Source organism: Sebastes fasciatus, chromosome 6, assembly GCF_043250625.1.
Source record: "Sebastes fasciatus isolate fSebFas1 chromosome 6, fSebFas1.pri, whole genome shotgun sequence".
Taxonomy (NCBI): Eukaryota; Metazoa; Chordata; class Actinopteri; order Perciformes; family Sebastidae; genus Sebastes; species Sebastes fasciatus.
The window spans coordinates 31,322,080-31,394,168 of NC_133800.1; the positions used below are offsets into that span (position 1 = coordinate 31,322,080).

The window sequence follows — 72,089 nt, forward strand, 5'->3', positions numbered from 1 at the left end:
ACAAATTTGAACAGTACGACTCACATGATGACAAAACAACTTTTCATTTTAGTGGCCAGTTAACTGACACAATAACAAGGTTTTGAAGCATGAATGAAGTGTTTTGGGTGAGCTACTACCTTTTGCAGACATACAATAGAGTTGTGATGTCCCATCAAACAGTTGTAACAATCGCACTTACAGTTTAGAGAAAGTTAAGACGATTGTAACAACAGCAAAAGTAATTGCTCAGAGAAAGTGACTGTGGTGACGTAGTTTAAAGCGCAAAAAAGACACACTAAGTGTGCGGGAGGGGTGGTGGTCTATGGGTCCAACAAACACAAGGGTTTCATCCAGGAGACCGCTGTTCAAGAGATTCTCAGACACATATAATAACTATTCATAAGCCTAAGAAAACAGAAAAGTTTCCAGTTCATTTTTGAATGTGGACACAGTTGGGACAGATCTGGTGTTATCAAGAAGGTTGTTCCAGAGAACAAGACAAAAATAAAACATTAAAATCCTGAGGAAGTCACCACTTTGCTTGTGTGGTGAGACACCAGTGACCTCTTTTTCTCTGGTAGATATCAAGGTTGTTATGATAGACTGAAACGAAAATGAAATTAAGAAGTGAAAAATATTATTAGTAAACTAAATAAACACTATATCTTTTTAGAAAAAACTACTTTAAGTTAAGACGATTGTGAAAAACTGTATTATAGATTCACTTTGTCCTGGAAATGAATGCTGATTGTAACCTATTCAAACTGAAAACAAAAGCCAGATGTTAGTGGGTGTTAATGTTTTTTTTTTGTCATGGTTATGTTTAGGCACTGGCAGTACTTGGTTATGGTTAGAAAGAAAGATTACGGTCTTGCTTTCATATAGAAAATGTCTGCAGGTCCAGCGCTTTGTACGCTCACCATCCTCCTAGCAAGTCAAGAGCTGTTCATACGTTTGCCATCACAACGCAATTGGTAAAAGAATTAAATAATCTATAACCACCTGTGTAGTTTTCATATTGGTGTGCAGGAGCTGCCATTTTTTAAGCTCAGCTTCCCTACTGTGTTGTATTGTCCGACAGCCAAGGTCTGGAAAGTTCACTATAAATGGCCTGGAGAGAGAGTTGGGGGTCTGATGCTGGAGATGGAGAAAGTGAGACATAACAGGTGTCAACAGCTTGTTTTGTCATGTTGTGTAGCTACACGTTAAACATCTCATGTCTGTCACTCTGTATTATTATCTCTCGGCTGGTATTTTCCTCCTGTCATGTGTAAACCGGTGGCATACTACTAGAGGTATGTGAAATCTCACCGAATACCTCCTTCCTCTTGTGACCTATTGAAAAGAAATGGAAACTTTCTTTGTTTCAGTTCTTTATTTTTCAGAGACGTCAAACTAAGCCCTGCGCTTTCTTGTGTGTCCAACCATTTGCCTCCCTACGGGTTACTCTCTTGGTAGGGGAGAGTGGGGTAAGATGAGCCAATTTTTACTTATGCTGTCCTCGAGGTTAGGAAAAATGAGACAGAAGCAGAATGAAAACTTGAACCTTAAATTCAGGATCTCACCTATCAAATGAAATGATCAGCATGCATCCATCACAAAGCTGTCTGGAAAAAATGACCTTCCCAAAAAAAGTGCTCCTGTGGCTCAACTTGCCCCAGGTAAGGGGTAAATTGATCCGAGTCAGTGGGTAAGTTGAGCCATCGTGGGGTAAACTGAACATCTGAGTTTTTAAGTTTAAACCTCAGCATAAGTGTGTTAACAAACAGTTTCACAGTTATGAACTTGTGAGAACAAACCACCTGTGAGTTTCAAGACCATTGAACAATCAAAATATCATTCAATATTCGACAATATTCCAGTCGTCAAGGTTGCAGTGAAATATGAACTGTTGCTCCCTCCTTGCAGTTCCTCCAGCCTTTTGAGGTTGAGGTAGCTCCTTCAGCACATCACTCAGTGGAAAAGATGCCTCATCCTTTTCCTTGAATACAAAGGTGGGCTTCTCACGTCAAGTGTTCCCCCGGATTCTTCTGAGAAATCTTGCACTCACTTCGTTGCCCTCCAGGCTCTCAACCAAGCCAATGTAATGGTAGCTTCTGCCTTTGGATACAAAGTTTACTATGACAAAGTCACCAACTGACAGATCTGAGATGTCTGATTCACTTCTCTCATGCTCAGAAGTGTCATCAAATGGGATGGCATCACACTCTCCACAGAACTGCTGTACGCTGTGATTTTCGTCTTGGTCTTTGGTTTGACCTATGCCTACCTGCCAAACCCTGCTCTTTCCAGTTGTTGGGGACAGGAAGGTTGTTCTTTCTGCCAATTCCAATGCCAGTTCACAGCATTTCTTTGGAGTAAGGCCGTGGAACTGTTCAGCCAGCTTCTTGATATGGTCTGCAAGCTCCTTCTCTACCTCCTCTGTGAGGACCCTCTTTGCCTCTGCTGTTCCACTGTAACCAACTGTTTTAACTTCCTTTATCTCCCTCTTCTATAAAGGTTAACACATTAAAAAATCAAACCAAGTTGTGTAACACTCAACAGTAATACCATTTTATACATCAGAGAATTAATTTGGTTAATTTATGGTGGGGTAAGTTGAGCCAGTGGCTCGGAATAATAGTAGAATATTAGTGAGCCAGTGGCTCAACTTACCCCATAACCTTTGGCTCACTTTGTCCCATAGCTACCATTTTGGAAAAAATGGCCCAGCTTAACAATTCAGGCTAATCTTTAACGAAGGGATTAACATGGTGTTATATCTTAGTAAATCACCAACGTGTATAATAGATTTTTTTAGACCTGGATAAATTTGCTTTGACCTAACATTCATTATTCCTGACATGCAGAAAATTTACTTTGACTGGGAAAAAACTGTTTTTGGTGTAAAAAAGTACTTACTACTTCTCCCATGTGCTTCACTTCATCACAGCAAGATAGAAATGATGGGTACTTCCTGAATTTATGGTCACATGACAAAACATAATCACAGTTGCCAAGATACAGGGGGTGGGTCAACTTACCCACTGGCTCATCTTACCCCACTCTCCCCTATGTGATATGCTCTTTTTTTTTTTTTTGACTGTACTGACATTTAACACCAGAGACACCCCGCAGTGTGTCTGCTCTCAGTTTCCATCTCTCATCTGACACAGGTTTTGGTCTTAAAATATGCATTCACTGTTTCTAATGGGATCACTTCTACTTCTATGAAAATGGAAAGTTTAGTCTTTCATCTTAGTTCAGGAAGGTTTGACTGATTTAAAAGAAATGAACTGCAACTCATTCTTGTTGATGACTGAAAGCAGTTTGTCTGTACTGATACACTCAAGCCACATTTTAGGAAACGCTGTTGGCCGTATTCTGGCACACACGTGAGCAAGCACGAGGACATCACCTCATCACCTCTTAGTGATGCTATTCATGGAGTCATACAGTAGATCTCATTTTACATTTACTTTTTAGGCCTTTAGCTGACACACATCCAGAGCAGGGGGTCAGTGTGTCGTGTCAGCCCGTTCTCATTCCCAGGGCATCAAATACCGAGGCTTTGTTGTGTGATACCGCCGCACAAGGCACCCTTTAGCACCAGAATGAGACGCACCGGGCTTTCCATCCGCGGCAACAGTAATTGTTCAGAGAAAGTGCGCTGGAAGTGACTGTGGTGACGTAGTTTAAAGCGCAAAAAGACACACTAAATGTGCGGGAGGGGTGGTGGTCTATTGGTCCAACAAACACAAGGCCTTCATCCAGGACACCGCCGTTTAAAAGATACTCCCACACATATAACAACTAATCATAAGCCTAAGAAAACAGAAACGTTTCCAGTTCATTGTTGAATGTGGACACAGTTGGGGGACAGATCTGGTGTTATCAGGCAGGTCGTTCCAGAGAACAAGACAATGCAATGAGCAGTGACGTAGGTTTCCAAATAAAGCTAATCATTAACGTTATGAATAATGTGAACGCTAGCACTACTACATACTTTGTATGTAAATTATATGTACCTACATACTTATGACATTATTCCTGGCCCTAACAAAAATAAAACAAAATACCTGTATATAAAAAATAAACCTTTCTGAACAATTTTAACTCAACTAAAACTAACCTAAAATGAAATCAAACAGTTAAGACTAAAATAAAATAAAAACTAATTGAAAATTTAAACCTATTATAGCCTATAAATATGACAAGCCGTGTAGCGTTATTTTAATAGTGAGGAAACAAAGGGCAGTTTTATGATTCAATATCAATGACTTCAACGTGCTCAGCTGCTTACAGTAGGTAAAAGATCAGTCCAGTGTCGATACTCGCCAACTAACTATCAAGGAGGAAAGTAGATGGAGTTCTTCAAAGGTGAAACTGTCAGCACAGGGTGTTTTGGGAAACTGATGTACTCTCACTTCCTCACTGCTTGTACTGTACGTAGAACACATAACAATCTGATTACTAGTGCCACCGGCGTTCATCGTTTTATGAAGAACCTGCTCGCTTGTTAAGCCCGAGAATCCGCATTCCTGAAGAATCACTTACCTGGAAAAAACGTGGGAACATAAATGTATTTATCATATCTCAGTTCTGAAGAATATCTCCCTGAACAGTACAGTGAGTCAGCAGTCCATAACAGTTTTAAAGAATCATGAGGAAAAAGACTTCCAAATAACTTGGAGCACTTGAGGAAGGACACTGTGCACAGCGTCAGGCGTGAGATTATGACAATGCACAATAATACTCACAATGTGTGGCCTTGTGTAAATGTGTTTCTTTCCCCGGATAAAATTCCAAAGCCATGAGAAACTTCTAGAAAAAGGTCACTTGCCGGATTAAATAGTTACCTGTGTGTTGCAATGTTCTTATGCAGGATTGTGTTGGGTGTTAATCTCTATGCTCAAGTGAGAAATCCAGCACTTTTCTTTAAAAACAACATGCATGTATTGCAAAACAGATTGTGATTATAAAGATATAAAGATTATAGAGAAGTCTGTGTCTGTTATAGGGGCACAATTTCTGCCCCCTTGGATAAACTAAGGGGATAGGGCCTTGTCCATGCTTTACACATATAATCTTGGACAGTTTAATTAAGGGGACTTAAGGTTACATAATTGATGTGCTCTGGCATTTAATGAATGTGGTCATAGGTGTCATTGTTAGTTGGTTTCCTGCTGGTAAACTTTGCAAAGCTTCATTTATCTCGGCATCTGGCTAACTAATGGTTAAATAATAATAATGGTGCATTTGCGTTCTTTTCCTTTTTTCTTTTTCAAATGGAAACGCCCACTCAGCGGTGACATAGGTTACCAAATTAAGCTAATCAATAAGGTTCTGCGAGGTAAAATTACTGTTTGTGTGAATGTAGTCTGGTGGCTTTGAAGAGAGCGATATAACTGCTTCAGTTCCTCGTCGGAAAGGGCTGTCTGATGGCGAGGTAAAGCGGCTGTGGACGGGAGTAGCAGAAAAACTTATTTTAGTCACCTGAAAAAATCAATATCAGTTTAAGTGTACGCTATATTTAGACTATTTTCACCGCTATACCTCGCCATTAGACAGCCCTTTCCGACAGTAACTGAAATCGTTATATTGCGGTCTTCAAGACCAGACTCCATTCACAAAAACAGTCCTTTTACCTGGAGGAACACGGAGTTGCTGGTCTACCGCTGCATCAATCAGTCAGTTTGTTTGTGTGACATTCGGATACGAACTAACGTGGTGTCCACACAGCAGTACATTTTTTAGCTCCTGTGACGGTACTCCTGTCAGCTTCTCCAAACAGGGAACACGCCAACCACCATCTAAGTTACTGTATGTAATACAGTGACCGTAAGCATGTATATATATACTGTACATGTAGCAGCGTCATCATGCAGAAACCTACGTCAGGTCTTGTGGGAAAAAGATTTTAGAAGGGCTTGGGAAAAAAGCATTTTCACGCTAAAACATTCATACTTTGACTAAAATGTGACTGTTTGGATTTGAATAGATAAGGAACACCGCTGGGAAGCTACAGAATGATATAACAACCTCAAAAAAAATGCAAAATAATCAACCCACCCTTTAAATAAAATTCATGCCTGTAGGATAGTGTCATTATTTTGTCTCTCTGTCCCTCCTATTCTCCAAACGTCTACCAGAGTCACCTGATGTCCACACCCACTTATACGCACCTCCTCCTCATTCCCACATCAAGTCACACCTGTTTCATCAACCCCACTCAGTTTATATACCTTCCCACAAACCATAATCCTTGGCCAGATTGTTTATGGTGCTAACATACTGATCTTGTTCCTGTTCTTGTTCTTGTTCTTGTTCTTGTTCTATTTGCCTGTCTGTCTGTTTATTCATGATCTCTGTTTCTGACCTCAAAAGTAAACATTCAGATGGACTTCCATGAAATTTTGCACAGACGTTCTGTCACGTCTCCCGCGGGATGAATGATGACCCGTGACTTTTCCCCTAAAATCATTAGGGTCTTAGTCTATAAACTAATTATATTACCATCAACGTCAGATATAGTTTGTGTTTTGTTACTTTGCAAACACTATAACCTAAGATGCTAAACATTATACAGTTTTTCCAGTTCTAGGAGGCAAATGATCCAAACTATCAAGCATGCATGACATAGCATCATTTAAGGTTATTTGCTAGTCATTTGGTTGCACTTATTCAGTTTTTACTGGGAGATCAATAGTCTAATTAAGTATTCCTTGTAACAGTGTGAAGTATTTGCAAAATAAATGTTAAACAAATGAGGCTCCTCTCTGCGCTGTGCTCCAGGGGGAATTTCATGCACCTAAATGTCAGCATGCCCGAGGCAGAGCTCAGTCTCTGAAGGTCGACGCTGTCTCTCGTTGTTAGCCTTTACAGTGAGCGCTCCATGACGATGCAGATCAAAGAGATCAGCGCTGGAGTCATTAACTCGCTCCCCCGTACACTTCGTTTTTGTTCCCATGGGGTTTTGTAAGGAATCTAGTCGCTGGACAAACGAGTCCAGTTTGAAATAATTCTCTATGAGGCAGTTTGAAGGCCAAGCCGGAGTGGTTTGGTGAAAGTAACACCGGTGTTTATGCTGGAAGTATACACTGACTTTTTGTGTAAAAATCTATAAAATACCTTAGCTTACCTCAGTCTGAAAAAAAGAAAGTTTATGTATTGCAGTTTCACAGTATTTGATACTCATACAGGCTGTGGAAAGAATGTCTTGAATCCTAGCTGTGGACGCTGCACGCAAAGAACTGAAAAGCAAACAAAAGGGGGCTGAATTAAAACATACCAGGCCACCGCTGTACCATATTATGATTCTTCTTGGATTCAAGGACATATAGGGAGCTGGAGCCGATCCGAAAGAGGCAATGTACACACTGGACAGGCCATCAACCTCTCATGGGGCTAACACATGCAGACAAACACAGCCTCACCCCCATTCGCCTCTAAGCTAACCTGAAAGTCTGTTATAAACTCCAGAGGAAGGCCTCAGGAGGTTATCAGCCTCCAACTCACAGCCTTCTTGCGATAAGCATGAGAGGATTAACCTGCTTGGGGGGGGTCCTGGGGCAAAAATTAGCTGCCTGGCAACCTATTAACCCCTTGTTCCTCCTTCTGCACAATGTGTGCATGATTTTATACTACCTAGCCTCTGATTTGCTGTGAATACACATACTAATTCAGTAGTATGTACTAATTCAGTGCTACATATTCCCAAATGAAGTCTCAATTTAAAAAAAATAGTTGACGCGCAGTATGCTTGGATGTTTTGGGGTCCACAGTGGCACGACTTACCTGACTGGTAGTGGCTTCGGCTGTGAGCCGGCCACTAAGCTTTGTTGTTGATATATTTTACATAGGGCTGTCAATCAATTTAAAATATTTAATCACAATTAAATGCACATTTTTATCTGTCAAAATGTACCTTAAAGGGAGATTTGTCAAGTGTTTAATACTCTTATCAACATGGGAGTGGGCAGATATGCTGCTTTATGCAAATGTGTATATATATTTATTAATAGAAATCAATTAACAACACAAAACAATGACAAATGTTTTCTAGAAACCCTCACAGGTACTGCATTAAGCATAAAAAATATGCTCAAATCATAACATGGCAAACTGCAGCGCAACAGGCAACAACAGCTGTCAGTGTGTCAGTGTGCTGACTTGACTATGACTTGCCCCAAACTGCATGTGATAATTATAAAGTGGGCATGTCTGTAAAGGGGAGACTCGTGGGTACCCATAGAACCCATTTTCATTCACATATCTTGAGGTCAGAGGTCAAGGGACCCCTTTGAAAAGGGCCGTGCCAGTTTTTCCTTCCCAAAATGTAGTGCAAGTTTGAAGCGCTATTTTGCCTCCTTGGCGATTGTTTGTGTTAATGCGTTAAAGAAATTGGTGGCCTTAAAATTAATTTGAGTTAACGCGTTATTATTGTGTTATTATTATTGTAAATAGCTTGATGACACACTTAAGACATTTCCATTGCAGTTTGATATTAGCAAATAGGATCTGAAGTATCAGCAGTGAACATCATGTCTTGGTGAATACAAAGAGAAACTCCTAGAAGAGGCAGAAACACCAGATTGTCCGTGTACAAAGGACTCAGTGGAACACAATGTAATGCAGCCGTGGCACATGCAGCCGTGAGGTTAGACACGGGAACACATACACAGCTGAACTATCAGTGTCTGTCTATTAATACGACGATACAGTGCGTTCACCTTTAGATTTACAGCCTTTGAAAGCTGCGAGATCACAGTAATTGAAGTAAAAGAAATTTAAACAGGGGTCAAAGCGCGTAAATCACACACTGATAATGGTTGAATGTTTTTCCCTCACAGTCAAAACACGCTTTGAAGCCTGTACGCTCATGTATGTAATGTTTTCATGTAATAATGACAGAGCGTGGTGCATAGCTGTTAAGTAACACATCCCTGCATGCATGTCTTTTTTCACTCTCGCTGCTCTATAAGGTGATCAGTCATGTCAGGTTTTGAATATTCAAGAGCTTTTTGAGGGCAGCTCTTAGCTTCTGTTGACTCAGTCAGTGCTGGAAAGAGACATGACGCACTGAAACTTGACTCCATGCTCTCTGCAAAGAGCTTGGACTATATAAAGACGAAACTGTTGCAGCGATGTACCTCTGAACCCCCTCAACCTGTTCACCAACACACGCACATGCACGCCTACTTATCATTTATTTGCTTAGTCAGTTTCCCCATCAACAACCTTATCTTGCCAAACCTCCCCACTTGTTTTTCTAAAGAATGCACTCTTGAGCATCCTCACAGGCTTGTTAGCATTCATCCGGTGCATCTGACAAGAATGGTCGCTCTGTTTCTCTCCGATCAATCAGAGGCCCCCCTGAAAAACCGCATCGCCCTCCGAGCGCCAACACCTCTGTCTTAGCTGCCGGTCTGGCGTCTGCGGGACTCGGGTGCGATTCCGGGCACAGGGATACCTAGAAACTGGTCCTTGCGGTCAGTGCCAGTTTCCATGGTTCCCCCCTGTCAAAGAGAGGTTCTCTCCGGGTCTGGTGTGTTTGTGAAGTCCCCGTGAAAAGATGGCTCTGTGTCCTGAGGTCCCAAGCCCACCGAGAGCAGAATCCCTCTGCGACTCCGGCTGAGTTGGGGTTGTGCAGCGCAGCGGATGGAGGGGAGAGCGGGGGGAGAAAACACAGAAGCAGCATGTTTGGGTCCTGGCTTGGCGCCACGCATCAGTTAGGGGCTCAGGGGAACTGGGTCACAGCGGGGGGAAGTAAACAGGCCAGTGTATATACATTTACACCAGCAAACACACGTTCAACTGCAAAGATACAAACAGACACAAGTAGACATCTGTACGCCAAAAATGCATGCATTCAATATGTCGTCCCTCCTACCAGTTAGAGTTTCCATTTATAATCAAGGATTAGCACCAATTTTCAGTTGAACAAACAAACCCTGTGTTTGCATGATCTGAAAGGTCATTAACTGCACATTTCATACAAAGATATTTTCATATTTTAGGAAAGTGGGGCTGTCAAAGTTAACGCGTTAACGCATATTCGTCTTAACATCACTAATTTCTTTAACGTCTAATGTAACTTGCGATTTTTATGTTTTAGTGGGCTCAGTTTTAAAGCTAGAGTGAAGATACTGGCATCATATTGAACTAGAAAATCTAATGAATCCAATGGTACCAACCATGTCATACTAGTTTGTTGCGAAGGAGGTTAAGTAATGCTCCAAACGGAATTTTGTCAAGAGGTCCCTTGACCTCTGACCTCAAGATATGTGAATGTAAATGGGTTCTATGGGTACCCACGAGTCTCCCCTTTACAGACATGCCCACTTTATGATAATCACATGCAGTTTGGGGCAAGTCATAGTCAAGTCAGCACACTGACACACTGACAGCTATTGTTGCCTGTTGGGCTGCAGTTTGCCATGTTATGATTTGAGCATATTTGTTTATGCTAAATGCAGTACCTGTGAGGGTTTCTGGACAATATTTCTCATTGTTTTGTGTTGTAAATCGAATGACAGCCCTTAAAAAAAGTTATATTTTTTGCAGTGTAGTTTACATATGACTCATCTGTTGGTAATCCTATCGGCGCTCCCTCTGTTTTTTTTTTGTTTCCACAGGTGAAGAACTATGTACACACAAAGTAGGAAGCTTCTGTTTGACGTGAAACACCCTCAATGACTCACCGGACGTAGAGGAGGATAAGCACATCTTAAAAGAGATTGCACATAAAAGTCAAAATGGTTAAAAAGAAACTGGATAAATCCCTAGAAGCCTGAGGTCTTTTTTTTTTTTAAAGCAAAATAAAACACTGATGTGAAGAATTTTTGTTTCATTAAGAACGTATTTTCTCACAAATTCACAAAACATGATATCAGGAAATGACTGTACGTGAGACATCAAGTTTCTAGTACTTACAGGAAACGGGATATGTGATCGACCTTTATTTTTAGGGTTTTAATTCCTAGTTTTGAATAGCAGCAGACTACAATAACACAATTGTTCCGGGCTAAATGTGCAATAGAGACTGAACGATCTCATTTCAAAGGGACAACCAGTATCACCAGCCTTTCCAGTTAGATTTGTGCACAGACTCCTTTGAACGAGTACTGGTAAACTGTCAGTTACACCAGTAACATGCTGCTCACACCTTGTGATTTTACAGGGACAATTATTTTCTTGATATTCTTGAAATAGAACTTCCTCTTTTCAAAGACCTCACCTTGAGGCAACTGTTTAAGGATTAGTTAGAAATGTACTTCAGGTTTTGAACCACAAGTTCTCCCTCAATTCAGGACTAAATAATACCATGTTGTGGTATTCTGAAGCAGCACTGATAAAGCACAGAGACATGAAAACATTGTGTTTTTGTCTCTTGTCTTGATTCTGTTTACGTGTTACGTGCGATCAGCATGATATATCATCTAGATGAACCTGAAAGGGTGTTTCCCTGTTTCCTGCTGGGCTTTGAGCCATTTTGCCCTTGAGAATACTTAGAGGTAAAGTTGTTGATAGTTCCTGTAATTGGAGTCAATTAAGCCAAAAAAAAGAAATATCCAAACTAGAAACACTAATTGAAATGTTTAAAGACAGAACTAATATTTTGATGTTAAACTAATGAAGAGAAACAGACTGTAGGTATGTTTTACAGCAAGATCAGAGCAGCATCGCTGCAGCTGGTGGTGATTCAGCATCTTGCTCCTGGACATGTCAGTAGGACAGATGTTGGCCTGAGGCTGGGCTTCCCTGTTGAAGGGCATGCAGTGTGATGGGTCACTGTGCTTCCCTGCAGCATCAGAGGAATCACTGAGCTCTGATTTGATCTGAAAGGCTCAGCGGGGCAGAAAATATGATGATTTTGACATCTTGTCACTGGGGGTGGGAAAAACAATTTTTAAATTGATTTTTTAATGCCATAATTGATATATATTTGCTTCATTTGAGTCTATGCTGAGGTTAAAGGAAGTTACTGCTTTTATTGTTGTAGTCTGAGTAACCTGATGTCATATCCGTTCCGTATCCGTCACCAAACAAACCGCAGAGAGCCGAAACGGCAAAGCAGGAAACTGCGGAGGGTCTGTGTGGATATGACCCGCACCCTCACATTTTACATCCAAAGTGGTAAACACTACACATACAGTGAAGTATGGAAACACTTTGGGTTTCACATATTGCAGGAAAAGCAGAGCTAGACATCACTGCTAAAGCTGCATGCTACAAGAAACGGTATCGTATTGCGGAAATGTGCGGTCAAGCCAGCTGTCACTTGCATCTCCGTGGTCAAATGGGCCGACGCTACAACTGTAGAGCACCCATATACTGACATTCATGTTAAATGCATTCAAACGGCCCCGATGGAGCTGACCATGGATGTATAAAGAGAACAGGGCTGCAATGGACTTGGCGTAGTTGGCAGAAGTATACACGTGTGACCACGTCTGGTTTCAAAATAAGGTGTTAACAAAAGGAATATAGAAATGTATATAGAAAATACATATATAGAAATAAGATTGATTGGATTATATTCACGAGTAGTTTAAAAAATTACATGTCCCTCATAAATTTAAAAGAAAAAAACATTCTTACTGCATTAATTTAGATATTTTCCAAAGTTAAAGTCCCTAGAAGTGTATGATTAAACTTTTTCCCAATGTCTAAAGTTAAAAAAGTTAAGTTAGAATCGCAATAAATCGTAATATCGAAGCACAATACTTAAAAATCGAAATAGATATTGAATCAGCACCCAAGTATCGTGATAGTATCGAATCGGGAGATAGGTGTATCGTCCCAGCTCTACTTGTTACTGATTTTCAGCATCTGTACACTCTTCTTTAATACAGACCTAAAGGCACATGCTGGATCTACAGTATGTATTCTTATTTTTTCACCCTTGACTACAACTTTTTCCACAAAGAACACAGTTTTTCACAATGAAAAGCTCCCTAAGTCTCCTCTACGCCTACACAGAATACGGGCTTGTGCATGTCAATTGTTATTATCTTAATACCACTATGCATACAATGATCCCTTAAGCATAATATAATTCTTAAACAGGCACGGGATAATGCTGTGAATTTTCACCGCAGCGTTCAAAACGGGCTGACTGCGCTCATACTGCCGGCTGAATGCCTGACTTAGCACTCACTCAACGGCTCCGTTTCCACTGTGGCTTCTGAAAAAGCACCTGGGCCTCCCCACATGGTGGCAGATGGAGGAGCAACCACACACCCACTCAGGGCTGGAGGCTCCGCTCTGTGGGGCCAAACACAACAATAACCCTCGGGGCTGGTCAGCGCTCGTGCGCCGCTCTGCTTTCCATGAATCTGCAATGTTGAACCCAAGGTTTTCCATGGTTACGGTCAATGAAACCTCTGTCCACTAATGGGAATCTACAGAGAATTATTAAGTGCAAGGTGGGCATTAATAGAGAAAACAATATCTCTACTGAATTACATTGTTTATAGATTGCTATGCTTCTATAAAGGAACATATGAGTGGTTTTCCAATCATTTTTTCCATCAGTGCACTTTTCAAAGCATGTCATAAGACAGCAGCCACTATTCAAGTCATTACATATTGTTAACAGCCCAGTAATGCAATATGAAGGTGATGTATTGTAGTTGAAGGGCTCAAACTGGCAGAACAATCGGTACGGCCCTTAAATCAATTTCTAACTCATTAAGGTGCAGTCCAGTGTGTTCTTCAGTGTGAAGTAAACATTAAATGTTTTATATTCACATCTTAAATCACTGTTTATCTTGTATTGAGTGTCCTTTAATAGGGTAGATAACATCTGACTGAATTATTGCAGGCACTCAGAAATGAATGAAACTACAATTCAAGGAGCCAGTGACAGTGTTCTTCCTCCCTCTGCTGGATATATGCCGGCAGTGCTGCTTTCTATACGCCTACTGATGCTTTGTTCCTGAGCAGTAGCAGTTAAATGTTACTAATTCTGTTACTAATTACCCTTTTACTAATTATAATCAAAAAAGAAGTCCATTGGGTTACTCTTACATAATTACATTTGATTAGGGATGCACCGATACTGCTATCGGATCGGATATCGGGCCAATACTGACTCATAAAGCTGGATCGGGTATCGGTGACAATGGGGCAAATCTATTCAATTCAGTTCTGTTTATATACTATATATATTATACACTGGAATTTTAATTGCTGTTTAAGTTTTGAGCAATTTGTTGCTGCATTAAAAAGGTTTCCATCTGTTCATTTTTAGGATTTATTTACCTAGTTTCTGGTGTGCGACTTATTACTTTAATAATAAATAACAACTAAGTAAATGTATATTTATGTATTTATTTGTCACATTTTGTTTAACAAAATTAGGAAAGCAATGTTCAATTCAAGCCAGATGTTGCCTTGCACATAGCTTATTAATCAAAGACTGGTATCAGATCAGTACTCCGTATCGGTCGATACCCAAAGCCCAGGTATCACTATCAGTATCGGGACGGAAAAAATCGAATCAGTGCATCCCTATGTTTGATTATTTAAGGATTATATACAGTACTGATTTTTATGGATCAGTTAAATTACAATATTACCAGCCTCTCTACACTCATCATTAACATTAGCAAATACATTTATTGGTTATGTTTGTGTCCCATGGACTAGACTGAGAAATCTGAACGTTATCTCCATTTTTTCAAAAGTATATTTAATCTAATATCTTTGTTATGCAGCAAGATAAACACACTTCCAATAAAGGTTGGCTTTTTAAGTTTTTACTGGAGGCAATTATAAAAAATAGCATTGAATAAAAGACACAAATTCAGTGATAGCAATTATAAATCAGTTAAACCAAAAGGTATTGTAAAAATGAATTACAAGGCTACAATAAAAAGAAAAGTGTGTGCTTTCACAGGGATGTTCATATAACATCATGATCAGGATTGATTCAATAGTTTGTCCGTAAAATAAATATACTTTTGTAATCCATAAAATGGCTAAGAGAGGTAAGCCACGATCTAACAAAATAGCTGACAATTCCTTAACGCCACAGTAGCACTCTTTGCTGTCGGGCTAGCTAAATTTAAATCTAGTTTTTACATTCAATCAAATAGAAAATTTGCAATTCTTATGCTCACATATTTTAAGCCCAGTGTCGTTATGAAAATGTTTTCAGACTCTCTTATATAATCATTTGTCAGATGCTGCTGACCTGAATGAATGTGTAATGAGCAAAATAAACTGTGACCTGAGCAGCAGGCCTGAGAGCTATGTGGAAACTCCCATAATGCTTTACTGTTTCAGTCATTGATAAAGCAAGAAGTTCAAGGGTGAATAATTGACCACAACTGTGAGTGGAAACAAACAGAGACTAGGCTTCAGAGTGGTTCATATAATTGATGGAAACTTTGAAGTTGCTACTGCATGCCAGCGTATAGTTAATTAAACGGGGGGCATTTCAATACATTTGCAATCTTGATTAATCAATCTCATGTTAAACACATTAGTGGTCCTTCACAATAAGATCATTTTACATTTATTCAGTTTGTTATGAATGATTCCAATCGGACGGTTAAACAGTCAACATAAATGGGAAGAATCTTGAGGCCTTTCTGCAACATTTGGACTCAGTTTGACAGCATTTGCATTTATATATTATTGATTGTTTTGTTTTTTCCTTTTCTCTGTTTTTATGGACAGCTTGCATTTAACAATCACATGTGGATGATACTGTATGTAATGATATGTATGCTTCTTTTTCTTGTCCTTGACACATGGTTTAGATCATTATCTCTTAGTTTTTTGTGCCTCTCCTCCTCGGGTGTAAATGTGTGTGTGAGAGTGCAAGTGCAGGTGGGCTTTTGATTTTCAAATTCCTACAACAATTTACAGCTTGGCATGTATAAGATACGTGGACACTTAAATAAAACCATAGGCTATAGTTTGACAACAAAAATTAAGGTCCACTTATCAACTGAAATTTAACACAAGTGTCATTCAGCAGCTTTAGTTTCACCAGGTTCACCTCAACTCAACTCATAGCTTCACTAAACTGTTGAGCTGAAGTGAAAAACAATATTCATAATAATATTAATTTGAGGTCCACTTACATGCACAGTCTTCCTCAGCGGATGGAGTGTGCACAGCTGTCATTATGTGACCCAAGAAGGGAACAACTGAGCTATATTGACTGTAAGATGTATTTACAAGGACAGCACCTCCCATCCTACTCCCATCAGGCAGGCGCTTCAGATCAATCTGCACACGCACAAACAGACTTAAATACAGCTTTTTCCCAACTGCCATAAACCTCCTGAACTCTGACATCTCCTCTGTCTGAGTTGAACATGTACAATGTAAATCTACTGTTACAGACATGTGCAATAACACGTTGGTCACTTTTGTGCAATGTAAATACTGTAAATCTACTGTTACTGATATGTGCAATAACATATGCTGATCACTCTGTGCAATAATTATATGATGCTGTGAAATAATTATATAATTATCTGACGGACACTTTGTGCAATAATCTGGCAAAACTGTCATCTCACCAATATACATATTGTATTTTTTTTATTGTATTATCTTTTATATTTTTTATATTTATATTTCACTATCTCTTTTTTTATTGTATTATCTTTTCTTTAGCAGCTATGGGATTGTCACAATCTAATTTGGTTGTACTACACAATGACGATAAAGTGCTTGATTGATTGATTGATTGATATTTAAAAGCTCCAGTAAAAGATAGTAAGTGGACCTTGAGTTATGATTTCTTTTGTCAAATTACAGTCTCCAATGTCAGGTAAGAAAAAAAGAAAATAAATTATCACCAATAAACCTGACAAACAATTAAATTATGTATTTCTGCTATTTACATAAAAAGGGCGTCATTTTTTCTCTACTTCCGCCGGGTTATCCGAGCAGAGATGTTGAGTATCACAAGATAGAAATCCGCGTTTCCTACTGTTACAGAAGCACATCAAAACATCATTTATATGGATACTTTCGCGTGTACTAATGCATTTATTTGTACTATTTAATTATTGAAGTGACATTTATTTGTGTATTATATATTATCAGCTATAGAGTCACTCACTTTTACAATATTTCTGACCAACACCGGAAGCTCTTTTAATTTTCATTGCCAAACCGGAAGTTAAGGATGTTTTCCCTCTCGCTTCGCTTCGCCGTGTGTATCTTTGTATGTGTGAGGCCGACACAGGCACCGGCTTTTGGAGGACAGACGGGTAGGTAGACCGGGTTACACCGAGGTTATCCATCCTCTGCATCGCTTATATCCAGTCAAACAGACCACATTAACCTGGGACATGGATTTGAGCATCTAGTGCTACATATAATATATATTTATGTATGTTTACAGTATGTTTTCACTGGCTTCCGGTGGTTTCCTGTCCTTTCCATTGTTTTCCCAAGCAAAATAATAAGTAAAGCTGCAAAACATGAATCTAAATCAACGTTAAGACAACTTTACTGCTAGTTTACCCATCTTAACTTGATCAGTTTATACAGTGTTCACATTGAAAGAGCAAATTTTGCTTTTTGCACATTACATAATATAACATATTTTTGTTTTTTATACAACTGTAGCCTTATATAATATAATATAAAGGCATATATCAGTCGTCATATCAGTGTATCATGTAATGTTAGAAGCTCTTATCAAAGGATTGTGTGATTTCTGTGTTATTGTTTAACTGATGACGCTTTAAACAAGCAGCAGCAGCAGCAGTGTTGTTATTGTGTAAAGTCCCACTAGAGGTCGCCCTGCTACACATGGAAACTGTAAAACTGGGTACCACTTTCTATGTCACACATTATTAAGGTTTTATAAATAATGGTGTTATTAATGATTTATACCATTACCGTTTATTAATGCTAAATTTAAAATTAATTAAAATTTTTGTTTGGGTTGCCAGGTTGTGAAAAATCTCTCTGGCTGGTAAGTCATTAATAGTTATTAATTAAGTAAAGGTTACACATATCTCATTTTCTAATTAGCCAACAGTAGAAATTATTTTAGAAAAGTAATTCATCTGTAATTATAAATGTTAACAAGTTAACATTTAACAATCTATCTAGTCTTTAATTGCAAATGTTAATAAGTTATTAATAATAGGGATGCACCGATACCAGATCGGATATCTTTTATCTATGAATTCTATGTTTGTATACTATATACATTATTTAATTCCTGTTTGAATACGGAACAATTTGTTGCTGCTTTAAAAAAAGGTTTACATCTGAAATGTAATTCTTGTTCATTTTTAAGTTTTTTTACCAAGTTTCTGGTGTGCGATTTATTATTTTAATAATAAAAAACAATTCAGTAAATTTATTTATTTGTTACATTTTGTTTTACAAAGTAATGAAAGCAAAGTTTAAGTCAAAAGAATGATCTCAGTCACTTCCACACAGTGAGGCATACAGCTTATTAATTAAACACCGGTATCAGATCGGTACTCGGTATCGGCCGATGCCCAAAGCCCAGATATTGCTATCGGTATGAGGACTGAAACTGTCGGATCGGTGCATCCCTAATTAATAAATTGATTTCGGTCCTGATGCTCTGCATCATTTCTCTACAAGGTCAGAGGTCAAACAGTCTATTGGAGCTTTTACCTGGTGAACTAAAAAACTAGAAGCCGACGAACATAACCTGACAACCCAAAATGTTATCAATTGCATGTATTAATAGCTTATAAGTGAACTATAAAACATTAGTAAATTATTTACTAAACATTGATTAAGCCAGTAATACACTTAACAATGTTTTACACTTTACCTGTTGTGTGTCTGATAACAATATAACAAAAGTTTCTCTCTTCTTCTCTGCAGGTGAGACAGACAGACGGAACCAAAACATGTAAGAGCCTCTCAAATACTACATTTTAAAGAACATTGAGTGATATTATTTTTGAAAGAGTAATATATTAACATATAAATATATTTTACTTTTGAAGGTCGGGGGTAAAATATCACATGTCACTGCCTGTGTCGGTGGGTGTCCTGTTGGTGGGCCTCCCATACTCCATCTCTCTAGCTGCCCAGTGGCTTTATGGCTGGCCCAGCAAGCCTGGATACAAGAAGTACATAGAAGCTTTAAGACCAAGGTAAAATGCTGTTGATTTGTTCCTTTTTTTCTCATTAAGAAGAGTCTGTTATTAATCCCCTTTTTCATGTTTGCCTTCTTCATCAGGCGAATATACTGTTTGACCAGAGCCATCCTGGAAACTCTCAAATATCTGCAATATGGGAGACTTTACTTTCAGTGGAAGTCGTGGTACAAGAATGACGAAAACCGAAAACATTATGAAAAGGTATGTTAACGATGAGTTGGAAATAAGTGTCAGACATTTTAGTTTATATCTAAAATGAAATAATCATACTGTTAAATTTGTCTCAGATTTCACCACTTGACTTGATGGAAAACTTGTTATGCAATACCTAAAAATTGTGTCAGAGTTCACAGTTTTTTCTGTCTGGACATAAAGGGCATCACATTTGGCCGCCGAAGCAACAAGCTGGACCTGTACCACCCTCCAAACGTGGGCAAGTCGAAAAATGCGCCTGCTCCGCTGGTAGTTTTCATCTTTGGAGGAGCATGGGGCTCCGGAGATCGATCCATTTACTGTTTGCTGGCGAGGCAGATGGCTGAAGAACTGAGTGCAACTGTCGTTTGTCCTGATTACTTCACCTATCCAAAGGTAAGAGCTTTAGAACAACACACGGTAGTCTTATTGGATTAAACATTTATAGCACATAGCGTATGAATGACTGGAATATGAACAGTACTTCTCTGTGAACTATAGGTAAGAATTGTTCTGCAGTAACTCAAACGCCAGATAAGAAATTGAATTATAGATGTTCCTGCTGTATCTGAACTGACTGCTGGTTTCATCTGATTGCCAGGCGAACGTTTTAGGGATGGTTCAAGATATTGCTGACTGCTTGGTTTGGGCCCAAGAGAGTGGAGAGAAGTTCAACTTCGACAAAGTAAGAAATATCTTAATGTATTCTTTGAAAATTGAGGAAAAACTGTTATAATGTTAATGTTGATAATAATGGTAAGATCATAGGTTGGCAAGTTCCTCGAAAATGAAATCATGTAAAACCTGCAAGTAGCTTAAAATGACCAAAATCCCCTTTCATGCACGAAAAAAAGTTGTCCGAGCATGGAGGGAAATGATGACCTCAAAGCACCTTTATGGGACTTTTAAGTTCACAGTTTAAACTCTTATCCTGAACAAATATTAAAACATTTTTATTTTTCAGTTTGAGTAGCAACACAAAGTGTCTAATCTGTTTCTCATTCATTTTGAGAGTACTGATCCACATTCAGCCATTGTTCACTGTAGATGATATGTCATTACACACGTCTTGTTTTTCTGTCTTTTCTAGGACAACATAGTATTAATGGGTCATTCAGCGGGTGCACATTTGTGTGCACTGACCACGCTGTTTCTCATTGATGCAAGAGAGGAGCTTTTCATAGAAGCCAGCAAGCAGAGGGACGTTTCGCTGGCGATAAGAGGAGTTATTGGTAAGGATTACTGTGCAGCACATCACCAAGTCACAGTTGCAACCATGTTTTATGCTGAAGTAAACTCAACTTTAACTTCTTCCACTCCACCCGTCTTTACCAAAGACACATTTTTGTCTTTTTTAGGGGGGTACTGGGGGTCTTTAGAGGGAGATAGCAGGTCAACAGTAGATGTCACATAGAAGTGGTGTACATCATCTGAAAGCTGAAAACCTGGAGATTAATTTGAGATGCAGCTCAGCACTGTGTGTTAAGTTGTTCTAGTCATAAATCAGAAGTAAACATCAATTAATTAAAATAAATAATGAACGTGTATAAGGGTTTAGAACATCATGATGGAAGTATATGATGGTCATCCCCATACTCTATTAAGTCTCATAAATTGTTGCAGCAATTTTTTGGGTTGGTACTATTTGTTACACAGATTTGGTGCTAAATTTAACAATTTTTTACAACTCAAGAATTGATTAAAATGATCAATAATCCCTCCAAAATACCACATTAAGACACCAAGACCTTGAGGAACACCATAGAAAAAGCCATGCTGTGATTTGGTCTCAAAAACTTTTGACATTTGGAGATTTCTGCAAGAGTTGCATTTTTCGGCGATTGGATGGCGAGCACTTCTGTTATGGATACTGCTCAGAAACCCCCTTATTATCAATCTAGCTAAGAAAGCCATCCATCCTCTGAATGCTCTAGGTCTCTAGTTTGTGGCTTTGAAGTTCGATGAGGATGTGATTATCCTAGAGGTCACCACAGGTCATTTTATACAGTGAGGTCAAATTTTAAAAAATTGTCTCACAATATGAAATGGCTATTATGGGGACTAACATCATCACACATGAATACAGTTGAGCTCATTGGATTCACAAGAGTCTTAGCTTTACAGTGATACCCAATGTATGTAATTCAAGACTGTTTAGGGACCCCAATATACAGAAATATTCAAATACACCATTTTAGAATAGGCGAAAAATAACACATTTATGCTGCATGCAAAAAACTGCATAGTTTTATCCCTAAACTGCATGTGATTATCATAAAGTGGGCATGTCTGTAAAGGGGAGACTCGTGGGTACCCATAGAACCCATTTTCATTCACATATCTTGAGGTCAGACGTCAAGGGACCCCTTTGAAAATGGCCATGCCAGTTTTTCCTTGCCACAATTTAAAGTTATTTAGCCTTATTCTGAGCCTGCTACAGCTTCTGAAAGACAGTAAAGTCGGCTGAAGGGGGAGTGGAAGAAGTTCATAAATTTGTGTGCCAGAAAGATAATTTTGTGACACACATAAATATTCATGTTTTATTGCCTTTTGCTATGAACTGGGTTATTCAAATGGATTTTTGAATAATGAATAGGACTTTTAATCATCTGCATCCTTCATATTTTCATAAACTTGATTTCCAGGATTACTTTAGTTAATCTCTTGTGTTTCCCGAACAGGTCTGAGTGGCGTTTACAACATCATGGACCATTACGAGCACGAGCAGAAGCGTGCAGTCGAATATGTCTCCACCATGCATAAAGCCATGAATGGCGTGGAGAACTTTCCTTACTACTCACCAACACACTTACTGAAGGAGTTGAGCAACGACAAACTGGACAAGTGAGACAAAAATAAAATGATCTTAATAAAATTGGTTATTCATTTTAAATGAAACATTTTTCACCCACATTCTTCTCTTGTTTTCTGCCAGAGTGCCTCCGTTCGCTTTGCTCCACGGGACCAGCGACATCATCGTTCCTTTCGAATCTTCCAAAAAGTTCTCTGACCTCCTCACCTCGCTGTCCATAAAGGTGTCTCTCTACCTGCTGCCCAGAGTTGACCACACAGAGATGGTCACCGACCTCATGGTGCCAGACAGGCGCTTCTACCATCCCATCTTCAGCTGCATCAAACAGGAGTTCAGAAAACTACTGGGACGCTGCTGACGACCCTTCAGATCATCAGAAAAAAACTCCATTCACCACTTATAGTTACTGATTGTGCCATATTTTGTTTACAGTTTATCTGCTCTAATACCTCAAAATGACTCTGATTCAGTCTTGATTTGAACTTGATTGTGATTCCATAATAATGAAGAGATTGTGAGTAAATCCAGGAGTTGCATCTGATTGATTTTTAATCTACATTCTTGACTAAATAATGATTAGTGGACTGCAATCTGGATAACATTATTCTAATATTGTTTTGGAGAGATGTGATCCAGATTGCAGTAAAGTGAAATATGTAAACATGAAGCAATAACGGCATCATTGAGTCTTGAGAAAAGAAGATCCCGCATGCTGCTCTGGCTCAGCATCACAATTTATTGATCATACTAACGCTTCGGTCTCAAGACTCAAATGATATTTTCCAGCGCAAAAATACCAGTATTATGAAAAACAAGTAAAGCACACTAACACATAATGCTAAAATGGGTGAACAGTTACAATCTATACCTCTGTTTTTAAATCAACTATGACCTTCTTATATCGCAATGTTTTCATCATTAACTTGCATGTTTTTATTAAATTAATCTTTTATCTATTTATTGATCTCAGACTCATTAAACACTCATGAAGGAACTAATGCTTTTTTTGTCTTTATCACTACAAATCTCTCACACAAAGGGATATTTTTTGAGTATATATGTATATATGTGTATATACAGTATGTATGTGTGTATATATACGTATATATGGTATGTGTGTGTGTTTATACTGTATATCTATCTATATATACTGTACTATATGTGTGTGTGTTTTACCAAGCAGCAGAAATGACATCAGGTACCAATAGAAACAATTGCAAAAATCATGTATATTGTAAATTGTACAATTTTATGCTTTATATATGAAAGTACAGTGTTCGTTTTTACCACATACCTGTACTTTATGTTTTGTATCTGAAGTGTGCTGTACATAAATATATACTTAACCACCATATAGTAAACATCCAGTATAGCGTCAGTATGGTAATCTGGTAGAAAACATATAAATATGTATAGTTACAATCATTCAAATGCATGCAGTCGGAACATATGAGGATTTAATTATACATATTACAACAACTATTGAAATGACAGATGTTTCTATGGCTACAGTCTGCTGCAAGGACCGGGCATAAATTGGAAATTACAATATTCATAATTTCCCTTTAAGCTGGGATCGGCCCCCTGCGACCCTGAATACCCTGAAGAGGATAAGCTTTTGCAGATAATGGATGGATGGATAATTTCCTTTTTTAGAGATTAGATTGTGTTAGTGGTGCCCAGATCATACTGATCTAAATCTACAACTTTTTTTCTTTTAGGCTTTACCATAACATTTATATACAAAATAATTCCCCAGCATTATAAATATTTTCCTTTGACTTGAAAACATAGCCACTTAGCAGATTAAAAAGCTGCTAAATAAATGTTATAACAGCAACAAAAAATGAGTGACCTGGGAACAAGCCACAGGTATTGATGAGGAAAATAACGTCCTGTTACAGAGACAGGACTGTTTTCCTCTGCAGCATCTTTATTAACTGTGTCCTCACAAAAGTTATCTTTTTTATGCATATTTATACACATAAAAACTTCATGTTTATGTGTCAGAGTCCTGACAGCTCAGCTGGCACAGAAATGTTCCTATTCTGAAGTTTGTGGGTTAAAATATGACCTGGACTTGTTGTATTTTCCTTTTGTCAACCCCCAGAGGGCTGTTTCATAAAGATGTCTCAGAGGAGGAAACCAGTCCCAACTCGACAAAAAATTCTCAGAGTGACACACGTTTGGTTCATCTTTTAGGACAAATAGTTAAAGCACCTAATCAACTTTCCTAACTTGTGAAGTGACTCATATCTCAGCTGAAATGTATCAGAGGAGTTTGAACCTGTCAGCAGCTGCTGATGGAGATCACACTAATGTTTTGGGAGCGCTTGATGAAATGAAAGTATTCAAAGATCTTTTGGACAAAAAGCAAAATAATATTACTTATTTATCCATAAATAACAACTTTGGGGCAAAGCCCTGAATTTAATAAAATGAATTAATGTATATTCAAGGGATTTTTACCCCTTAAAAAAACTTAAACCATGCTGATACTGATATTCCATTAAAATACCATTAATAAGAATGGTAGGATTGGCTCGAATTAAAATATTTTTTTTGAGGGTTTTAAAAAGCCCTTAAACGGAGGAGATAACCAAATAAAACCCTTTGATATATTCTAATCAATTTATTTATTCATGAATTAACCTGAAACTTGAGGGTTAAGAGTAACAAACAACCTGAGTCAAATTCCTTCCATGGATGTAGGCTATTAGGTGTGTACACATGGCCTAATTGGCCAATAAAGATCAATCTGATACTGATTTTCTTATCTGATTAACAACTTGATTTATTTTGTTGGCACTTACATGACATTTAATAACAGCTAATATAAATCAGGTTAATTAAAAACTCTTTAAAATGTCTCTTCACACATCCCTCCCTCCCTTCCTTCTTTCCTTCTTGTGGCTTTTATTTTGAAAACTGAGATTAACATCCTTTTTTTTTTCTTTGAGGAGAACGCGCGTTCACACACAGGCGCGTTCACGAGGCAGAGCTCAGTCCAGTTCAGGCTGCAGAGCTCCACAGACACTCAGTCAAACTCTTTGTGTTTAATGGTACTGAAGCGTGAAGAAGTGAGAAACAGGTCTGTAAATATGTAACCGTACATGTCCTGGTAACAGTCGTGTTTCCACCTGGAGAAGAAAAGATGGACTCTGTAGTGAAAAACAGCCAGAAGAAGAAGAAGAAGAAGTTGAGTCTCCTCGGTCTGCTCTGGTGGTCGCTGCTGGTCGAGCTGGCGTCGGGAGGTACTTAACTACTTTTACACCTTTTTTTATCAATGAAAACAGACAAGAAATAAACACATTTGTTGGTGCTTTCAATGCCGATTTGTTAATCATGTTAATATGTACTTATATTGGTTACATTTGACGAGTTTCTTCCAGGTGTTTTTGTTGTTTTCTGACGAAAACACTTTCACCTGAAGGCTGCTTGAGATTGCTTGAGAACTTCAGTGGTCATAACAAATTAGGGATTTTTCACTATTTTCTGACATTATATAAACAAATCAAGAAAATAATTGTCAGAATAATTGATAAATTGTTAATTGATTGATCGTTAATGTAGCAGCAAACAACTATTGTCAATGTAAAGATATAGAGGAGTAATGTCTACCTGAGCAGAGGATGAAGTCACTCTCCCTCTGTGTATGTTGTAATCAGAGTTTCTCCGTGCTTTGTTGACATCGCCGGGCCGGCTGCACATGCATGTTCGTGCATGTGAGCATGCCCCACAACACAAATGTGAAATAAACACATTTGTTGGTGCTTTCAATGCCGATTTGTTAATTATGTTAATATGTACTTATATTGGTTACATTTGACGAGTTTCTTCCAGGTGTTTTTGTTGTTTTCTGCATAAAATACTTTCACCCTGAAGGCTGCTTGAGATTGTTTCAGTGGTCATAACAAATTAGGGATTTTTCACTATTTTCTGGCATTATATAAACAAATCAAGAAAATAATTGTCATATTAATTGATAATGAAAGTAATGTTAGTAGCAGCACTACAAAAGATCAACATTAGTTTGTTAAAGGTTCTCTATTCGATATCCAGAGCGTTGATGTAGCAGCAAACAACTATTGTCTCCGTGCTTTGTTGACATCGCCGGGCCGGCTGCACATGCTTTTAGAACATGTGAGCATGCCCCACAAAACAAACGCGAAATAAACCTATTAGTTGGTGCTTTCAATGCCAAATTGTTAATCATGTTAACATTTAATTATATTGGTTACCTTTGACGAGTTTCTTCCAGGTGTTTTTGTTTTTTTCTGACGAAAATACTTTCACCCTGAAGGCTGCTTGAGATTGCTTGAGATTGCTTCAGTGGTCATAACAAATTAGGGATTTTTCACTATTTTCTGGCATTATATAAACAAATCAAGAAAATAATTGTCAGATTAATTGATAATGAAAGTAATTGTTAGTTGCAGCCCTACAAAAGATCAACATTAGTTTGTTATAGGTTCTCTATTCGATATCCAGAGCGTTAATGTAGCATCAAACAACTATTGTCAATGTAAAGATATAGAGGAGTGATGTCTACCTGAGCAGAGGATGAAGTCACTCTCCCTCTGTGTGTGTTGTAATCAGAGTTTCTCCGTGCTTTGCATGTGAGCATGCACCACAACACAAACGCGAAATAAACTTATTTGTTGGTGCTTTCAATGCCGATTTGTTAATCATGTTAATATGTAATTATATTGGTTACATTTGACGAGTTTCTTCCAGGTGTTTTTGTTGTTTTCTGCAGAAAATACTTTCACCCTGAAGGCTGCTTGAGAACTTCAGTGGTCATAACAAATTAGCTTTATGTTTGGCTTAGAAGTGATTTCCCTCATATGTAGCACGATATGTAGGCTACAGTACTATTTCTGTATCATCATGAGCTGCCTCCAAAAGCAGTCTTACTGCCGTATCACCTTACAGAGGATTATTTAATGTTTTGTCTCACAGGTCTTAAAATGTTCCAACATAATTTATCAAATTATGAATGAGGTCTGGTTGGTGGCTGCAATGTTCATCAACCATTCACAACAGCCGCAATAGAAAGTCATTTTTAGCTTTTAAGCAGCATGATTTTTTTTTTTTAGACTACAGTACTATTTCTGTATCATCATGAGCTGCCTCCAAAAGCAGTCCTACTGTCGTATCACCTTACAGATTGTTCAATGTTTTGGCTCACAGGTCTAAAAATGTTCAACAGAATTGATCAAATTATGAATGAGGTCTGCCTGGTGGCTGCAATGTTCATCAACCATTCACAACAGCCACAATAGAAAGTCATTTTTAGCTTTTAAGCAGCATGATCCTGCACGATTATCTCAAATTAATGAGGCTAATATAACAACAGTGTTTATCTCAGATTAATGGATACTCTGGATATGCATTGCGTTTACTTTATCATAGGAAGCAGCAGAAATGGGGCTGTGATGCCTGCAAGAGCAATCTGACAGCGACAATAACACACAAAAGAAATAGACAGTCGTCGCTCTGTTGAGAGATTTAAAGGGGAAAATATGTTTTTTTAATGAGTCTCAGCTTCACATGTATGTTATTTACATCCGTTAGCCTCTCGGGTTGATTTGATCCCATGCATGTGTCATATAAATGCATCCAGGCTTTTTTCCCTGGGGATAATTAGGAGTTATTTCACGGTGACTCACTCACCATATCCTTCATTGAAAATAACTACAGTATAGACATTTATTTCACTTCAATGCATTTCAGATGTATTCCCTTAGTGTTATGAAACAAGCCTTTGCTAAAACATCCACGTCCCGGGCTTTTGACAATGCATCAGCGACAGAGTGGCGTGACAGTCAACAAAAACCCAAAGAGGCACTTCAGTCAAGTTACATCTCTGATGTGTTGTATGAACTGAGCACACAGGCAGTGACAAGCGCTGGTCTCACCCCTCAAATTAACTGTAAGCGGGTGTTCGCTAAAAGGTCACTGGCTTTGTTGTTGAGTGAACAGTTTGTGAAAACTCGCCAACAAAAAAAAATGTTTTTCCTGACGCACACAGAAACTGCCCCTGCAGACATGTAGATTACAGAACAACCTCCAAACACCTCCTGTTTCTGTTTCTTAAGGCACTCAGGCAGGTGTACGCGGGTATGTTTATGTGTTGTTTTCGTGCTCTCTCATTTACATACCGCCCAAAAATGTCCATGTTCAGCATGTGTCAGAAAAAGCTGAAACAACTAAACCTTTCCTCCATCTTCTTACAGCTTTTCAAGAATCCAGTATACTGCGGGAAAATCCCTTTTTGTCTTAACCAAACATGACGTTCAATCGTATGACTTTAACGTCATCGTGACAACGCCAAAATACAATTGCGCAAGCATGTCCATCCTTGTGAATCTAAGGGAAAAATGTTGTTGCTTTCCTCTTGGCCAGTTTTTCAGAAATGCTTGCTTCCTGTTATCCACACAGAGCCCCTTCAGATGAATGAACATGACGTGTGAATATGAAAGGACAATAAATTCAGTCAGTCTGACGTAAAGATCAGGAAGGATGAGTAATGCTGGATGCTGTGGGCCAATCAATGAGTTTATTTCCAGCTGTATTTAACAGTTGCTAAAGGCCCATTACACCTGACTGGTCTGTTAATTTGATTTAAACAAACAACAGGAATAACTGCAGTATTTCTTTTCAATAAATAATATCTATAGATATAAAAACCTAGCTCTGTATCTCAGCTGGTAGAGCTTTGGGAGGAATCTTTGATATAAGTAAGCACCCGCAGGATATGTCTTTAAATATATTCAAAACTTCTTCAAGCTTGTGTCTGCCCTTTACATGATTATGCAGCCGGGGTTAGTACAAAACACTGCTATTTTATTGGCGTGCACAAATAACCACCAGAGCTCTCAGTAGTGGGAAATATGGGATGAAAACAACCATGTGAGGTTAACTGGAAAACGTGTAGCTACTTGATATGGAAGAAAGCTGGCTGACTAGAAATATTTAATTGGGTTAAATAACTTAATGAATCTTGGTGAAAAGATGTGCACATTTTGTTTTACAGCTGTTGGCTTGGTAAGGTATTTATTTTAATAAATAATAATATTAGATGACTCAGGATTAGAGGACTGCAAGGACAGTTAATAAATTTGACAATCAATTTATCATTTTAAGTCACTTTTCAAGCAAAATGTTCTCTGGTTCTGTGATAATCTGCTGAGTTTCTTTGTCTTGTCTGATAGTAAACTGAATATCTTTGGGTTTTGGACTGTTGGTCGGTCAAAACAAGACATTTGAATCTTGGATCTTGTGATTGTGAAACATTTATTTATTTATTTAATTGTCAGATTAATTGATAATGAAAGTAATTGTTAGTTGCAGCCCTACAAAAGATCATCATTAGTTTGTTAAAGGTTCTCTATATATGATATCCAAAGCATTAATACAGCAGCAAACGGCTATTTGCTATGTAAAGATATAGAGGATTAGTGTCTACCTGAGCAGAGGATGAAGTCACTCTCCCTCTGTGTGTGTTGTAATCGGAGCCTCTCCGTGCTTTGTTGACATCGCCGGGCCGGCTGCATATGCTTTTAGAGCATGTTCGTGCATGTGAGCGTGCCCTACTGGCTAGCTCACGAGCGCTGCTCTGCACTGCTCTCATACGACGGTTACAGCTGAACGCCGTCCCAACTGCCGATGCCGTTGCGGATGTGTAGCGCCCACCATCTGGTAGCCCCCCCCATGTTAACACTGTTATATCTGTCAGCAGTGTGGCCGTTGTTTTCTCTGTGAGCACTATGGCCATGTTGAGAGCCGTGCCTAGGCAAATGAAATGCTCCCAGTCTCGTATATAGCACCTTTAAATTAAACTACAACACATAAAATGAACAGTGGGCTACTGATAAATGAACCAAACTGTATGAATTTAAGATAACAAAAGATGGTATTTGTATGTAAAATGATGTATATAATTTATCCAAGAAGTGCAGATCTTTTTGTGCCCAGACAGTTGAGATGTGGTATTTTACCATTCAGTGCTGAGACTGTCTGTATTTCAGTCTAGAAGAAGAAAAACAGATTTGTTTAGAGTGACGTCTCGAAGATACAAAAACAGAAATTGATTTTGTAAATATGGGTGATGCTTAATAACATAACAAACATAGTCATTTTAAGCCAAACCATGATTGTTTTGTTTTGTTTCAATTTACAACGATAACTGTGTTTAAAACTGTGACTGTAATCCAGGAGAAAATACGTTTCCCCTGAAATGTAATTGAGGATGCAGTTTAGTTGTATGGGAACATCATTTTATAGGAGACAGGGTTGAATGTTTGATACACTAGGATTGATTTGTATTGTGTTTTTGTCTCTCTGCTATCAGCTCCTGTTGATTGCTGACTTTATATTGATATGGCTGTAGGGCTAATTTACATGCTTTACTGGTTTCATGGTGTTAATTTATACTGCACAGTCCATACGGATTGAATCTGGTCACGCAAACTACCCATTAGTGCATTAACCCTTTTAGGAGTAACAACAATGCATTAACTCACATTAACTTTATCCAGCCTCCCCAGTGAGTCACTCAGGCCCATTAGCAGCACTCCGTTCTGGCCCCCGGGTCTCCAACCACAAATTAATCAAACGTGGAATAGACAGAGGCGAAAGTGTTTGATAACCTTTGAATATGCGTGGGAGCTCTGGAGTTCATTAAAAAGCTGAGCTGGTTGTGCCTGGGCATGAAGGCTGGGATGAGAAAGCTTCAGAGCACGTTAGGCCAGATTACAGGGTGATGTGAGATGGCTGGGAGGTGAGGTAGAAGAAACAGCTGGGTCCGTCCGCCACGTTGTTTCTGGAACATGAGGCCACGGACAATGTGGGGACGTCAGAGCCTTTCATGTTCAGGTTGAAGGTTCCTGTCAGGGCAGGGCAGGCCCGAACATGTCTGACTCCCTCCGAGCTCACCTCCACATCCTCTGCCTCAGTTTGTACGCCGCTGTTGTGGCATTACAGTCAAGTAGCTTTAAAATTCAGTTATGTCATTCCTATGATTTTGGACAGTCCGTGAACAACTTTCTCTGCTGAGCAAACACGTAAAACCTGCAATTCTGTCCCAATGCACAGGTTTTGTTTCATCCTAAAGGTGGTTATTGTTCTTTATGTAAAGATTTAGTGCGTCATAATTACACTCTTGACACACTTAGATGCATGTAATCATTATTGTACAAACACAGCAGGCCCACCAGGGTGGCTAAACTCAACAGAGACTCTTACTAGCATTCTTTTAAATCAGGTGAGGTATAATTTGTGCACAGTGTGGGTTTAAAGCTCTGTGTTTGTGTGTGTGCTCCCCACGTGCACAGACTTGGCTCCACTTGTAAAGACCAACCAGGATGATAAATAGCTTGACTTTTATATCTAAATGTCACGTGTTTGCTATATTAAGACCACAATGCTTGACTTGACTTGCTCTGTGTTTGCTGTATTTGCCGCTACTGTACTTTCTGTTGCAGTTCTCCTTCATACTCAGTGTTACGCATTGATTTAACATTGGAACATACATTCTCATTTTTTTTAAATCTATCCACCTCTTATGTCTCTTTCTCCAGCTTCCTTCTATGGCGACGGCTTTGTGCAGCTCAAGGCAACAGAGTCGTCCGACCATAACACACTCCGCGTTCGCTTCCGGACCTCCAGTACCAACGGCCTGCTGTTTCTCGCCGCCGGTCAGACCGACTACTTTCTACTAGAGCTCCATGCTGGTCGCCTGCAGGTGGGTACATCCATGGCCCCAGCGCATGAGCATATGTGCTCAAGCATACATGAACACATACATGCACACGCGCATGTATGTACAGTCGTACAATACACACACACAGATCTGTGTGCTTGACAGCATGTACGCGTATAGAAAGACATGACGCACACACTGACCACCGTAAGCTATGGCTCTCCATCGCAGCTGACAGTGTCGGTCCCTCAACAAAGTAACACAAGCAGACAAGCCTGCGTGGTGTGAGCTGAGTGTTAACATACCAGTCACTTGTCACAGTGGAAACTAGGAGAATATGAAGGCAGCAGATCCTTGTGTCTATTGTGTTTGAGTAATCGAATGATGATCACTGTGTGATTATATCCTTTATGTTCACCAGATGTTTTGTGACTTGATCACAGTGCAACACACGCATGCCTCTTACCGCCTCCCCCAACGATTTCATAATGTTCTTGATTCATCAGTACTGCTTTTATGCACTTGCTTTCTGGCACTATAATCCCTCTACAATATAATGTAATATAGGGCTGCAACTAATGATTATTTTTTATATTGATTGTTATTGTTAAAGGAAGTGTGTAGCATTTTGGGGGATCTATTAGCAGAGATTGAATATAATATTAATAAGTATGTTTTCTTTAGTGTGTAATCACCTGAAAATAAGAACTGTTGTGTTTTTGTTACCTCAGAATGAGCCGTTTATGTCTCCATACAGAGCAGGTCCTCTTCATGGAGCCATCCGCCATGTTTCTACAGTAGCACAGAACGGACAAACCAAACACTGGCTCTAGAGAGGGACATTCGTCTCTGCCACCGTAGTTTTCCTACAAGCTTGGCACACAGAAGAAGTTTCAGTTGGTTGCAATCTGCAACCTCGCCGCTAGGTGCCACCAAATCCTACACACTGCCCCTTTAGTAATCGGTCCATGAAATGTAAAAAAACTGCGAAGAAATGTCCATCACAATTTCTCAGAGCCCAAAGTGAAGTCTTCAGATGTCTTGTTTTGTCAGACCAAAAGTCCAAAACCCAACTTTATTCAATATGAATTATATAAAACAGAGCAAAGCAGCAAATCTTCATATTTGAGAAGCTAGAACCAACAAATTTGGGGCATTTCTGTTGAACAACTAATTGATTAGTCGCCAAATCATTTCAGCTCTGATTTAATGTACAGGGATAATGCTCTTTATATGACATTATATGCTATAATATGAAGAGGCTGTTTTTTACTTAGTGCAGTCCTTTTGTTATTAACACTTTCACTTACTTTTCAATAAATATGTGTGCCAGTAACTGCAGTGCATTTTGCTCAATTTAAGGTTTAGTCAGTTGAAAATCATGATGTAATTAATTTAAAAAAGCTCAAATTCACATAAATTTTCTAGTTATTTAAAAGGTTACTAAGAATTCAAATATGTACCTATCAATTTCATTGTTTCCCAAGGCACTGAATTCCACAGCAAAATAAGCTTAAATTACTTGGTCAGAAAAAATATGAGAAGCCAGCTTTAATTAAAATCCAATTCAATTCATCTAAAACTGTGTGCCAGCAGTAAAAAAAGACTAATGTAATCTAATAATGTGGCTCTAAATATACATAACGTGCAATACACAAATCTGGCAATTTACTTTGAATTTAATGACAACAAAAAAAACAAAAAATATGTTTACCTTGGGCACAGTTAAGAGATTTAGGATGGGTTTGTGTCCAAAGTCGGGTGATCTATTTTTAAGCCCACAACACAAGCCTTTCTGGGATGATTTAAGGGTTTGTCACCTCAAGACTGTTCTAAAGCATCCTGTAAGCAGCTCTGCAGGCTAAATCAGCACACACAATGGACAGATGTACTGTGGGAAGCCTTTTAAATATGCAGACACATTCATAAGAAACAGAAGTCCCCAGATATGCATTATATCTTTTGTGCAAGAAACTCAAGAAATCCTTTTGGCTAAGCTTCAATTCGTGTCAGACTTTTGCTACCGGGAATGAATCACACTGTCGACTGTGTTGCATTGTCATACTTCAGTGAGCACGAGGAGTGAACTGCTCGTCCCTGTGCCTTGAACTGGCACAGGTCACCAAATAATTTTTTTGTTCACCCGCACAAGTTATCCCCAGGCTTGGGGTCTCATTGCATGTGAGTCAGACATGAGCGTCGCTCTCTGGAAACCCATGCATGAATAGCAGGGACTCAGCAGCAAGCCTTGACAAGCATGTCATCTAAGTGCAGCATTAGTTTGAGATGGTGACATGATGCTGTGTGGACATAGCTGAAGGCAGAGAGATAATAGTTCTCTTCCTGTTTTAAATCACAGACAAAGCTCTCTGTTATAACAGCAGGTGACATCATGGAATATAAACAGTCTGAATCCGGTGTTTTACTTTCCAGGTGTCACACTGTCTACATTAATCATTTAATTATAATGTTATAGGATAGGATACAATGACATCATTTTATGAATCTGTATATTATTTTTGCATTTGTAATGATAGATTTCTATTTATTAAAATATATTAAACAATAATGTCTTCATAATCATACCAAACAATTGCAACCTGTATATGCGTGTTTAGACAAGAGTCTATAGTTATGGTAGAGGCACTGTGAGGCTGTACCCTGCTTTGAGCTAAACGCTAACATCAGCATGCTTACATGTTTACAGGCACAATGCCAACATGCTGGTGTTTAGTGGGTATAATGTTTACGATGTTCACCATCTTAGTTTAGCGTGACCTGATAATGGCGCTGAATGAAAAGTTAAAGGAACAGTGTGTAACTTTCCAGGGGATCCATTCGCAGAAATGGAATATAATACTCTGTTTTCATTAGTGTATAAACACCTGAAACTAAGAATTGTTGTGTTTTCGTTAGCTTAGAATGAGCCCTTCATATCTACATAGGGAGCGGGTCCTCTTCACGGAGTCCACCATGTGCTCAACCATGTTTCTACAGTAGCTCAGAACGGACAAACCAAACACTGGCTTAATGATAATCCATCCAATAGTTGTCAAGACATTTCATTCAAAACCAAAAATGTCAATCTCATTGTGGTGCAAGAGGAAAAGTCAGGGGGTCACCAAAGTCCGTAGGGTTCATCCTCTATGGACCATGAACGTCTGTACCAAAGTTTCATGGCAGTCCATCCAATAGTTCTCAAGGTATTTTAGTGTGGACCAAAGCGGTGGTCCCAACTGATCAACACTTCCATTCCTAGAGGCACGTTGCTAGCATAACAGCATTCATATTTAACGTGGGACATCACAAAAAAAGATCTATTCTAAACTGATAAGCTTGACTTTAATTTGATTTCTTGTAAAATACATATTTTGTAATCCAGTTGTTTTGTTTCTTTATCTTAGCTGAAACTGGACCTTGGATCGGGGGAGCTAGTGTTACAGTCAGAGAGAGGCACCCAGCTCAACGACCTGGCCTGGCACTCTGTGGAGATCAGCCATGTGCTGCACAACGTCACTCTGACTGTAGACAAGAACTCTCACACGGATGTAAAACTACCGGGATCCCATCACGATCTCCACATCTCGGATGGGCTCTATGTTGGAGGCTCAGGAGGCCTGGACAGACTTTACCTCCCCAGAGACCTGATCGGCTTCCGAGGCTGCATGGAGGAGGTGGTCTTCAACGAACATGACTTGTTGTCATCACTGCGACCGTATACCGGATTCAAGAATGTCCATGAGGTGTCTTTAGGCTGTAGTCCCCAATTCTTTGCCACAGAGGAGGACCCTATCAGCTTCTTCAGCTCCAGGGCTTACATTTCTCTTCCAACCTGGAACGCCCAGCAGGAAGCGATATTCAAGTGTGTCGTGCACACTTCAGCCAAAGAGGGAATTATCCTGTACAATTCAGCCAGAGAGGGGGACTTTCTTGCGATGGAAATTCAGGAAGGCTTGCCAGTGGCCATTGTTGGTAAAGGTGGAACCAAAACCGAGCTTCGATCCCTCACATTCATCAACGACAGGAAGTGGCATTCTATCGAGTTGCATTTCAGTTCCCAAAGCCTTGAGCTTACTGTTGATGGAGAGATGGTGAAAAGCAGCATTAGCTCTCGTTCAAAGGGGCCTCAGCTTAAAGGTTATCTTTTTGTCGGAGGTATTGATGACGGCACCAGATCAGAAGTCAGAAAGGTGGGGCTTGTATCTGTGTCTGGAAAGCGTGTCAGAGGAGGATCCTTTAAAGGATGTTTGAAGAACATTGAAGTCAACGGAGTGAAAACAGGTCTCTCCAATGCCGTAGTCACCAAGGATATCTCAGTTGGTTGTGAGCCAGAGAAGGAACCAGAATCATCGACCACTGTGAGTCCAACAAGTGGTCCGGGATCCCTCCTCTTTCACTTGGTGACACCAACACCGTCACTTCACACGTCCACCCTCGCAAGAGGCTTGGACAGAAAGTATGGCTCGAATTTTGTGCAGCTCAAAAATCTCGTGGTCCAGGAAGGCGGTCGAGCGTCTCTCGAGGCCAAACACATCAAAGTACTCTTGGACTTCAAGAAGCTTGGCATTCGACAGTCTCAGATCGTGTTCCGAATCCGGGAGCAACCAATTCGTGGTCAGATAAGGCTTGATGTCGATCCGGACCAAGAGGAGAACACCTTTAGCATGTTGGACCTTTGGCACGAACGAGTGATGTATATCCATGGAGGCTCCGAGGAACCAGATGACTTCTTAATGTTTTCAATTTATTCCAGCAGTAGAAAGCAAGTTCCTGATTATCTGAAGAGCAACAAATTGTACCGCTACAATATTACTGTGACACCCACCAACGATGCGCCTGAATTAAGTCTCCCTGAAGGAAATCTCTTTGTCCTTTTGGAGAACTCAAAGAAACGCCTCACCACTGATGTCCTGAAGGCCACAGACATTGACAGCAACCACACCGACCTTGTCTTCGCTGTGCTTGGAAACCTGAACGCTGATGCAGGATATCTGGAAATTGAAAACAAACCTGGCAAGGCAGTGACCTCATTCTCATATTTAGACTTGGAGGAACTGAGGGTGTGCTATGTTCACACGGGGGTTCGAAACTCAAGGATCGTTCTCAGAGTTGGCGATGGGGAAAAGGTCAGCAACACGGTGGTTCTGAGGGTCATGGCTGTAGCACTGGAGTATAAGATTGCCAACAACACAGGCCTTGAGATCATTCAAGGAGAGATGGCTATACTTGGTTCAAAGCAGCTGGCTGTGCAAACCAATGCTGTGAAACAAGTTGTAGAAATCCGGTATGATATCATTGAACCCCCTCAGTATGGGGAACTCCAGAGGCTTCACTCAAGCGGTGAATGGAGGCCTACTGACTCATTTTCTCAAAGGCTTCTCGAAAAAGAGCGCCTTAGGTATATTGGCACTTATCAAGACATCCAGACATCCAACGCCACTGATTACTTTAAGAGCAAAGTTAATGTGGCTGCAAGGGCAACCACTGAAATACTCTTCCCTATCACTGTGAAGTGGGTGAAGTACCACCTGGTGAGGAATGTTATAATAGACATGGATAAAGTTAGAAAAGTGACACTGGACTCGGAGTATCTTTTTGCCACAACTGAAGGCGTGACCCTCTCAGAGGATGAACTTTATTTCCGGGTTCTCACCACACCAAAGAAAGGGAAACTCCTGCTCGGCACCACGGCCTTAAGCAAGAACTCAACCTACAGCCAAAGAGATGTAACAGATCTAAAAGTACATTACGAGCTCGTCGACAGGCCTTATGAGGATACAAGTGACAGGTTCAAATTTCAGCTGGTTTCCAAACATGCTCAGTCACAATACTACGATTTCCGGTTTTCCATTAAAGCTGATGTCAACAGCGTGTTTATGAGGAATGATGGACTCTCACTTCTGGAGGGAGAAAGTAAACTTATCACAAAAGATGACCTGTTTGCTGAGACTTTGAGTACAAAGGATATGCACTACACAGTAATAAGCAGCCCCAAACATGGGAAGCTGGTCCGTATTAGTCAGTCTAATTCCAATGCTAGCTACGACAACATCCTAACCTTTAGTAATCAGGATATATTAGAGGAACGGATAATGTACATCCATGATGACAGTGAAACAACTCAAGATGAGTTCACTTTCATAGCCTCTACCAAACAAGGGTTCAAATCCTTGATTACAGAAGATGAATTTGGCTCCAAAGAAGGAGTTTTCAACATATCTATCCAGCTAGTCAATGACCAAAAGCCGGTACGTGTTATTGATAAAGTGTTCCATGTGGCAAGGGATGGACAGAAGTTACTCACTATAGAGGATTTGCGTTATCATGATGCCGACTCTGATTTTGATGATGGCCAGTTGATTTACACTCGACGTGGAATCCCGATGGGAGACCTAGTGCTGGTTAATGACACCACTCATCGGCTGTTCCAGTTTCGACAGAAGGATTTGAAAGAAAAGCGTGTGTTGTTCATTCACAAAGGTGTGAGCACGGGCAGGTTTGTGCTCTTTGTCTCAGATGGAAAACATTTTGTGTCGAGCCTTTTAGACATCAGTGCACATGATGCTTTCTTGAGGGTCGGCAACAACACTGGCCTGCTGGTTCAGAAGGGCAAGTCAGCAACCTTTTCCACGAGTAATTTTAGTGTCATATCAAATTTGGACATCAGAGATGACCAGGAGGTCGTCTTCAAGTTGGATGTGGCTCCCAAGTATGGAGGAATTTATCTAAATGAAACAAAGGTGGAGTCATTCTCACAGTGTGACTTTAAGGATGGGCTGATCTCCTATCGGCACAATGACAGCAAACACCTTGCAGACTATTTCAACTTAACAGTGAAAGCTAAAGGTCTTCAGCTTGCAGTGAGGATCAATGTGAAGGTTTACCTGGAGAGTCATCAGAGGCCACCCATCGTGCTGCATCACAACATCCTACTGGTGGAAGAGGGGAAACCAGTGAAGATCAGTGAAACTAAACTAGAGGTGAGTGTATCGTAGATGGTTAGATGGCCAAGGCGACTTCTTTTGTTTCTGGTTCACAACCTCTACTCTGTTTACTGGGGGATTACAGCCATGCGTAGCCTATAGCCAGCTTCTGATCAAACTACGCTGTAGCAGAGTTTAATCACTCCAAACCAAAGTTGATGGAAATGCGCCTAATTTCCATTTCTTTTTTTGCAACATTTTAAAAGTTTGATTAAAATTTGCTTAACAATTGAATGGACACATGTCTATTGAGAGTTTTTAATCATCAATTTTTATTTTGGCTCTAATCATATGCATGTGCCGTTTTGAGGCCAATGCCTCATATAATTAGAATTATCACCAATTATAATTATAATCAGAATCATATTGCAATTCATGTTTTAAATATTATAATGCCACAATTTGTCTGCCATAACAATCTACTCTGTACTTTTTTCCTTTATTATTTGACCAGTGGTCACTATCCTCACTTTTACAGATGGTTATAATGATAAGAATTATAATTATGATATTAATAACAATGATATGCATACTTGTGGAATCTGAGCACAGTGTTTCATTTGACAATGTTTTATGTTAAGAACTTCCAAACCTGATTATAAAACATATTTCATTAAACAGCCTGCATGTTGTGGTGTAGTTATGGTGTCAGACGGGAACGTTTGTCAGATAATCTAAACTATAGCAAAAGGACAATACCACACTATTGTTACAGTAAAAAAATCAGTTTTTAATGCTCTGCTTCTGAAAGGGTAGAAGCTGAATGCTGACCAGTCTTTGTTATACAATGATGCCATGTTACACTGAGAGCAAAATGAAAACTAAACTTTAGTGACGCATGGAACATTTCAAATTTAACCAGTGAATATGTTTTCTGATTGCTGCAGGTCACTCACGAGGACAACCTGCCATCTGAGATCCTGTTCACAGTCAAGGTAGCCCCGTCTCATGGCTATCTCCGGCGCTTTGTCGAAGCGGAGGAGCGCTACGTCGGAACTAAACAGTCCCCTGTCAAGACGTTCACACAAGAGGACATTAACAGTGGGAACATCCAGTACATGCAGGTGGAGCCTAACAAAGTGAACGACACTTTCATCCTCGATGCCACCAACGGGGTGACTGACGTCAGCGACATTAGGATGTCTGTCGACATCATCCCACGCCTCATCCCACTTCAGGTCTCCAATTTCACGCTGAACGAGGGCGCCTCCAAGGCGCTGACCCAGGACGTGCTCAAAGTCACCAACCGACACTTTTCTGGAATCAACTTCCTGTACAGTTTGACTGAGCCCCCGCAGCGTGGTCACGTTGAGCACTCTCGACACCCCGGTGTGGCCATAACCTCTTTCACCAGGAGGCAGGTGAGATATTCTGACAGACACTCTTATAGTTGCTACGAGGGCTGCAACTAACAATTATCTTCATTATTGATTAATCTATTTTCTCGATTAATCGATAGTTGTTTGGTCTGTTTAAAATGGTGATAAATGTCGATCAGTGTTTCCCAAAGCCCAAGATGACGTCCTCAAATGTCTTGTTTTGTCCACAACTCAAAGATATTCAGTTTACTGTCATAGAGGAATAAAGAAACCAGAAAGTATTCACATTTAAGAAGCTGGAATCACAGAATCATGGCTTTTTTTCTTAAAAGATTACTTAAACCGATTAAATCAATTATCAAAAAAAGTTGCAGATTAATTTAATAGTTGACAACTAATCGATTAATCTTTGCAGCTCTAGTTGCTGCAGAAAAATAGCAATAGACCAGCAGTTGGATTGATGGATAAATCATTTTATTTAGTGTGGTGATAATATTTTTCATGCCCATAACTAACACTGAAGACACAGAGATCATCACTTTTGGGATGTTTTTTGTCATAATTGACATTTTACAGGCATAAAATGATTTTAAGGAGAGTTTTTTTTTTCTCAAATTTGACCCAAGTGTACAGGCATTTTGTAACCTAAAATGCATTAATTAATAATTAATTTAATGCTGTATCGCAATATTAAGAATAATTTGATCAGACTGCTCGATTGATGGATAAATAATTGGATTGATTGTTATCGCAGTAAGTAACACTGAAGCCACGGGGCTCATGTCACGTCAGTGCACATGTCCACTGCCAATTTACAGTTTTTCCAAATTTGATACTAATCCACAGGTACGTTTTTACAATGTGTGTAATATAAAATTCATCCTTAATTAAATCACAACATTAAAGGAAGGAAAAAATAGCATTACCCTGGGTTGACCCCCTTTTCATCTCCCCCTACCCCAGCTGGAATCTCTGGGTCTTTCTGTTGTATTTCTGTCGTGTTTGTGCTCCTAATTAATTTCTAAAATTGTACAAAGCAATGTTGTTTTAGTTTTTTGTCCCTATATGCATGCTATGTCATGGAACAATAGAGGGTTGTGACCCCAAGAGTCACAAATCATTATAGTGTTTTTGACTAAATCTTTGCAGCTTTAATCTCAATTATTCCCATGATCTCTTAATTAGGTGGAGCACGAATTCATTTACTACGTCCATGACAGCAGCGAAACCTTAGCTGACAACTTCACCGTGGTGGCCAACGACACGGGCCTGAGGAAGCAGAGCGCAGCCCAGACGGTGTACATCCAGGTTTCAGCTGTCAACGATGAGCCTCCTGTTATTACAGCCAACAGGGTCCTCAGGGTGAGTCGGCACTGCTGCTCTATATTTAAACTCTGGAAAAAAAATTTTTGACTAGCAGGTCTGGCACCATAACTTACTGTCAGGCAATTTCCATGTGGGCAGTGTAGTTGCCATGGCTGGCTGGCTGGATTAGGGAAACTATGTTTGCTATGTAGAGGAGGGCCCAGGGTGGCTGGCAGCACAGCACAGACATTGACATACATTTGGAAGTGCCTGGGATTTGTAGGAAGGCCTGTTATGGCGCTAAGGAGTTAAGCTTTCAAACTAATTCTCTTAGTATTGAAATAAAACCCTGCTTTTTGGTGGGTTGGTTGCCAGCTATGCTGCTTCAGTGACGAGGGAGCTGCTATTTTGCACAGTTTGGGTTGACTTGGAATTATTTCAAAGGCTTCTTATGAATACGAAAGACTTTAAATCAAATGGAAAATAACCCACAGGCGTTACACGGACAGAAGGCCTCGCTGCGGAAAATATGTCGCTCGAATTTAGTCCGATTCACAGGCGTCCTAGTGTTGAGTGGCGTGATGGCACGGCCTGGAAATAGCAAACACTGCGACCTCTACTTCACATCTCTAGTCACTATCTGCTCATCCACAGAAACCCTGCGGGTTATTTAATACCCATCTGTGAAATGCACTTCTACTCGCATACATTTTAAATATGTGACTTGTAAATTAGACGGAAGTTGTCGTGTGTGTCCAAGTGCTGAGCAGTGCTGACTTGTACTCTGTCAGCTTCAGTTGCTAGAGTTGGGAGAGGTCCAGCTGGAAAGAGAGGCTGAAGTATAGGTCTCTATTGTCTGTGCTGCTTTGCCCCAAATGCTTCAAATTCCTCGGGGATCCTGCAGACTCAGAAGAGCGACTTCTATTTCGGGAAGCAAGATGAATTACAGTATTAATTTTGAAAGGGAGCTGTTTATGATTTTTGGTAATAGTCACTTACAAACTGGTCTGCACATATTGATGATTGGTTTCATCATTAGTCATTATTTTACTAGATGTTAGGTGGAAGGTTCGGATTTTGTCCACAAGGTGGCTCTGTACTACTGCACTTCATGAAACATGTACTGTGGAACAATCAGAGTTATTTATTTATTCCTATATAATTCATTGGAAAGTTTAATTTTGAAACAGCTTTGATGTTTATATTTAAAAAGGACTCGTCAGATTTTTATTCATCAATTATGCCGCAGGAATTGTCTTTGTGTTATATAAGATTGAAAATGCTGAATACACCCTAAGATTAAAAATAATCTGCCGTGAAATGGATAAATCTGTCTTAAAAATACAAAATATTTGTCAAAAATGGAACAAAACAGACAAAAGAAGCATCATCCAATGATTTTTTAGGTTTTAAAATAACTTGATTTATCTCTCTGTTCTGCAGAATCTGCAGACATCCCACTAGAAATGTTTTGATTTTGTAGTTGTGGCAGTACTAACACGTATGCTGTTTCTGTTTTCCAAGGTCTGCGACAGACATCTAGAAATAATACCATCACAATGACACATGTCAGCAGTCTGTGGTGGGTTTCTGAGATGGAATTAAACATTGTTTAACTGTCAGGGTTTTAAAATGGGACTGCAATTCATTGAGTTGTCACATAGAGGTGTGAGCAGAGTCTCCTGAAGTCAAATTTAGTTGTATCTAATGTGACCCCCTGATAACAGGAGGGAATCTTAAAGGGGATAGTTCGGGTGTTTTGAAGTGGGGTTGTATGAGGTACTTATCCATAGTCAGTGTATCACCTACAGTAGATGACGGTCGGCACGCCCCCAGTTTGGAGAAACAGACAGGAGTACTTACACAGGAACAAAGCAATGCACAGCTGTGGACGGGGGCAGCATTAAAACGTATTTTAGCAACTTAAAAGAAAGGCCCACCTAAAAAAATCAATATCAGTTTAAGTATACACTATATTTAGAATATTTTCACCGCTTTACTTTGCCGTCAGACAGCCCTTTCCGACGGGGAACTGCGACTATGAACTGAATCCGATATCTAGGCTCTAGCCAAAGCCACCAAACTGCTGCCTCGATTGGTTAGTTTGTTTGCGTTATCATGTGACTTCGGTTAGTTTGGATTCACCAAAGTCACACAATAACACAAACAAACTAACTGATCGAGGCAGCGGTAGACCAGCAACCCCCATGTTTTGCAAGGTAAAATTACTGTGTTTTTTCAATGGAGCCTGGTTGCTTTGGTGAGAGCATAGATAACGACTTCAGTTCTCCGTTGGAAAGGGCTCTCTCACGGCAAGGTAAGAGTACATTTAGACTGGGTTTTTTAGGTGGGCCTTTCTTTTAGGTGTCTAAAATATGTGTTGCAGCTGGCCCCGTCCACAGCAGTACTTTGCTTCGCTTCAGTGTTGTTACTCCTGTCTATTTCTCCAAGCTGGGGTCGTGCATCCGAACTGTCCCTTTAAAACCAAGCGACTGATGTGACTGAAATCTTTATAGATTTTGTTTCTATTTTGTGCATGTGAGATAAAACCCACAAGTCTTTTGTGAGCTTGGTGAAGTTTGTTTAGTTTAAACCTGACTGTGATCTCTATCAGTAAAGCTGCAGCCTGATGAGCAGCAGACGCCCCGTCATGTTTGAGGGACTGATCTGGACTCAGAGGGGCTTTTTGTGCAAATTGATCTCATGTGTCTTTCCTTTGAATTTGGTGAGTCACACTGATGTTGTTCCTCCTCAGACCGATCCTGCTGTGACTTCCTGTTAAATGGGGGATTATTGGAGGTGTAGTCATTTCCCGCTAGATGAACACACACACTCACACGCGTGGCAAGTCTTCTCATGTGGGAAGACGTTAATGCTGTGGGTGATGTGTCTGGTTTCCCCATGTGGTGGGTGCATGTGGGGTTTTCAGGTGCTAATTGAAAAAGTACCCCATGCTTCTGTAACAGTCAGTAACACTTACAGTCAAGTGAGAAGCCAGCTACACCCAAGCCTTTCATTTAGTCATTTTAGGGCCATTTAGACTCCAGTGCACCCAATATTTAGTGTTTTTAAAAGAAACCCGCCGTCAAATTCTCTCGCACTCTTATCATGCATCATGTGATGTTTGCGGCTATATATCCCTGCAGCTGTTTTTTGCACCCACTTGTCGTCACCCTGCGATTCTCACACTGTAGTCTGGTGACTACTGACATTTCTCACATTAACCAACTTTCAAAGAGCAGCGGTGGGAACTTGCCAACATCAATGCTTGCTAGTTAGCTTTTGTGTTAACACTGAGATGTTATTGTGATCACACCTATTAAAAAAAAAAGCTGCATATATTGTGGCTGCATTTCACTTCAGCATGGCCAACTGAAAAACTGCTCTAACAGGAAACTCATTTGTATATAAAGGACTCTGTCCTTTTGTATGTTCAGTGGAATATAACTCCAATTTGCATCAGACAACTAAACATTTAGAGATCTTTCAGTAATGAATTTAAACATGGATGATTAATACATACCTGCTGCTATCTATACACCGATCAGCCATAACATGAAGACCACTGACGGGTGAAGTGATGTCCACTTCACCCGTCAGTGAAGTCAGGTCGCCAGTCCATCTGCGATGGACTGGCGACCTGTCCAGGGTGTACCCTGCCTTCGCCCAATGTCGGCTGGGATCGGCTCCAGCCCCCCCGCGACCCCTAACGGGATAAGCGGTTGCAGATGGATGGATGGACTAGATTATTTACACAATATTAGGTTATGTGAGATTATCATATGTGTATTATTAACATGATATCAATATTTCATTTTTAAACATCACAGTTATCATCCATACCGGTATACCCCTAATATTATTTTATATATTTTGTAACAGCAGGCATTGATCACCGATACTAACAGGCCTCACAGAAGACATGTTGACATTAGGAAAAGAATAGATGTTTATAATAAAATTAATGATAATTCCATTTAGCTACTTCAGTTTCAGGGTCCGTGTCATGCCAGTGGGTTATTTTCCGTTTGATTTAAACTGTTTTATATTCATAAGAAGCTTTCAAAATCATTTCCAGTCAACCCAAACGATGCATATATTGTGCATGCTGACTCACAGAACGGAGACGTTGTTAATGCTATTAGTAACACCTGAGCTTTTCCTGCTATGACAAGTCAAAATGTCTGCAGTGAAAAGGGCTTATTCAAGTAATCAGATTTTAGAAGATGATTTTTGTCCTCTCATTACAGTAATTACTGTGCAATCATAACCTGTGTGAGGGACAGTGGCGTGTTATGTAATCGTTTGCTCCGGCCTGGAGAATAGAGGCTCATCCTTTGTTGTCAAGTGTCTGCGCGGTTCAGTAGTTATGTGCTCTGTGTGTCAATGAGTTCCTCTGTTCCTTCGTGTTAGCTCCAGGCTTTTGAGTTTACATGGAAGCACGACTTTAACTCGCCAACACTCTGCAGTACACCCAACTGTGTTTACAGTCTGCACGCCTATATATAGTCCTGAGATGTACTTCATGTGAATTATGTTGTTGAACGGGACTTGAGTGATGCTCAGAGTGACATTTTTTCCATGGGTTGTTATAGTGTTGCCATCTTTAGGTGCCTCGCTTAAAGATTGTGTTCAGTTCTGCTTGGTTGGATGATGTACTGCACAGTGGAAAATGAGGGGAGAAAAACATGTGAAATATCCTCGGAGCTGGACTCACACCCACAGCATCCTGGGTCCATTGTATGTGATGATGAATGACGTTTCCGTCGGTCTTAGATGTGTCTAGCTTCCTTTTCAGTTGTATTATATCTGAGCAGAAGGTAGATGTTACTCTTCAAGTGAATGAGAAAAGTATACAAGACATGATCCTGTTCTATCCTAAAGACAATCTTATTTCATATTGTTTGAATTTGGGGGATTTCTTTGAAGACTGGCATCCACAAATAGAATAAAAAGCTTTAATATAGCAAGTCTTTTGCCCCATTGTATAACAAAATATGACAGTTTTTCATTCCATCTATCAAAATAAATGTCAAACTGGCATTTGGCTGTCAAATCCTGTTAGCCTCTACATCATGAGACATGTCAAACAAAACGTCTCAGTTTCCTCTTGTTCCTGGAGGTGAACATGGAGATTACAGATGGCACCTGCTGTGTCTTTATCCGTCTTGTGTCCAGGTTTGGGTATCCTCGGTGACAGAGATCAGGCCAGAGGATCTGAGAGCGCAGGATCTGGACACACACCCAGAGGAGCTGCACTTCATGGTGATGCCACCCAGCAACGGATACCTGGCCCTGAAGAGCGCCCCCATGAAGGCAGTGCTCAACTTCACCCAGGAACACATCGACCAGGGACAGCTACTGTTTGTACACAAAGGTAGAATCTGTTTGTTTTGTATCATCTACTGAAGTAGAAAACACTTTTCATTCATTCATTCATTCAACCTTTATTTACACTTGAGAGATCATCGAGGGGCGACCCTCTTGTACAACGACATCAAGTAAAGAAAAGGAAAACAAAAGACAACAATGAGATATACAAACATTAGGAAAAATAATTAAATAAAAATACAGTAGGTACAAAAGCCCTAGAATTTTGCAAAAGATAATTTGACAGATTAAAATATAAAATAAAACAAAGTTATGTAAAACAACTACAAGTAGAAGTTGGGAGAGTTATGATCAAATCACTTGGCGAAACGGGAGAAGTCGGAAGGGACTTTTTTAAATAACAAAAGCCAGAAATGTTGTTTGATTTAATTATTTATTTTGGATTTATACAAACAGCAACAGAAGTGAAACATGCGATGCAGGAGAGGTCAAGAAGCCATAGATCATACAGTGGTCCTCCCCCCTACTGTAATATAATGTAATAATATATATTGATACTGGAAAAGGATTCTTTTCAATATTGTGACATTGATCATAAATATAACCTGTAATGAATTACTCCAGATGTGATCAGTGTCTTTTTATTTTACATCATGCTTTGGATTTAATATAGTCATGCCAAATATAATTTGTCTGTTTTATTTATTTATTTATTTATTTATTTATTTATTTATTTATTTATTTATTCTGGGAGCGTGGAGTAAATTTGTATTTTATTTTTTTTTACTTTATTTTTTACTTTTTTATTTAACAACATGTAGACATGACAATCACATATGACACACAAATATCACAGCAAAACAAACAACAACAGTATCATGTCCAGCAGTTATAATAATTGTTAAAGGGGGGTAATTGATTATAATATTATAATATACCGAAAGGGAGAAAGTGTAGCAGGGAAAAGAAACAATGGCAATAATAATGAAAGTAGGTAAAAACAACACTTAAAAGAGGGAGGAATTAAATTGTCTAAACACTGAGAAAAAAAATATGAATAAATAAATGAATAAAATGCAAGCAACACTCCTAAAAATAAAAATTAAATAAACATAAATCATCTGTGTTTTTTAGATTCAAGAGAACTTGTTGTTGTAGTTCCTTTTGCGTCCACTAGAAGATGCTGTTGACAACAACACTTTGATTTGCTTTCTGCTTGAGTCAAACTCACATTGAACTCATAGTCTGCAGGAACAATGTGAAACTTTCTTTATTGGCCTTTAAATTACTTGCAGCACTGACACAGACAGACTGGTTGGAGGTGATAATACTTTATAGTCTGGAAGCTCTGATGTTAAATGGGGATTTATGGTCTGTCGACATCTGATGGTGTCAGTCTCAGATCAGGTTTCTGCTCACTGTTCTGATTCCTATCTCTTTTTTTCTCTGCCTGTACTTGTTGAACCAGGAAAGTTTTCAAAAGTAGTGTTCAAGGGACTCGCCCAACCTTATGTTGAACAATATCTTTCTTTTTGTACACACATGTACACACACACTCACACAATTATAGACAATTGATTTTGATTGAGTATTCCCTTATTGGCTCAGAATAACATTTTTTTAGCTTGTATTGCAGTTTTTGTGGAGACCAACATCAAGAATGCTGATCAAGGTCTTTTTTTTATGTATATTTAGCAGAAACCAGGCGCAGCTTATTTGCCAAGAGCAAAGTGAAAACATGTCCTCACAAAACTAAGTCGCAGTTTATTCACTGCAGCAGACAGAATTTGCCTCAGAGTCTTCTTTACAGCTTTTAATTAAATGTTTGTTTTTTCATTGTAATTCCAGGTGCTATGTCTGGAGGATTCAACTTCCAAGTCAATGATGGTGTGAACTTCACTCCCAGGCAGATCTTCAGCATCACTGCCAGAGCTTTAGTCCTCAGTTTAGAGACGAACCGTCCACTCAAGGTGTTTCCAGGTAAATCCACCGCTGAGTAGAGCAATTATTCTATATGTTTATTATTGTCAAACAAAGCCAACATGGTGCTAGTGTGTCTCTTGATATTTTTCCTCTTCCCTACTCTGTGGTACTCCAGGATGTAAAACTATGTAAACAGGTCTCTGGTTTCCTATAAGTACAAACCACGCCTTCTACCTGTGCTTGTCATCAGCTTTTTTTAGCTGTGTTTTCCGTCCTCTCTTCAATATGAGATCACAAGAATTTTTACAGTATAATTTCTCTTTTTGGGCCATGATGAAACTCCACAGCTGCTTCCTGAAAATGAACTGAAACAACATATTTTTGTCCGTCTCTCAGTCATCCACTCACACAGACGCTTTTTAGTTGTGCTATTAATATCCATGACAAAGTATTGATTTCCTCTTTTTTGTCTCTATTGTTAGGACTCAGTTGAGGATTTTAAGCGTGTGTGTGATTGTGACACCTTCCCCTCTCATTTGCTGTATTTTGTAAGACTTAACCTGCTTGTATGTTCAACCTGACTACAATCTCTGCTCAGACTTCCTTAGGCTAAATAATGCAGCACCTTTCTAACAGCCATGACTTTACCCGAATACCAGACGGTTGAATCAGCTGATATTGCTGAATGTTTTGATATACAGTATGCTACTTTTATCATGCTGGCTGTCGTCGGTGTCTGCAAACACATCTCAAGGTTTTCTGAGATTTCCAGCGGTCTGGTTTGTGAGTTAGAGGGAGAGGATATTGCGAGGGCAGCAAACTGCCAACTGGCACGCTCTGCTGAGCTTCCCAGCCACAGGGTGAGTGGGTACTTGAAAAGCTGTGCCGCTGTCTGTCTGAGGCAGCCCTGTTTGTGCTGTGTGCCAGGCGGGGCAGAGGGAGGGAGGGTGTTGATGGGAGCTTTAACTGACAATGAAGGGTTTAGACGGGGTGAGGGGTGACAGGAAACACTTTCACACTTTAATTTATGTTTTTCTTCCTCAAATGTCTGCGTGCTCTCTGTAAAACTGTACAAAGACTCCTCACTAAATGGTTGCATATGCCTCATAAAGGTGCTTTATACAACATCCACAGCATTAATGTAGCAGCAAACAACGATTAACTATGTAAAGAGTCGCGCTCCCTCTGTTTGTGTTGTAATCTGAGCTTCTCCGTGCTTTGTAGACATAGCCGGGCCGCCCGCGCGTGCCTTTTAGTGCATGTTCGTGCATGTAAGTGTGCCCCACTGGCTAGCTAACCACCACAGCTCTGCCCTGCTCTCATACGGCGGTTACAGCTGATAACACCGTTCCAACTGATGGCATCTTCACGGAAGCTTCACGGAAGCTTCGCGGAAGCGTAGCACCCACCATTAGGTGCAATAGTAATGCACCCAATCTCGCATTTAGCACCTTTTAAGAAACCAGCGTTTACCTGAAAGCATTCTGACAGGAAGTCCTCGGTGTTGCCTGCAAATACCACACAAGACTTCTTGGTATTTACTTCTAATTATGTCAAGCTTTTCTAGAATACACAAAGCTATTTAATGCAATGTATTGTTACTGTTACATGGCCACAGTGTTAATATAAGGGCACATTATGCTAGGAAAGAAGTTTTACAATGCATTATCCGACCACATCTGAAGACAAAAGTGTTTATAGTTTTATAGTGTTTTGAAAGGCCACATTTGAAGGTGGAGTAAAAAGCTGGCCGCCATGGAGAGGGGGGAGACGCGATATTGTTTAAATATGGGATAACAAAGGGCGAAATACGAAATATATATCTATATATGAAATATAATTTTTTTTTAATCTGAAAAATATAGTGGGCAGTACACTTTTTCAGCCCTGAGTAATGTGTGCAGGTCTTCCTTTCAGGCCCCGTACAGCTCCAACATTAAGGTGGACAATCTGTTTGTAGCCTGAGAGGCGAGAAAAAAAAGTCTGCCAAGCACTCGCCGTGCTTCACGCTGCTGCTCGTTAAGCTCATTTCTCTGAGCACACATTACTAACTAAAAGCAACTCTGAAAAGTAGGATTTTGATTTTCGCCCTTGGGGATAATCTTTCTTCCAAGACTTTCAGACAGTCTCTCTTGGAAGACATTCATTGTATAAAGTGGCGTCTGGTAGCACCTCAATGATATTCTAATATGAATTCTCTCAGCCCCATGTAGCTGTATTCTTCTAACTTCTTGTCATCATTATCATTTTATAGATTTATCATCCCATATGCCTCAAAACATGAACTTCAGACAGTGAAGATTTATGGTGCAGTTTGTTTTATAGCATGTTTCACAGAATGTTCTCTCTTACATCAGTCTCAAATTCCCAGAGGGGTACACATTATTATCATCTCACAGGAGTGTTTTGATTATGTATTTTTTTTTATAGTCTTGTAAGCATTTCTACATTTTATATCGCTTTATACTACCGTCACGAAACGCTGCACAAATATCTGAAAATACAGCGAAACCCGTCTTGTGCAGATTTAGAGCAAGATTTAGGGTTTCATTGTAAAAAGACAAGAGAAGCCCGTCTCTCCCTCTTCCTCTAAGAGGGAAATTTCCCATGAGAGACAGACGAGGATGGTGGGAGTGCTCACGACATGTGATGAATGAATTCCACTGTGCTTCGACCCCTCTTTCCCTCTATCATCTCCTCCCATCACTTATCAGCAGTCTTTTTTTAGGAACCTCACAATCTTCACAGTGGCAGCAGAGCTGTGGAAATCTATGTAATTCATCTCAAGAAGAAAAGAAGCTCTCAGTAGTCACTACCCATCATCACGCAGAGAAGATGTCTCTCTTTACATTTCCCCCCTCCCCAAGTGGAAGATTTCTGCAAGGAGCTGATCCACTTTTAATTTCTTGTTTGGATTTTATGTAACACCCCGCACTGCAGTTGGGCAGTGCTGTAAAAAGCCTGTGATGTCTGCAGTGCAGCTTTAATTTGACACATCAAAAGACTCTCGTCGGTCTATTCCAGAGCTTGTTTTGCATAATTTGGTGTCAAATAGATGTGAAATGCTTCCAGAGGGGAAAACTTGCAGCATTTGATGCAGAGTTTTAACAGTGTGGTGACCGCTAAACTCAACATCAGACAAGAAAAGCTCATTTTCTTGACAGATATATTTTCATGATCAGTTATCCGAGCCACTTCACCAGTAATTTTCTTAATTCAATTTCTTTTTTTGCTCCAGGCTCTTCTACTCCTATCACAAATGAGGATTTACGAGCGGTGACCAATGACATCAGCAACACCTCGAACCGCATCATTACATTCAGTGTGATTCGGCATCCTAAACTGGGGCGTCTGGTGACGAGGCAGCCTGATAATTCAACAGTGGATATTTCCTCTTTCACACAAGACATGGTGAGTGACGAACTGGAGGTCGCATCAACACTTTTCTCTCATTTTACATAAAATGAAATACGAGGGATGTGAACCAGTTAAAGATTAAGAACCCTCCATTCATTTGGGACGTTGCCAGATTTCCACGGTATGAATAATAGATATTCTGCATCCTCATTCAGGAAATAGACTTCTTTAGCTGAATGGAACATGTGAGGCTTTTATGTAATCAATTATTTCTGATGGATTATGATCTGACACAGCTGTGATGCTCGGTGCACTTTATTTACTGCTGAGCAAAGCAGATTTAAATTAATGATGAAATCTTACACACACTGTAGTAATGTCTGTTAGAACAGTGGAGAATGATTTAGGCCACTGAAGTGTTTACACGGTTGATTAAACCATCAGTTCACTTTAGGGATGGCTGATCTTCTGCATGTTGTGCAAATTTGTTGATGTGGATTTATTTTGGATCGTGGTTTGCCTGAGGATCTGTGGTGTTTTTCTGCCTCAGGTGGACAGGAAAGAGGTTGTGTACATTCAAACCCCCGTCGAGTCAGTGGGCTGGGACGCAATGGACTCCATGACCTTCTCTGTGGCCTCGCTGCCTACTTCTCTGGACGGTCAGACCTTCAGAATTGACATTTCTTATGAGAATACTGGACCTGAACACAACACAGTCCTGCTTGCAAACACAGGTATGAACAAAAGTAAAGCAGGTAGGATTTGGTCATGTAGAAATTTTGACATGAAAGGTTAAAGGGATAGTTCGGGTGTTTTGAAGTGGGGTTGTGTGAGGTACTTATCCATAGTCAGTGTATTACCTACAGTAGATGACAGTCGGCACACCACCAGTTTGGAGAAACAGACAGGAGCACCGACACCGGAGCAAAGCAATATACTTTTGTGGGCGGGGCCGGAAGCAGGTCTCTAGTCATTACTTTAAAATGTTGAACAATGTTGTCCTTGGTGATTAACGTATGATGTTTGCTTGGTGCTAGGTGCTGAGGTAACAGAAGGGGAGAGTGTCATCATTGATGAATCCAAGCTGGATGCCACTAACCTGATGTCCAAGCTGCCGACGCCTCGGCGGAGCTCCAATGAGGTCTGGTTCCAGGTGACATCGCTGCCTCAGCACGGTGTCATAGTGGTAGGTGAGAGAAACCTCACCATGGAGAAACCCAACTTCTCCCAGTTCATCGTTAACAAATACGGTATCACCTACAAGCACGACAACTCCGAGACAACTCAAGATTCTTTCGCATTCAGCGTGTGGCTAAATCCTAAAGGCAAAACTGCACAACGCCCTCAAGATGATATTGATGCTGTTGAGGAGCGTTTTAACATCACAATCACACCTGTGAATGATCAGCCACCTTTGCTAAAAACCAAAGCTCCAAGTTTGAAGGTGGTACAAGGGGATACAGTCGCTCTCAGGCCTGAGAATCTCAAAGTTGAAGACTTGGACAATCCTCCTGATGATATTAAGTTCTCTGTGATTAGCAAGCCGAACAATGGTTACCTCGCTCTTGAAGGACGTTTGAATGAGTCAACAGAGGCCTTCACCCAAGCCCAAATCAATAACGGGAGGGTCTATTTCGTCCATGATGGAAGCTCCGTCTCGGGGGTGTTCTACTTCAGTGTCACGGACGGCCATCATAAACCAATATATAAACTCTTTAACCTAGAAGTGACAGAAATCACCATTTCTCTGGCCAACTACTCTGGATTGACGCTGGAGCAAGGCAAGACTTCAGTATCACTCACCCAAGACAACCTTGCTGCTGAGACCAACGGGAAAAACATCACCATCCACTACCAGATTACAAGGCCTCCGAACTTTGGCAAACTTTTGAAGGACAACCAAGAGGTTACGAAGTTCGAACAGGAGGATCTACAAGCTGGAAGGTTGTCCTACCACATGACCTCCCTTTCCTCTGCAGAAGACAGCTTTGAGTTCACCGCCTTCACTTCAGAGGCCAATGTGACCGGCCAGGTGTTCAACATAACTGTCAGACCTTTGATCCAAGTTGGGAAAGGTTTGAAGATTCCCAATGGGATTGCTGTTAAACTCAACACTAGCTTTCTTAATGCATCTGAACTGGCTAATATCAGTGATAGTGATCCTATATTTGAAATAATCTCCCATCCGAAATATGGGAAGGTGGTTCGGACAAAATCTAAAATGTCCAGGAAAGCTGTACCAGCCGAGAGCTTCACCTTCCAGGAGGTGATGCAGGGGAAGGTAGCCTTGGAGCTGAATGCCAACATGACTGGAGTTGAAGAGCTAAACGACTCTCTGGTGTTTGTACTGAAAGCTCATAACATCCAACCTGCTAAAGGAGAGTTCCACTTCACAGTCGTGCCATATGATGCGGCACTTTTTCCAACCACAAAGAGTCCTGTCCCAACCACACCATCTGCTCCTCAGACACCAATCCAGACTTCCAGAAATGGAAGTGCTTCACCAGTCCTGTCTACGGCGTTCCTCTCCACCCAGCAACCAAGCAAAAACCAGCAGAAGTTCAAGGGACGCGACCGCTGGGGGAGCTCCAACAGGACTAGCATTTTCAGTACAACTCTTGGCAAACCAACGCGTGGAACTGAGGATTTTCCCTTTAGGAACACACCAGTACGTGTAGAGTCCTACCCTCAAAAAACCTCCAGTCCGCTCCTGGTTATCTTACCACTGCTGGCCCTGCTGCTGCTTGTAATCATCTTCGTAGTCCTGGTTTTCTTTCTTCGACACCACAGGCTAAGGAAGCAGAGCACCGCCGCACCAAAGGAGCCACCATCCAATGGTCTGTCAAGCAGTCAGTCCTACCAGGGTCAACCGCAGAGGAGCGCGGCAGTTCCCACCGTGACCGTCACTCCTTTAAGCCCCAGCTGCCCAGGTAGCCCTGCTCTCGATCGGTTATTGACACTGAATCAGGGCTCGGCTTATAACTCCATTGATTCAAACATGCTCATAAGCTCTTGGAGTAATGGTTCCCCCTCGGCATCTTCCCAAATTATTAGAACCACCACTCCCACTCTGCAGACGAATCAGTACTGGGTATGATCTTTCACAAACCAACTTGTGTACGTGTTGGATATTACTGTTACAGATTAAAATGTGGTTGTGTACCTAAATGAGGCAGCAATGAATTGGCTTAAAGCTGCATTAATCAATATGTTTTGTATTAATAGTGAATCATAATTACAGTGTCATGTGTAAGGTTTCACTCAAAGTGATTATTATCACCCAACTCTGCAGCTTTATGGAGTTTTTTTGCGACTTTTTAACTTGTTGTTTTGGTTTTTACCGCACATTACTGTATAACGAAAAGAAATATAACAAACTAAAGACCAAGATTTCTTGTCAAGAGTTGGTGGAGGCTAAACCACAGCTATAAGGTCACCATATGGCCAGAAAAACAGCTCCAATGGGATGATGACGTTGCTGGATGAGGCAATTGTTTGCTTGCAACTTTTGGAATAACAACTTAAAGGGATAGTTCGGGTGTTTTGAAGTGGGGTTGTATGAGGTACTTATCCATGGTCAGTGTATTAACAGATAGAAGTACCGACACAGAAGCAAAGCAATGTGCTGCTGTGGACGGGGGCTTTGGCAGTTCCCTGTCAGAAACATAGACTGTATAGCTGTATCACGGCAAAGTAAACCAGCGAATATCTTTTAAATATAGCGTACACTTACACTGATGTTGATATTTTTAGGTGAGCCTTTCTTTTAGGTGGCTAAAATGCCGACTGTTATCTACTGTAGGTAATATTCTGACTATGGATAAGTACCTCATACAACACCACCTCAAAACACCTAAACTATCCCTTTAATAAAGGCCATAATACTGTATTGGCTGTGTTGGCTTGTTTTTGAGGTATTCTGCCCCCTAGTGGCCAGTATTTGATTGATGCAGCTTTAAGGATGGATACAGCAGAAAACCACCGTGGCCAAAGTCCTTTGCATTAATCAGCGTCAGGACAGCTTTGGATTTTCTTTGTGTCGCACAATCCACTGAAACACTGGTTTACAACCACTGCTGTATATTGAGTTGATGGGACAGACTTTGTTCACGTGAGCATTTATAAAAACGGTACATCGTGGTAAATTATAACCTATGTTTGGTGCCTAACGTATGTTTAATCACTCACATTGTTACCTGGTCCTCATGCACGTTGAAGTCTCTTCCATTATGTTTTCATCAGAGTGGAAGGTGATGCTAATACCAGCTCGAAACTGTGAATTACTACGACTGACGCTGGCACAAAGATGTATAGTCTTGAGCATTTCAATTGATTGTGCAGATTTTATATTGTCGTTATGTATGATATATTATAGTATATTAACTTTTTGTAACTCAGGTATTTTGTTAACAGTCATTTGCTTCATGTTACCTTTAATGAGGGTTGCATGTATCGTCAATAATTGAGGTCTTTGTTTAACATTACAGGATTGAATATTATAAAATTGACAGTGGTGTATTGAAATGGTTTTGTACCACTATTACAGCAGTTATTTATAGGCCTGATCAAATCACACTGATTCAAATAATAGCACTGTTTTTCATGTTTTTTATTTTACTAAAGTATTTATATATTTTCAAGAAGCGCGTACGAAAAATCAAGGCACTGATTTTAATGATTACACAAATCTACACTGTATTCTACCCACCTTCACCTCAGTATAGTAGGTATATTTTGTTATTCATTCAGAGGTTTCCCTACAGTTGAATAGATCGGTGGGTCCACATACTTTTAAGGAGATTGAGCAGCTAACCCTAAAGGCCCAGACACACCAACCCGACATCAGAGAATTAGCGCTGCCTCACATCGCCTTTGTCTTGGCCGACAAGTTGCATTTGAACACACCGCAAAGACTACAGCATGCGGCCAGTTAGCTCGTACGTTCTGCGCCTGCGTGAGATTAAATAACTTTCCACACCAGCAGACGGTGGTAGTCTGTATTCGCCATTCAAAAAAGGAAACCGAAAGGACGGCGGATATACAGTACAAGCCGTTGTTATGAAACGTACATGAAACAAAACGGCGTTTGCTGACCGTTTTCACACCACTCTCACTCAACACTTAGCTTCATTCCAGACAGCTGTGATGTTGTGAAAATATCCGTGTATTGGAATGATCAGATGACATGAAGATGTAAAATGAGAAGAGCCTTCTGTGAGCACCCGCTTGATTTTACTTGTTGGCTTTCCTCACTTCTGTTTCTCTTCTCGTGCACTGATTCGCTTAAGCTGAACAGCCAATCAGAGTGATATCGCTCACCGATGAGCCCCACCCCCGATTTAACACGCTGAATCTGCCGAAAAACCTACGAAACAGGCAGACTAGAGCCGACGGTGTGGGACAAAAACAAGGCCGACAGACTCTCACCGACGGCCCCAAACTGGCCAACGGCTGACCGTCAGCTTGGCGTGTCAGGGCCTTAAAACACACAAGCACAAGGAATGCATCTTTAAACACTGACAGGTCTTTCATAGACAAATTACAAGAAACTAATAATTTCTTTGACTGAAATGAGTGCTGGTATTTACATTCATTATTTAACGGCTGTTTCTTGACATTATCTACTGTAGGCCTTGGTGGTTTGACACTGTTATGATGTATCTACTGTAAATTAAATGTTCTGGGAGATTGCTGTCACAGAATTACCACTGTAATATGTTCTGAAATCATTTTGTACTGAAGAGAAGTGTCTATCAAGTGTATTCCAGTCTCTCATCTGAATGATGTAACCTATTATGTAACAGAAGTGTCATATTTATTTATACCATATTTTTAATAAACCACTTTAAAATGTCAAGATTACTTTCTGCTATCATACAGTGTGTGTGTGTGTGTGTGTGTGTGTGTGTGTGTGTAACCTGTGCTAGATTCATTAGTGCCCCTTATTTCTTGCACTTTGATGAGTTTTTGGCAGTTTTTCTCTATCACTATAATTTAAACTGTACTTCCAGCCTCTTAATAATACTTTACTCGTCGCAACAAAAGATAAACTGCACCAGAGGACCAATTAGAAAAAGATTCATTATCATCATCACTTCTCCCAGTTTCCTGCAATTACTTTTAATTGTGGTTTTCTCGCTGCCAAAAACACTAAAATCAGCAGGACTTTGTCACATGACTGTCACTAAGGTGCTGTTTGTTTTCCAAATGTCCGCTAAGAATCTCAGTGGATGCCCAGAAGTTAATGTGATTTGGAGAAGCACAAGGATCTGCTGTGAGTCAGTCCACATGACTGATGCTATCATGCGAAGAAATTACTTGTTTTCCTGACCCTAAAGGACAATTAAGGATGTCTGTGCACAGGTGGTAATTAAAGATTACATGCAAATAGTTTCACCAAAAATGGAGCTCCAGATTCGTGCACAATCAGTGGTGGCGTGCTAAACGGTCCTGCTGACAGGAAATGAGCTAATAGGAGCGGTGAACATTGCAATCACATGTGAGTTGCAAACTTAGCACAATGATGTCAAGTCACCAAGAGGAACTTCACTGGGGTTGTATATTGTTGTTAACTACAATATTGTCATTTATTTAAAGGTCCCATATCATGCTCATTTTCAGGTTCATACTTGTATTTTGTGTTTCAAATAGAACATGTTTACATGTTATAATGTAAAAAAAAAACACTATTTTCCTCGTACTGTCTGCCTGGATATACCTGTATTTACCCTCTGTCTGAAATGCTCCGTTTTAGTGCAGTTCAGTGGAATTGCAACAGAATTGCGTTGCTAGGAAACAGTTTGGGTCCATGTTTACTTCCTGCCAGCTGATGTTATTTACATACACTGCAACCGGAAATAAACTGGGACACATTTAGAATGTTTACGTTTAAAACCGTGTAATGGTCTAAATATTGTATATTTGTGACATCACAAATGGACAGAAATCCTAACGGCTTGTTTCAAACACGCAATTTCTGAATACAGGCTGTGTGTATTTCTCTGTATATTGAGCGTTTTGATAGTTTAACAGTATTTATATAGCACTTAAATCTGCTTTATAATGTAAAAGACCTGAAAATCTCACTTTTTACGATATGGGACCTTTAAAAGGAAATTCGAGCATGACTCGGGACGAATGTCATCAAATTGTTCAGGATAGTGTAGTCTGACACAGTTAGCGTAGGAATAGATTAACTGAAACAGCAAGATAGAAAAAGTATTTTTAAACATGAGCATGCAAGCGCTCCACTGATACAACTCTAATCTCCACCAGCTACAAACAAGACAACTCTACTGGCCAAGTATGTTGACAAGTTAGGCTGCCAGCGCCAAGAACAAAGATACAGACGGATACAAATGTAGACACACAGCTAAACAAAGATAAACAAAGACAAGCAAACATGAGCATTTAGGTCATCTGAGGCCAGAAAGTTAAAGATCTATGTAAATACTTGCTCGGTCACAGATCTGGCTGTAACAACGTCGGAACTCTGCCAGTAGTGGTTGCTATAGCAACAGAATGTTCAACTGTAACCAACTACTGGTGGCAGAATGACACGTATTAATGTGATGCTAAGTAACTAAGTACGTTTACTCAAGTACTACTGTACTTACTATTTTTAAGCTACTTTGCAGATTCAGATTAATAATATAAAATATACTTAATAAATAAATTACCATCATCATTTATTTATTTATATCTCGGAGTGATGATTGAGGGCAGGCCCTCATATAGAGTGATGCCGAGTTAAATAACAGTCAGATACACAAAACAAATGTTAAACAATTGTATATAAGTATTAAAAACAAAGATATGATGTATTATATTATTAGATAACAAGTGTTCATGAGCCACTTCATATTCCATTTCTGCTAATGGATCCCCTGAAATGTTCCTTTACGTACATTTTCATGCAAATACTTTTGTATTTTTGCTTAAAATTTAAATTTTGAATGCAGGACTTTTACCTGTAACAGAGTATTTCTACACGGTGGTATTACTACTTGTACTTAAGTGAAATATCTGAGTACTTCTTCCACCATTGACGGTCAGTTACTACAGTTAAGACAGTGCTGTTGTGTCTTGCTAGTCTAGTTTCAACCCTGTTGTGTTCAACGACATGTTTGTCTGGTTAGAGAAACAACGAAAATGGCAATTCAGTAGATTATCAGGCTGTTGTTTTGCCACAATCACATTTTCTCAGAACATTTGAGATAAAAAACATACAAACTGTGATAATGAAATGAAACTACAGTCGGCCCAATGTGAAGGAGGAGTTCAGGAGCAGCTTGTCAACAGACACAAGGCCGAGGGATTATCTGGAAGTGAGGCAGGATTTAGAAGATCACCCACTCCCTCACTCACACATGACAAACAAACAAAAAACACAAAGACAGACTCGTCCTTGTACTTTCCTGTACTTTCCCCGATCTGAAGCCAAAACTGAGCTCCAACCTCAATCCCAAACTGTCAAACCAACATAGTTATTTTGTGGCAATAAACAACTTTGTTTGAGTTCTTTCACCATCACAAGCGTATAAGTGAAATCTTGCACAACTGTTATACATGGTGAGATTGTTTAAAGGAATGCTGACGATCTGATTGAATCAGCTCACACTCTATTTATTGGCTGAAATCATTTGCAGAGGTCCGTGGTGTGTTTCGCATGTCATGTCAGATTTATAGTCTTTAGTCTGGTGGATCAAAACAGGCTGTAAAAAAAGGGGGGACACGGAGGGAAAAGTGAAATAGATTAGTATTCAAATAGTAATATTCAAATTGAGACACAGCACATGTTAGCATGCTAATGGGAATGTCATTAGGTTTGCAGAGAAGTTGCCAAAACCAAAGTGCAGCTAGGTAAAATAAATCAGGGTCACCAAAGTCATTAGGATTCATTCGGTCTGTACAACATTTTGTGCCAATCCATCTAGTTAATGTGATATTTCACAGAATAGACTATGCGTTACATTTATAATATGTCTGTCAGAGTTAACGCAAATTCGTTTTAACTCCGCTAATTTCTTTAACGCATTAATGCAACTTGCGTTTTTTTGTTGTTGTAGCGGGTTCAGTTTTAAAGTTAAAGTGAAGATATTGGCATCATATGAAACTAAAAAAACCTAAGAAATCCATCGGTACCAACCATGTCATACTAGCTTGTCATGAAGGAGGTTAAATAACGCTCCAAACTTGCACTAAATTTTGGCGAGGAAAAACTGTCATGGCCATTTTTAAAGGGGTCCTTTGACCTCTGACCTCAAGATATGTGAATGAAAATGGGTTCTATGGGTACCGACGAGTCTCCCCTTTACAGACATGCCCACTTTATGATAATCACATGCAGTTTGGGGCAAGTCATAGTCAAGTCAGCACACTGACACACTGACAGCTGTTGTTCCCTGTTGGGCTGCAGTTTGCCATGTACACAGGTACTGCCAATGCAGTACCTGTGAGGGTCTTTGGACAATATCTGTCATTGTTTTGTGTTGTTAATTGATCTCCAATAGTAAATATATACATACATTTGCATAAAGCAGCATATTTGTCCACTCCCATGTTGATAAGAGTATTAAATACTTGACAAATCTCCCTTTAAGGTTAATTTGAACAGATAAAAAATGTGCTATTCATTTTAATTAACTATGGACAATCATGCGATTAATCATGATTAAATATTTTAAGCGATTGACAGTCTAATTTATAACTACAGTAATTAGATATATCTTATTTGCATCCTATACAGTGATAAATAGGAAACACTATAAATAACGCTCATCCAAATTGGCACTCAAGCATGAGTGTACTTCCACGAACAAAAGTCAAATTATAGTCTCAAAAAGAGGAAACTAGTGTATAGATAATGCTGACATCATGGTAGTTACAAAATGTGGACGTCTGGCACGGAGCGGTCACATGTTGGACACTCAGAGAGCTTAAATTAGCATTACGGTAGCTGTCTGCGATGTGACACACTCACAGTGTTAGCTCTGGGCTTTTAGCACAGTTACAATAATGCAACTCCTCAACGTATGTGTGAGAGGATCTGAGAAGCGAGAGTCGGAGGGTGATAATTAGTCGAGATGAGTTCTTGCCCTCAGATATTAGATCTCAGAGTGATCATTGTAATTTAAGGGTTGTTAATTGTGGGGTAGAACAATAGCACCCTGCATGACAAGACTAAGAGAGACAAAGGCAGTCTTGGATCATTTAGTTTAATACAGTTCCACAGAGACAAACCCAGATGGTTAATTGAATCACTTCGACCGCCAGTTGTATTTTACAAAGACTTCAAAAAAGACTCTTTTCTCGCTCTCTCATCTTATAAACTATTGCAAGAATAACAACGTCTGTGCATTTGAAGTACCACTAACATATCATCCACAGAGTCATTTAGTTTATTCATAAAAGCTAATCAAGGCACGTAAAATACTGCAAATGGTTTCAGAATGTGGCGTGCTGGTGTTGAGCGCCACGGCGGTTGCCTTTTAGGGGAAAGCGCTTTTGCACAAAAATGATGAAGTAAAACAGAAAGCCACTCTGAAATCTAGCTTATTTTCTCTTTCTTCCCAGAGCTCTTTACCCAAGTGGCATCGGTATCAGTCGCTGTTTTATCTGCTGCTAAACTGGGTCCTCGCAGTGCGTCTGCTGGGGGAAGGATTAGCTGCTTGATTCATAGACGGGCTTTTCTCTGGGTCTTTGGCAGCTGCTCTGCACATGGATGATCTGAAATGACACCAAAGAGAAACAGATCATGCACATGATGAAAAACTATAATATTTTATCATCTAATTTAAAGGTGCTCTATTTGACATTCAGAGTATTAATATAGCAGTGAACAACTATTGTCTATGTAAAGTTATAGAGGAGTAATGTCTACCTGAGCAGAGAATGAAGTCACTCTCCCTCTGTGTGTGTTGTAATCTGAGTTTCTCCATGCTTTGTTGACATAGCTGGGCTGGCCGTGCATGCTTTTGCAACACATTCTCACTACCAAATCATCAAATATCGCCACTTGGTCAGTGACCCTCAGCATTGGAGACCGACGCACTGGGTAGCCCTCTTGCGTTACTTTTGGACGGACCAGGGATGAATTGTCAATATACGCTTGTTACATGCATAGTGTCCTTTCAAAATAAGCTTCCGTTTTCACAGGAAGTTAGGTTCAGGCACCACAACCACTTAGTTAGGGTTAGGAAACGGTCGTGGTTGACGTTAACTTCACTGACTCGACTTACGCGACTCACGTGACTAACAATGTGCGTGACAAAATAAGTCAACGTCACTTTTAGTTTCACACGGGACACAAACAGAGGTCTCCTGGTTGAAAGTCTTGTGTTTGTTTGACCCATCCACTACCCCTCCCGCTTGCTCTTAACGGACTTTCACGCTATCATTGTCTTCGCAGGAATACATTCTTTGCTAACTTGAATACAAACCCTATTTTTGGTCTTTTATTGAGTAACAATATTGGAAGTGTTCTTAATTAAGTTGTTTTGCTGCAGTACATTTTACAACATGCTTGCTGCAAAGTGAAGTTAACATTTTAACCATTTGGTCTTATTGTTTGCAGCATTTTACCTGATTTTGACGCCTGTAACCTTTCCTAGTAAATGACACCTGGAGCATTAAAGCCCATCTGTGTAATCTAATATCTAACAGCATCTGGCCCACTCATTCACACAACACACATACACAAACGCACGTGTTGTCAGCTCCCACGTGTCCTGCCGTCCGTTGATGTGGTTAACTCCCTGTCAGAGGCATTCAATAGATTCATCCACAGTGGGATCATAAACAGATGTTCGGCCTGATGTTGTGCTCCACAGAGCTTGTGAGCTTGTGAACACTGAACCTGTAGAGCAGGAGGTGTGTGTTGTGACTGTTGGAAAGGTCAGACCACCAGCAGCGTCCATGTCGGCTGGTAGATTTGATGACTGTGGTTGGCGGCGGTCTGTGGGTGGACAAAGAGGGCGGTTAGCTGGTCAGCACTGTGTGTTGGAGTGAGAGAGTGTGCTTGACTACATGTTGTATGAGAGAGTCAGTGTGTGGGTCTGTGTTGAGTGAAAAATGAGGGGAATCCTTTGAAATGGGTGACATTTTGCTGGTCTATTGGCTAGTTTTAAAGAGGACCTATTATGCTTTTGTTCTTTTTCCCTTTCCTTCAGTGAGTTATCTAGTTTTTTGTGCATGTAAAAGATCTGCAAAGTTACAAAACCCAAAGTCCAGTTACTCTCCCCCATAGAAAGAATGCTCCTGAACTGCCTGAAAAGCCTGGCTTCAAGTCCCGCCTTTTCTTCTGTAAAGTGGTGATGTCACCTAGTAACACATTTTCGCATAGTTTGACACGCCCTCAAACAAAGCTAGTTAGAGTGGAAAAGAAGCGTTCTCCAACAGAACAACAGAATAACAGAACAACGACACCCTTCAAATGAAACTCGTGAGCTTGTGTTTACAACATGGGAAGTCGTGTACACAATATGCGTGGCGTTCAAGTGGTTAAGTCGCGAGAATATCGCTGCTAAGCAACGGCAATATTAACGTTACTGTCTGCGTCTAGAAGTCACAGAGGCTAACAATTTAGCAAGCTAGCAAGTGGGTAGCATAATGCAGTAAATGCAAAGACATAATGACAGAGGAAAAAGATGAGGCCTTTGGGAATATCAACATTTTCCTCAGACATATAAAATTACAAAGAAATACAATATATGACTAAAACTACAATATTATATACCGAAAAATTAACTTCCATGGCCTCCGCCATATCTGACAACGTCAACAAACACAACTCGTGAACTCGGAGCTTTCAGAAACTTTCAACTTACGAGGTCGTGAATACAAGAGGGGGGCGTTCATATAGACTTTTCTCGTGAACACGGTAAACACGACCACATTTGAAAGCACTACCTGTCCCTGTATTCATGGTGTCATCACAAAAACACAGTGAAAAGATCTTCTACTTTTTAGTTACTTTTAAAACTACAAAATGTAACTAAAATTCAGCTTACAAGAAACAAAACTAGTACTCAAATCGGACGGAGGTTCTGGTCAGTCTTTGTTCTCCTAAATTGAGGATGAAGGAATATTAATAATACAATTTTTATTATAATAATATCTTCATTTATATTGCACTTATCAAAACAAAGTTACAAAGAGTTTCACATAAAAACAAATTTAAAAAAAAAACAGCAATAGCAAAATAAAATTAAAGCAGTCATACAAATTACAATAGTAAAACCCATTAAACAATAAAAACTAGAATCAGGTGATATCAGGGAAGGCAATGTGATAAAAATATGTTTTAAAATCTATTCTAAAACGTACCAGTAGACAGTGTAAAGAGGCTAAAACTGGTATGATGTGTTCAAACTGGTTTAGTCTGGTTTAAAAATGAATAATTAAGTTCTGCATGACCTTGAGCAAGTCTTCCCAGCACAGATGACTCAACTAGTTATTCTGGTTTTAGAATAAATATCTCATGATTAGAATTTAATTTTAGCACGTACAGGTTGAAAACACAGATGTGTCCAGCAGGGATCGTCACATTTCATCTGATGGCCTCAGTAACCTGCTCTTTCCTGCAAAAATTCAAACATGCAGTTTAGTTTGAAAACAGGAAAACACACAGCCTGGTATATATATGATTGACAGACATCGAAGTGGTTCTGGTCCCGAGTGAGAATATAACTGTGTGAGTGGGGGAAATGGCCTCTTCCCTCGTTGTTCTTGCTTGTTTATTGTAATTAGAGCTATAAATGAAACTCTGATGGGGAAGGGGGGGGAGAGGAGAACGCACATTGGCCCACAAAGACAAAAAAAATTGTGTTGTGTTGTGTGTGTGTGTGTGTCTATCTTGGAGAGCAGCCAGAGAGGTGGGGGTGGGGGTGGTGGTGGGAGGGCAGTCAGCGTTTTTCAGACTACATGAATGAGGCCCCACCGGAGTGAGCTTCCTGTGTGAGGGCTATAAAAACAAAACCGGGGCTAAAGAATGCCGAGTGCTCCCACATTCCTGAACACGCTGCCAGGTACAGGACTCACAGCGTGTCCTCCTCTTTCCTTGGATAAATAGAAAAATACAACAATTCCCAGGGTGCATTGCCATTGATTAAAAACAAGATAAGGAAAAAGTTGCATCTAGACTAAATGTTTGGAGCTCTGCTGGTGGTCCATAGAGGTTGTCATGTTAATTACATCCCACAATACCAGAATGTTGCACAGAACAAACACAAAATAGATTATTTTTCTTTTCTTAGAGAATCATTCCCTTGTGACAATGCTTGCCCCTCACAAATGTCTGTCCATTATATCGCTCAATATCTTGTGTGTAAAGTCCCAGACACGCCAAACCGACATCAGAGAGCTCGCGGCGACGAAGGCCTCCTGTGTCTTGGACTCGAACACACAGCAAAGATGACAAGGCACCCTTGAGCGGCGGTATCGAACTCCGTCGGCCGTGACAAAGCGTCTGTATTTGACGCCCTGGGAATGAGAACGGGCTGGAGCGTGAACATCCTCACAAAATGCCACAGCAATCTGACCATTAGATTTGGATATTTATTTAATGCAAGCGGATATTTTAGACTGATGGTGGCGATAGGGGAAAGGTCAAAGAGGTCACCAAAAACACCAGAATTCATCCTCTGAGGACTACGAATATCTACAGCAAATTTATTGGAAATCTGTTGTTGTCTTTTATTGAAAGAAAACATTATTAGTAGCTGCTACTTGAACAAGAAAGTAATTCAGCAGTGTAGAAAATAATTGAGACAAGCTGCAGTCGCCACTAGTCTCCAATGAAATCTATTTTTAGCAGGCAATGAAAAGGAGATTAGTAGAACCTTTTTTTAGTTTTATCCTGCAGTTTTCCAGTAACACTGACAGCGGGTGTGGCTGTGACAGGATGTTGATTTCATCATGCTGGTACCCAAAGGCAACATCTTTAGCTGTGTTTCTTCTGCTATTTCAAACCATAGCCACCTACACAAACTGTCAAGTGCTCTATTAATTCTAAGTCAGATTAAGCCCAGTACAAAATGTGATTTTTAGCCTGAAATACAGTTTTATAAGCAGGGTGTAGCATTTCTGAGTCTTTCCCAGCACTGAGGGCCTCGCCCCTGAGAGTGGGCAGGGTGCTGCTGTGCTGAGGTCAGTGAATGATCTCATGTGAGCTGCTGACCTGGCCCACATGTTTGTCTAATCACGCTTCCTGCGAAACCAAAAAGTGCTTGCAATGCCACCGTGTCAGATCAGGATCATATGTATCATATTGAAACAGAGAAAAAAGAAAAAATAAGTTCTGCTTTACAGGAGGAGTTCCCATTTCTTTATTAAACTGGAGTAAACCGCAAAATAATGTCGACAAACATAATATAGTGTGGGATTGACTCGGCTAAAAGCTGTTTTCAGCAGGTTTTTTGTTGTTTCACACCGTAAAATTTAAATAAAATAGTTAATCGCGATTAATCGCAAATTAATTACAAATTTTTTATCTGTTCAAAATGAACCTCAAAGGGAAATCTGTCAAGTATTTAATATTCTTATCAACATGGGGGTGGGAAAATATGCTGCTTTATGTAAATGTATGTATATATTTGTTATTGGAAATCAATTAATGACACAAAACAATGACAAATATTGTCCAGAAACCCTCACAGGTACTGCATTTAGCATAAGAAATATGCTCAAATCATAACATGGCAAACTGCAGCCCAACAGGCAACAACAGCTGTCAGTGTGTCAGTGTGCTGACTTGACTATGACTTGCCCCAAACTGCATGTGATTATCATAAAGTGGGCATGTCTGTAAAGGGGAGACTCGTGGGTACCCATAGAACCCATTTACATTCACATATCTTGAGGTCAGAGGTCAAGTGACCCCTTTGAAAATGGCCCGCTACAACCTAAAGATCGCAAGTTGTGTTGATGCGTTAAAGAAATTAGTGGCGTTAAAACAAACTGTTATTATCGCGTTAACTTTGACAGACCTAAAGATAATGTTGAGACAATAAAATCATCAATAAGAACATTACAGAAATACAAATCAACAAAATATTTTGGACTAAACCCGCTGACTCACTGAGCATAAAGTGCAGTTACAGGATTAGAAGTAAACTTCTGGCCGAGCAAAGAAACCCCCTCGCTAGTGATGATACATACTACACCTACAATGCTTTTAACCCAATCAGGTGCTTTCAGTTTCTTTGCATGACAGAGTTCAAACACGTTAAGCTCGTTGCGTGCAAAGATGAACAATAGAATAAGAAAGAGCATTGATGCAATCTATATCTTAAAAGAGAGAAATATGTTTAGCCTCACGCCGCCAGCTACCATCAAATAATCAGCCGTCTGCAGATAACCACACAAACCAAACTTTCCTGTTAAACAGTTACAGGAACACAGCTTTTATGTGACAGAGAAGAATTTTCCACACCTGAGGAGACACAGTATATGAATCTAAACGTCAAATGTGAATTGTTTGTGGAGATTATCAGCTCCAGACGACAAGTAATGTTAAGAAGATTAAGAAAAAATGAAACTATAATGAATAATTCACAGGGGATCAACTTAAAACAAGGCTCAGGTGGTGGCCAGTAGGACGTAAAAAAGCTTTCTCACACACACACACACGCAGACACACTGTTTTTCATGAAGGGATTGTACCACTGGGACTGTAACGTGAAGCCAGCGCTGGTGGGAGTGGTTGTGTGTTTCTTCCCCAGAGAATGAGAACCTGTTCAACCCAGAGCCTCAGTGCTCCTGAGTCTGTGTCAGGACTCAGGACAGGGTTTCCCCTCTGCCTCGGTCGGCCCAGACTCTGATCGGAGGCCAGTACAGACCCGGCTGTAATTGAAAACAGATCCTCCTCCGGCAGGAATATGCTGAGTACAGGCGAACGCCTCGCATACCAAAAGCATGAACTCTGCAAAAAAAACTAGACGGCACAGAAACAGCTCTTGAAGAATCTGCTTTACATGTGCAGACAAAGAGGAAGGGGGGTACTTTGTCTGTGGACCTGCAGTGCATGCTGTCTCAGCATCTGCACACAATCGACCTGCATGCTATTATTTAGTGCCAGCATTGTAAAACATAAGAATAAAGAACTAAAATTCCTGAAACGGGTTCATAATGTTTGGACCATTTGATCTTTCATATGCGAGGAAGTTAAACTGCATGACACTCAAGACCAACAATTAAGCATTTGTACATTATGACACGTGGATTATGACTTCTGGTTTATGTCCATTTGTCTTTATTAACCACAGGCAAGCAATATATCAAACATTCCCATCAGTGTCATGATTTTAATTACATTCTAATGTTATTAATGCTAATGTTGCTCTGTATCTATGCTTGAAAAGGCGACCGTTGGTTAACACGTTCCTGTTAGATTAGGATACTTTATAACCTTAATGTTGTATTTCTACTGTCATGAATTCATATGTTAACGTTCCAAATCCTCAGTGTGCAATATGAACAAGCTAAAGTTGAAAGAGGTAGCCAACACAATGCAATGGGAAGCACCAGACAGCATCACACACCATGCTAAAACAACGTGTTCTGTTTTTTCATATAGTCGCTCCTTGACTTGAAATATGGTACTGCAATCTAAAACACACCATTTCCTTCTAACAGAAATCCTGTGTTTGGGTTAGCACTTCCTCTTTCAGTATAGTAATATTACAAGAAGAAATATGAGGGGTGAAATCATTGTAGTTTTCCTCGGGGCATTTCCTGGCATTATAAAGTGACATTTGGACGGCTTTAATAAGCTGAAGCAATGAGAGGAAGTCGGGGTTAAACTGTGTAAGTGTGAAACTATGTCATGGGAGAGGAAGTGCTGAGGGTGTTTTAGTTAGGAGGTGTGAAATGATGCACAGGTAAGATCTAAGCCTCTAAGTTTTTGCCTCTATGTCTTTGTTCCACTGAGGAATCAGAGCTGAGTGTTGCACAGGGAGGGTGCAACAGGATTTGGGTGTAATCTACATTAGGATCTCGAGACACTGATTCAGTCCTGTGGTTAAATGCGGCGTCAGTGCCGGGTCATTAGAAGGGGAAACCCTGCTCTCTCAACTACTGTACTGCTTCTCAGAGCCAACTATTTAAACTGATGGAAAACAAACCCAATTTCTAGATTAAGGAATACGTAAACAAGTTTTATGAAAACAGGCCTGCCAAAGTTAACACAAATTAGTTTTAACGCCACTAATTCTTTAACGCATTAATACAACGTGCAATTTTTTGGGTTGTAGCGGGCTCAGTTTTAAAGCTAGAGTGAAGATACTGATATATAAAACTAAAAAACCTAATGAATCCATTGGTACCAACCATGTCATACTTGCTTGTCGGGAAGGAGGCTAAATAACGCTCCAAACTGATGCTAAATTTTAATGAGGAAAAACTGTCATGGCCATTTTCAAAGGGGTTCCTTGACCTCTGACCTTAGGGTATGTGAGTGAAAATGGGTTCTATGGGTACCCACGAGTCTCCCCTTTACAGACACGCCCACTTTATGATAATCACATGCAGTTTGGGGCAAGTCATAGTCAAGTCAGCACACTGACACACTGACAGCTGTTGTTGCCTGTTGGGCTGCAGTTTACCATGTTATGATTTGAGCATATTTTTTATGCTAAATGCAGTACCTGTGAGGGTTTCTGGACAATATTTGTCATTGTTTTGTGTTGTTAATTGATTTCCAATAATAAATATATACATACATTTACATAAAGCAGCATATTTGCCCACCCCCATGTTGATAAGAGTATTAAATACTTCACAAATCTCCCTTTAAGTTACATTTTGAACAGATAAAAATCATAAAAATACTCAATACTTCTTTCCTTGTGGGAGAACAGCTGGGAAGGGGTTGAGCCAGATGTTGTCATGTTTGGGTCGTCACCACACTGACAACGAAGGTACAGAGTGTTTCTGGGTTACATTCAGTAAATTCCAGAGAGTCCAGAAGGAAGAGAGCCGAGTCTCAAAGGAGCGGTGAAGACAACTTATTTTGGTGATGTTTCTTATTAAAGCTGGAATGCTATGACGGCCTCGATAACAAACTCTCCCCAGAACAAATCCTCAATCTCTTGTGTTCTCCATGTTTTCTCCCTTCAGTGATTACACTTGTGTCATGCTCTGTTTGTCGTGCTCCCCCGCAGCATCTGGAAGATAGCCTACATCGCTGCGCTGCTCTTGTGGCCATCGTTTTCACACACTTGACGTTTGTGCCTCGGGAATGTGGTCAGCTGATGACTCAGGAAAAGTCTGAATCGAGAGCTGTTGTTTCCTGCATGCCAGACTGTGGTGAGTAAGAATCCCCTGTTTTTCTTATAGAATAACTGCACTGCAATGATGGTGACCTCACCCAAAACATTTGCACTCTGCATGCTTTTGACATTAAATGACACTATGGCGTTATTGTTCTCATCATATGTGGGCCTTTTCTCAGCCAAATTCTCTTTCTGAGCTACATTGATCAGTTTTACTAATTCAGAACATCCAAAGCTTGTGGCAAAAGAAAGAGCAAGACTGTAAAAACAGGAGCACCCATTTCCCCGGGCGTTGGCAGTATTGACAGGAGGCCTGAGGCCGTGTTGAATGCATCTTGTGCAGTTTATGTAGAAAATGAAAACCAGAGATTACAATAGACAAACAGAGGACAGGAAGGAGGAAGGAGATGGTGAGAGTTTCTAAGCGGACCTAGTTCCCACATGACAGGATATTATTAGCCATGCCAGCGGTGTAGCTCTATAGATGGTGATGTGGGTCTGTTGACCACTTTAATCCAGAATTATCTCACCATCTATTAGATGGATTGCCGCTGGTATTTGTGATGTCCTGAGGGTGAAACTACTGACTTTGGTGATTCCCAGACTTTTCCCTTACTGTCTCCAGCATGTTGACTTTTTTGGTTTTTAGTGAAATGTCTCAACAGCTGTTGGATGGATTGCCATGAAATTTGGTTCAGATATTCATGATGTCCAGAGGATGAATCCTAATGACTTTGGTGATCCCCTGACCGTTCATCTTGTGCCACCAGCAGGTCAACGTTCTCACTTATCCAGT

At 40.0% G+C, this 72,089-nt stretch overlaps 2 protein-coding genes across 3 annotated transcripts; both read left to right on the plus strand.

Moving 5' to 3' along the window:
• Positions 1-17,158: 17,158 nt before the first annotated feature.
• Positions 17,159-23,089, plus strand: LOC141769803 (uncharacterized). 2 transcript variants are annotated; one of them, XM_074639231.1, is made up of 9 exons: positions 17,159-17,204; positions 18,814-18,841; positions 18,939-19,088; positions 19,175-19,295; positions 19,470-19,682; positions 19,888-19,971; positions 20,377-20,518; positions 21,968-22,130; positions 22,222-23,089. In XM_074639231.1, coding segments are annotated over exons 2-9 (1,110 nt in total). In that variant the 5' UTR covers positions 17,159-17,204; positions 18,814-18,839; the 3' UTR covers positions 22,457-23,089. The 2 variants fall into 2 exon arrangements, with proteins under 2 accessions (XP_074495332.1, XP_074495331.1); XM_074639230.1 differs by having other exon boundaries at positions 17,187-17,326.
• Positions 23,090-25,069: 1,980 nt separating this feature from the next.
• On the plus strand, positions 25,070-57,879 carry cspg4ba (chondroitin sulfate proteoglycan 4ba). Its single transcript, XM_074639232.1, has 10 exons — positions 25,070-25,352; positions 31,683-31,846; positions 35,209-38,784; positions 39,675-40,148; positions 41,292-41,468; positions 46,590-46,788; positions 48,591-48,722; positions 51,904-52,076; positions 52,573-52,756; positions 53,060-57,879. The coding sequence occupies exons 1-10, from the start codon at positions 25,253-25,255 to the stop codon at positions 55,117-55,119; spliced, it is 7,239 nt and encodes a 2,412-aa protein (XP_074495333.1). The 5' UTR covers positions 25,070-25,252; the 3' UTR covers positions 55,120-57,879.
• The last annotated feature ends 14,210 nt before the right edge of the window (positions 57,880-72,089 follow it).

Bases quoted from the DNA above. Each gene is read 5' to 3' on its own strand.
- cspg4ba (XM_074639232.1), top strand. From the start codon at position 25,253: ATGGACTCTGTAGTGAAAAACAGCCAGAAGAAGAAGAAGAAGAAGTTG. The intron at 25,353-31,682 runs GTACTTAACTAC...CTCTTTCTCCAG, and splicing joins GGTCGAGCTGGCGTCGGGAG to CTTCCTTCTATGGCGACGGC. The intron at 31,847-35,208 runs GTGGGTACATCC...TCTTTATCTTAG, and splicing joins TCCATGCTGGTCGCCTGCAG to CTGAAACTGGACCTTGGATC.
- LOC141769803 (XM_074639231.1), top strand. The intron at 19,089-19,174 runs GTAAAATGCTGT...CTTCTTCATCAG, and splicing joins ATAGAAGCTTTAAGACCAAG to GCGAATATACTGTTTGACCA. The intron at 22,131-22,221 runs GTGAGACAAAAA...GTTTTCTGCCAG, and splicing joins AGCAACGACAAACTGGACAA to AGTGCCTCCGTTCGCTTTGC.